This window comes from Trichogramma pretiosum, unplaced genomic scaffold (genome assembly GCF_000599845.2).
Source record: "Trichogramma pretiosum strain Unisexual culture from Peru unplaced genomic scaffold, Tpre_2.0 scaffold189, whole genome shotgun sequence".
In the NCBI taxonomy this organism is placed as follows: Eukaryota; Metazoa; Arthropoda; class Insecta; order Hymenoptera; family Trichogrammatidae; genus Trichogramma; species Trichogramma pretiosum.
In genome coordinates, this window is record NW_019640857.1 from 1 (window position 1) to 70,818 (window position 70,818).

Genomic DNA, 70,818 nt, shown 5'->3' on the forward strand with positions numbered 1-70,818 from the left:
CTTGACCATCTCACAATTAAAACAATCGGCCTTTTTCAAGGCCACCACATACTTCATACGTAGATCAAACTCACAAAACTTGAAAATTAAATGATAAATACTTATAAATTATTAGCGCTGTATTCACTCGTTCGGGTTTGCATAGATTACATATACGAACAATGTTCTAATGATTGTAATCAGAGTAAATGACGCTAAGCTTGGAGTAAATGTACGAATGCCAAACGGTAATTTAATAAAAGCATTGTCTAATACTCACCTGCGTAAAAAAACTTTTTAAAGAAATATTCGTGAATTAGGATTTAGTTGTGCTTTGCAATTAAAATTATGGAAGGATTTCCCAAAATTGTGTTCGATCTCGACTTGGTTTCAATATTGCACAAAATGTATGATCATTCCCTTATAAAAATTTCCAATAGGATCCCGCAAAATTCCTATTGGAATCCTATAGGACTCCTGTAGGAATTTCGCGAGATCCTATAGGAAATTTTTATAAGGGTTTATTTTAATTTTTACCTTTATGCGCCCGAAATATGAATTTATTGAGATTATTTCAGTAGTGGACGCTGTACGACTTACCGTTTGTATCTACACAATCGCGAAAAGTTAAATAATTGATAATCCTGCAGTTCAGGCTACGCCTGTGTAGGTACAAATGGTAAGTCGTACAGCGTCCACAACTGAAATAATCTCAATAAATTTGTATGATTATTTGTTTTATATACAAATAAAGAAAATTGGTAGAAATCCTTGCCGCTTTTGTAGTATTGTTGCAAAATATGCGACGGTAAGAATGTTTCTCGTATTCTTGATAAAATACATGAGTATAAATCTCATGAGATTTTAATATTTGTGTTAGCTTCACAATATTCGTATGAATGAAAATTTGAAAATTGCCATTCCTGGTAATGTTTACGTTAAATTTTCAACTTTTTCTTATCTTGAAAACAATTTTTTTTATGAGTTTTATAAAAGTATCAAAATTAAACTCATCCTATTTTTAATTTTCCAATTCTGATTACCGAAAGGACCATCAAGCTTTTGATAAAAATCATCACTAGGTAATCCTCAGAAATGTATTTTTGAAAAAATGTGAGTGAACTGCGTCGTTATCCGAGCCTACTACACTCGAAAGAAAAATTCGACTCAATTTTTAGTATTTTAACTATTCTTTTATAAAATCCTATAATTCCGAATCCCTATCGTAAATCGCTACCAAATTATGAAAAAACATAGTTTTTGAATAGTAAATTAGTAAAAATAGTAAAATAGTAAAATCGAGTGCAATTTTAATTTTGAATGTGCGTACCTTTTAAAAAAAGTTATGTACAATATAAACATGGGCTTTGTTCATTATCACGTCAATTATTGATTTTGAATGCATTTTAAGCGAATTCCGCGTAGCACATCAATATCTTTACTTTAAATGGCATAATTCATATTGCTTTAGTTCTTAATTTTTAGGAAAAGATACCAATAATATTAAATCAAAAATGTCTGCAAATGACTGGAACAGTGAACAGTTCGAGTTATAAAATTCTGAAAATAAACCGAGAGAAACTTGTAACAGGCAGTCAGTAGTTCTCAAAGAACTACAATCTTCAAATCGTAGCTAATGCATCAATAAAATACAACTAAAAATTGACAATCGTTGCAAAGGTACTTTTTGCATCAAAAGTTAAAAAGAATAGTTTAAGACAATAGATAAATGTTATCTTGCAATATGCTAATTGTTTGCATATATGTATCTGTAAGTAGCCTTATGTTAGGAAAAAGTCAGACAATTCCAATCGTGATAAAATTAAAAAATAGTGTAGAATCATACATTTGAGAAGTAAACAATTATTTATTTTTTAAACAGTCAGAAGAATAACAAAGTTATGTACATTTTTACAAACAACCGCATGGATCATAACAATCAACCTTAAATAGGATTGAATGAAAATATACCATCTCTCGTACAATATTCAACAATAACATCTTAGCAGTAACCAACGATGTAAAATTTGCCTGCTTACTTTTTTTAAGTATAAAAAATATTCAATTATTTCTAGAGGCACTGGCTTTGACCGTCTGTTCTTTTAACCATTCTCGTTTTGATGCCTTATCATTTAGTTTTTGTTTAAAAGCTTGAAACAAAACTTCAATGCATGGGTAAATAATTGGCAATAATTTGAGTTGTGACAAACTCACATGCATGAAATCGAAAGCGACACCAATGCGACTAAAATCAACATTAGATTGATCTTTGTCCGGAAGCATTGGTAATTTACTGTAACGCTGTGAAAAATGTGTTAGTAACGTGAATTTAGCTTCAGCTCTAATACCAATGTTAATTGCTTGAGAGATAGTTGAATGCCGTTTTATCACGGCTTGGTGCTCCAAACCATCTTCCATAGTTGCTTCGTGAATTAGTAAATCGCTGTGTTTAGCCAATTCAACAAATCTATTACATGGAATTGTATCACCACTGAAATAAATAATGAAAGTTAAAAAATCAAGTTTAATATTTGAAAGAAAAATATTTTTTATGTTAAAATTATAAAAATTACTATTTAGAAAACTTTAACTTTACCTGTAAGCTATTTTTTGGCCATTTTTCAAAGTTATTGTAACACCATAAGCAAAAGGACAGTGTGTTACAAAACAGGTACTAATATTTTCAATTCCTAGGGCATTATACATATCCTTTGATGTAATGGGAGACAAAATTGTTTTATTTTGTAAAATATCTCTGTTAGAAACTAATCTTATTAGATTAGTAATAGATTCAAAACGATTATGATAAAAGTTTAAATATGAAGCTATTTGTTGAGGTGCTAGTACAAATAAATGCTCATTTGTAAATCTTTCTCTGTGTTTTAAGATTCCAATTAGTCCTAAATGATGATCAGCATGCAAATGAGAGATGTAAATGGCCTGAAATTTTTTTCATTCATTACAATTTGTATTTGTTTAAACATTATATTTTAATTAATATTACCTTTATAGATTTAAATATACGTTCAGAACCTTTGACTCCAAAAAATCGAATTATTTGTCCTGATGTTCCCTCTCCACAATCTAAAATAATACTGCGATCTTCGTCTAGTTGCAATAACATTCCACTTGTATTCCTTATTTTGTTTGGTACTGAAGAGCCAGTTCCTAACATCAATAGCTTTGGATATTCGCTATTATCTAAAAATTTTGTTGCAGCGTTAACTTCTGTTTGAGCTTCGGCAAGAGCATCTAGAAAACCATCAGTGTCGAATGCCCGTTTCACATATTTTTTAGGATTCAGCCAAACATGAGTTGGTTCAAAGCCTGTGAGTGGTCGTAAGTGTATAGAATTGAGAGTTTTCACATTTCTTATTATAAGATCATCTGGAACCTGCTTAAAATGAAAAACAATGTAGTCATTTCTATTTATTGAAAATTTATTATATTTACCTTTAAATTATTTTCATCGTCTTCTATTTTAGTGTTGTTGGCAATACTTTCTTTTTTATTTAGATTATCAGAATTTTGTTGAGAAAATGACTGTTGATTTTCAAAAAATGGAAATATAGTAGGATGAACTAAATGAAGCTGATGTTGCATTTTGTGCATACCTTCACTAGCACAATCTTGATTACTTTCATTAACTATTATATGTTCAGTATCCAAACCAAATTTACGCATCCATTCTTGATATTTTGGATTGTATAATATATTATCAGGTGTGAAATGAATAATATGATTGACTCTATCTTCTTGTTTTGGATTATTGTTTTGTTGATATTTTATAAAAGAAGGATTCTGAACAAAAATGTCAAGATAATCTTCATTTGGACATTCAGCGACTGTAAAAAAGTATTTTATAATATCTTAAAATTTATATTAATTATAATTATAATTGAACTTATTTAATTCACAACTTACCAATGAAAGTAGAGCCAGGATGATCAGATGAAAAAACATCTTTACTTTTAACAATGATATTATTTGGTAGAATAACATCTTCACCGTTTCTGAGTTTTGATATATCTGGACCTGGTTTAATGCCTGCATCTACACATTTTTCTAAGTTTAGCATTCCAGGCTTTGGATGTATTTTACAGATATAAGTCATGATACTATCTATTCTTTTTTTATCAGTCATTATTAATCTAGGAGGAGTTGCTGTAAGATGATTTGGAGTACGATTTTTTATACTGGTTTTGTTATAGTCATAATAATTAATATCTGTATGTACACTGTTATCTACATAATAAGAATTATTTTCATTGTGAATTTCACTAACTACTTTTGGATTTTTCATTTCAACATATGTGACAGCCATAACATGATCTCTAAATATATGATCAGTGTCAGCAGGAACAACTTTCATTTCATCCAAAGTTACAAAATTTTTGGTTGCTTCAATAATGTCAATCAAACCCTTAGGGCCATGTAGTTGAATTGTTGAGACTCCTGTATTTTGAATAGTAAGAGTGACTCCAGGTAAACCACCAAAGTTTTTCCATGAAGGTCTGGTTATAAATATATGATTTATCTGAGTCAATCTATTTATATGTTCATTGAATAATCGTTGCGTACCTTCTCCACAATTGAAAAGGTAATGCGTATTATCCGTGACAAGTAAAACTGCTTTATTCTCTGCATGACTTCCATTACCAATTATCTAAGAAAATACATAATAGTATCATAACATTAAGTAAATCACAATTCTATCAATTTTCAAAATTATACTTACTTTGAGGTATATTTTTGATGGTATAGATCTAGGAGTTTGTGCTTTCATACGTGTTCGCTGTTTTTGCAATTCTAACAAATAAACACGTTGATCTTTTGGGGTAATGAATGGTCGAAATTTGTTTTTGCTATAACTTCGAATAATCGCATAATTTTTAACCCAAGTTGAATAAACTTTGGCAGTTAATCTAAGTTTACTGAAGACCATGTTTATTATTTATCAATTAGAAACAGGATTGACAAACTCAAATTTTGTATGACTATATCACATATGATGCCGTGAAATATTTAATATAGACAATTTCTTTACTGTTTTTTGAATTATTTCATTTTTTCTGCCTCAACAATAAGAGAGAGCAATGTGCACGAAAATGATACGCACTAGTGTCGTTTGATCGTAGCAGACGACTATTTGAATTTTCTTCCTTACCCACTTTACGCGGCATCTTATTAACCATTTAAAGTACAAGTAGTCTGACCCGGAATATTTGATATAAATTCAGATTTATTTCTTTTTGACCTCGGTATAAGTTTCTTCTTGAGATTATAAAAACAAAAAAAACTAATTATTTTGAGTATTTCCTAACTTAACAAAATTGTATCAAAAATGAATATCATTAAAGGCTGACTGTGTTTCCAAAAATTTTAAATGAATTCTTCGCAGTTAAAAAAAAAATAGTTTTATAAGTAATTAATTAATAATGAAAGGAATGAAATATGTTTTATCAAAGTCAAAAATAGTTTCCAATTTCTCTCTGTTGTATATACTTTCACTCGAATATAATATGATAAATAATGAGTTTCAAACGAATAAACATTTAATATACGTCGTCATTTATTAATTTAATTTTTTTGTTACTCTGTGAAATACACTTTCTTATACTTAAAATTCAACTTAAAGTTTTGTTTACAAAAAAGTCACAATTTTGAAATGAAAAGATAATCGACTGAATGATTTAAAATTTACCACATGATTTCTTTTGCACAGTTATAAAAAATGTTATTTGTACATATGATCTCCTATTAACCAGAAAAATGTGATGGATTTAAGCTAATTTCTTGTTTATATTATAGTACTGCCAAAAACTAGATAGAACTTCTGATTAATATCTGTATTAAAATGAAAAGGAAAATTGAAGAATCCGTATTAAAATATATTCGTAGTAACTGTTCATGTTCTTAAAATTCATATATTTGTACACGTAAATTTAAACTTTTTCAATTTTATTTTCGGGTAGCTTTTTAGGAAGAATCCCAAAAAATCAAGGGATTTCAATTAAGATTAAAAAACACATTTGTGTATTATTATTCATACTTATTATCATGACAAACAGATGCAAAAATTCAGTTTTAGGGTATAATGTGTGACTGATTCTTAAAATTGGATGCATGACAACAAAGATATTTTCGACTGTTTTTAAATAATACAGGCCTAAGCCGCAAAAACAGAAAGCCTCAGAGTACGTGTTTATTGGCCTCGGCTTCGCCTCGGTCGCTTATTACACGTACTCTGAAACTTTTCTGTTTTTCGCGGCCTAGGGCAGTAATATACTATTTTAAATGTCCAATAATATATGTAAAAGTTAGAAATAACTGATATCTAACTATTCCGCATATTTCAGTAGCGTCATTTCACGATTTTCAACTGCGTTCAGGGCAGGACCTCAAAAACAAGCTTTTCGGGACAATCGCCCATATATTGTAAAAAAGTACTAGTAAAAGGAACACATGCTATTCTATCTTGAGAATTTCTCTGAAATGATCGAAGTCGTGGCGATTAAGCAGCTCAACGGCTCCGACTGAATCTTGTCTCGCTTTGTAACGAACACGAACGAAGCCTTTGCAAGCATTCGTGGTCTTTTCTTTGGCTAAATAAAGTTTCTGGATCGTGCCAAATTGTTTCATCAATTCTTCCAGATCGGCGTCTGTGGAACTGTCCAATAGATTTGATATTCTAATCGCTACAGTGTCGATCTTTGCGCTGCATCTACAGCAGAGTTGACACTTTTTTTACCGCCATCACGCATGTTGGGAGGTACGTATCTATTTCCACTTTGTTTGCCAGTTTCGCTTGATTCACTGGCTTTTAATCATCCATCACTTTGTTCGTCTTTAATTTATTTTTCAACTTTTCAATATGGGATAAAAGTATTAGAATTGTGCAAAGAATGTGCCTGAATTTTTTCGTGTAAAACGTGTTAAAATTCCATACGTGTAAAAATTTTCAATAAAATTAATGTATTTGTTCAGTTGGAGGTACTTGAGAGTAAGTTTACGTGAATAACGCTATGAATAATCAAGAAATCGGTAAAATAAGTCTGTGGTGGAAAGGCATAACGACTTAAGTCCATTTCTCGTATTTTCGAGAAAAACGCGTTTTAAATTGATTGTGCCAGCCTAACTATACGCGGATGAGTTGAGGTCTGAACCTATGATGTTTTAAGCTACTATGAGGTAGCTTTTGAACTATGTACTTATGAAATTGAACGGCGCATCATAGCGATGATAGGGAGCAAAAAATATGGACTTAAGTCGTTTTGCCTTTCCACGGTTTGCACTTAAGTCCACTTCTGGCGGTCACACTTTTTTCAATATCGATAATTTCGCGCAGTTTGTTCGCACAACCTCATTTAATGATTTTACATTGATAAGATAGCTCATTTAACGTTATACTGCCGTCAGATCTCAAATCTTGCAACGAAAAAAGGCCAAACTAAAAATCGAGAAAATTGCCCCTCGCGTATCAAATGTAACAATCATATAGTGTAATTCACAACATTCTAAGAGTGTGGAGCTATGTTTAACATTCTAATATCATTTTCTTTCATTTTCAAGTAAAATTAGACTCTCTATAGCATTTTGAAACTCGCAAGGGTGGACTTGAGTCGTTTTGCCTTTCCCCAGTCTTCGCGAAATGGACTTAAGTCGTTATGCACGATGCTGCAACTAACGCTAGACGCTATATTCGTCTATTCTGACCCTTGTACATTAAAATAGACACTAAATATAGACGTTTTCATCATAAAATCGATTTTCAAAAAAATGGACTTAAGTCGTTATGCCTTTCCACCACAGAAGTTCATCAATGAATTACTTGTGTAATTTTACATCTAACACTATTACGTATCGATATAAATGCAAAACTTCACACAATAATAAAAAGTAAGCAAATAGTATATTACGGTCGTAGGCCGCGAAAAACAGAATAGTTTCAGGGTACGTGTAATTAGCGACCGAGGCCAATAAACACGAATTGAAATTTGAACGAGGATAACTTGTTTAAAATGACATTTAAACCACTGTAATTGAAAAATTATCCTATAACTCTCAATATGATTGAGATGGCTCATTTGCTGAAGTCGGTTGGATACAATTTAAGTTTACACGCAAGACGATCAGGATGATGAAATATTGGATGAAAATTCGAGGAAATGATACCGATCATCTCATCGGCGCAGATATTATAGAGTTTCCGTCAAGTAAGTCATTTTATTTTGCTAATATAATAGCTATAATTTATTGCTGAATAATTTTTTTAAATGATTTATTTTTATCCGGGAAGAGTATAACGGATTAAAAGTTAAGACCAAAATATTATATGGGAAACATATCTTGCAAAAACGATTTATTCATTGTAGTTATGGATTTTATATTACACAAGAACCTGAAGATTATATGGACCAAAAATGTGAGGAATTAGAATTAGCTGGAGTATTAGGGAATGTAAACCCGGATAATTACCACCTGTTTGAGGCAAAGGATGTAATTGATGATTTGATAGCTCAAATTGCCCGCACCACAAAGATTATGTTAACCGAAGACGTCTCGCTGTATGAAATTTATCAAATGAGCCACAGCAAAGGTTATTCGATAATAAAAGGTATTAAAAATTGGCGTTTGCCTGCAATGGACGATACTTTGTGTAAGCACGTGAACATCATCACAAAAAGGCACTTGGCAAACATATTAATAAGGCCGCACTTGGAATGGTTGGTAGCCGATCTTTTTATGACGGATCATTGTAAATTACACCTTCCATATACTGTTTGTCACCGTGTGGCGGAATACATGAGCGACGAAGATCTATTCCGTTTATGCGAGCAGACAAACGAAAATCAATTACGACCAATTACGATGCGTCGCAGAAAAAGGTGCAGAAGCAAAGAATCGGTGGCGTCTGTGGGCCTCGAACCACCGACTCGTCGATCGCGCAGATTACAGGGACTTCCAGCAAGTGAAAACCACAGTTGAAAAAGATTCAATGTCCAAATTTTTGCTTTGCCTTTCCAAATTTTAGGATTATCGATTGTGGGTCTTCCAGTTAACCAGCACCATCCATTCTACTGTTTTCGTCTTCGTTGTTAATGAAATATATTGTTATATTTATATTTTATATTTTGATATTGTTCTTAAACTAAAACTTAAAATACAGACGAAATAGTATCAGTAGCATAGCGTTTCTGCGCGAAGCGACGATGACGACAAATCGCACAAATAGAACATTTTTCGCATGACCAAATTCAAGGCACACATATCAACTTGACACTTGTTTTGATACTATTCAATGTGTAAGGGTTTCATGCATACAATAATCAAAATTAATAAGAAGGTTGTGTGAGGTTTTGGTGAAAGTGTTGGTGTCAAAAGAAAGATATAAAAATTTCAATATGAATCAAGAAATTTCAATTTCAAAATTATTAACGCATAAAGTTGTTTTGATGTAGCATTCTCTTGGTGTTTTTGTTTCAGTCCTGAAGAGACTCTAGGATTTTATATTCATGTAATCGTCTTAGTTCTCGTGCTCGCATGTACATATTGTATATTAAGTGTAACTGTAATCATAATTATCATAACGAAGCATTAGAATCAGTTAATATGGGTCTTGATTTATTATGTCTTGATTATATTTGAGATGTAATTCTGTGGTGGAAAGGGCTAACGAGATAACTCCATTTTTTCGAAATCGAGTTCATGACATAAATTACCTATATGTTATGTCTACTTTAAGGTACAAGTGTACCAAAAGCTGAAAATAGCACCTATCGTTAAATATAACACCGTGCCTAACGAGATAAGCCCATTTCGCTGCAGACGATTCCCGGCCAAACGAGATAAGTCCACTTCCGCAATCCCCATACTGCAATACTGAATCTACTTTGATTTACTCTACTGGAGTGGATGGTCGAATATCATCTACTTTAAAAGAAATTTGATTTTTACTATTGTGTTAATCAAATGCACCTAAATAAACATTTCAACTACCGCGTGTGATTTGCTCCGACGCAACAGCAGTATACATAGGCATAAATGTAGATGAACTCATAATACAGCGCTCTCAAGTCCCGATGATATAAACAACACTAGCCGACGGTATATCATATAATTATTTAAGGTTAATAGTAATAAAATAAATTTTCAAAAAATGTATAAATAATTTCAGTCATACCTTTGTACTTTTTTTATTTTATATATGAGCCATTTCACGTCAACTGTCCCAGTGCCGCACAGCGCGGCATTATATAGTCGAATCGCTACATTTGTAACTCGCTATAAAAAGTATTTAGGTATGCACCTAAAAGAAAAAAGTAACCCAATATTTCGATGGTAAATTGCCTCAGCTTTTCGAAGGTCAGGTCAGATTTCCCGAAAATTTCCGTTTTTTATGGAATAATCGCTGGAAAAACTTTAAAGCTGATTATCTCGAAAACTTCATTTTTAAGATTTTTCTAAGTAGTCTAGATTGAAAGATACAGACAGGAAATTTTCCATCGATATGGACATTTTTTATAGAGGCATTTTTGATTTTAGTGAGATATCTCAAGAGAAATAAGAGAAACGTAATTTTTTTTCGCGGTTTTTGCATGTCCGGCCAGCGCAGCAAGCGCTAAAACCACGTTTTTTCTTATTTCTCTCGCGATATCTCACTAATATCAAAAAACGCCTCTCTGGAAAATGTACATACCAATGGAAAATTTCCTGGCCTTTCGATCCAGACTATTTAAAAAGATTAAGTTTTTGAGATAATCGACTCTAAAGTTTTTCCAGCGATTTTCCCGAGTAAAGCGGACAATTTTGGGAAATCTGACACGACCTTCGGAAAGCTGAGGCGATTACCCATCGAAATGTTGGGTTACTTTTTTCTTCTAGGTGCATACTTAAATACCTTTTACAGCGAGTTACAAATTTAGCGATTCGACTAAATAATGCCGAGCTGTGCGACACTGGGAGAGTGGACGTGAAATGACACATCTGAAATTTTTATAAAGTTATACATGAGAAATATTTTACAAAGTAGAATTGTAGGATATATTTTTTATCATGAGATGCCGGCAAAACATCGATTTCGAAAACCAGTTCCCGCAGAAGTGGACTTGTCTGCAAAGCGGGGAAAGGACTAACGAGATAAGTTCATATTTTCTGATACGCAATCACACTTTCAATTTAATAGATATATGGGTCAAAAGATCACTCATAGGTACAGATCTTTAGTCGTCCGCGTTTAGCTAGGCTCTCGTGCGCAACTTAAAACGTGTTTTTCTCGAAAACACGAAAAATGGAGTTATCTTGTTAGCCATTTCAACCATAGAATTGTATCAAGCATTATAATTTATTAATGTGATACATAAATCATTGATAAATAAACCTGACATTTATGTACGATATGTGTTTAGATCTTTTAATTTCTTCTTAAATTTTAAATCTACGTAGAATTGAAATAATATCAGTAAATAAATTTTATACAAATTAAAAAGATTACAATCCAAGGTACATATTTCTATAAGTCGGTATATGGGTGATAGTCACAAGAAGCTTGTTTTTTCTCTGCGTTTTTGGATTGAACCTTACTCCAACATTTAGCCCATGTATAATAGTTAATTTCATTTTTATCAACTAAAAACTGCCAATTCGAATATTGAGTGATTCTAAAAAGTACCCAGTAATATTTTAATCAACCACTTTATTACGTAATAACTATGTTGATAAATATCGAAAAAAAAGATTCTAAAATTTGATTGCACAAGCGTTATTCAAAATAATGTAGCTCTAAAACTTGACAGGAATCAATACCCAAATTCATGTTTGAAGGAGTTTCGCCTATTTATTAAAATTATATAAAATTTTTGTGGAGTCATCATCACATTTAACTATCGGCGGTACAAGAAAATTTAACATTCGAAAGAAAATGAAACGATTTTTCAGTCAGCACACATTGTTCCGACAAATTTTTTCTTTTGCTATAGCTCACGAAATTTAAAAGTCTTCTTTGTCGAGGACTAAGCTCGCCTACGCTTTTTTTCCTCGCCGTAGATCGTATTCGAACGACAGTCTTCATTGATATAAAAGACCGATGCAGTAAAAGAGCCGAAGGAGCCAGGCTCGTTTAGAGAGAGAGTGTGTGTGTAGGCAAATGCGCTATATGTATATGAGTGTGTCAACTTGATACATATATACAGGTTGGGCAGATGCAGACGCTCTGTTGAATGGATCTGCAGCGGGAGGACTGCGAAACGCCCACGTCATTTGAGAGCAGAGCCTCGTGAATGGACTCGGCTACGGATGGCAACTGCTGGTCCTGAGCCAGTGCAGAGCTACTACGCGTATTGATCGGAGCGTCGCGGCGAGGGCGCGCGTGCTCCATCGACCCGCACGCGTCGGACGAGCTTTTCTCCCGCTGCCTCAACCTTTATTGTGTACGATGATACGACGACGCCAGCTGGGTTTGCGCGCGCGCCTCGACTTTCGTATATACATACATTTTCATTCATAAATTTGCCGTACTTAGGGGGCTTGTCGTGCTGAGCATCTCGCGGTATACGCCAGTAACTAGCTCAACGGACCGGTTCATTCATGCACGACGTACGCTCAATTTTCGTCCCAATGATTTCCATGAAAATTGCCTTCTTTCATATTTTATTCATTCATATAAGTTGCTATTAAGCAGCGGCATCGTTACATCGTCAATTTAAACAATTATTATAGTAGTGCAATTGAACGTCTCTAATTTTCAACTCTTTAATCTACAAACTGTTCTAAGTCATAAAAATATTACCTTCTAAAAAAAGTCTTTAACTCATACAGAAACCTTCTCTATTTAAAAAATTAAGGTGATTGTTTCCGTTTTTCTTGAAAAAAATTTGTGTACATTGACCTCTTTAATTCATAATTTTATACGTTTACAATTGAATATAAACTAAAACAATGAAGGGAATAGTAGATTAGTTCCGCCCAATCCAAAAACGAATGCAAATAAAAAATAGGAAAAATTTGAAAAACTGATATATTTCAAATCCAATTCTTTTGAAACATCCGTGATTTAAAAATTTCCTACTTTATAAACCTCATTTTCACACGGATTCGTGAAATTTGAATTAGGAACGTTCGACTGTACCTGCATAATAGGTTTGAGGATCATAAATTCAGAATGACTCAAAGAGCATCATATTTCATCGTTGAATTTTGAAACTATCTCATTATATGGTAAATCTTAGATCAAGTCAAAATTAAAATATGATTGCAAGCTCATATGACCCTATATAACAATTTTTCGAGTTGTGATTACCTATATCAAGCGAGACAGGATTTCAAAAAATTGCTCGAAGAAGCAACGTGGTAAGAGCACCAGACCCTGTCACTAAGTACAAAAGCTCATTTCTGAGCGAATTAGTTATTCCGTTCACGACAATTGTCTGTCTTTATATATTAGGTAGAGTATGCTCCATTTTTGAAGCTACTGCTCTTAGCTCGTAGTTTTTTCCAGTGCACGTCTAATCGTAATATGTTCTTATGCTAATAAATTTTTAAATGAACTACCATAGCCAAATATCTCAGTAAATAATAGGATAATGTTTCTATAAATAAACACTATGCATAAATGTAAACAAAGAAATTAAAAATCGAACTATTTTTCAAAATAGAATATACAAATTTCCTCGCTCTAGGTAGTATAGTAAAGTTTGCAAGCTTTTAAAATATCTCAAAATTATTCAACAAAATTATCATTTATTATTATTAACTTTTATAAAATTTACATTCAAAGCAACCGCGACGCAATTAACAATTTACACGACGTTTTGTACAATTTAAAAATTATAAATCAAGAAAAACATCGATATTATAAGTTGTATTTACAATTTTATATCAAACCGCACAGAATAGTTATATTTCATCAACTCTTTATAAACAACTTATTCAATATGTGACAAAAGTATTACACGTAAAAATAAAAATAATTTTATTAACATTTGAGTTCTTACGTTTAGGGATGGAATTATCGTCTTGTACTTATTTTTAACTGAAAAATTTTTCAGTTGTTCATGTTGAGAATGTAAAAATAGTTTGTTTGCCCTTATGATAGTTTTTGAAAAGATAATTTTATTTCTCTGTAATATTGTTCATCTTTAAATTATCAGTAATTATGTGAAATAAATTTTTGTAATATCAGAATTTTGAAACGAATGAATTTAAAATGTCGTGATAAATTACAACAAAAACTATTGTTTTTTTATTTTGAGTATCTCTGTTTAATTTTTTTCTTTTTTTTTTTTTTTTTAAATCTTTTATTTTTGGTCTTTCCACAAAATGCACCAAAATGAAAAATAATTAATAATCAGATCAGGTTCACACAACTCTTTAAACAGGGTGGGTAATTAGTACATTACGTGAACTTCGACACGTAAGTTGCACCTCTGAGTTCATAAAAGTGCCAAAGCTTGTGGTGAGCATGATCATTTTGAAACCTTATTTCAAAAACTCCCACGAAATATTTTTCTGAACTACTTCGATGTTCGTAAGAACACTGCAAGAGAGGTAACCATACAACCGTAAAGAAAAAGTTTAATCGAAGTCTCAGAAAGAAGGTAAAAATGTTCAAAGTCGATATGCTTGATTACTAAAAAATGCCATGCCGTAAAGTGCACATTTATTATTTTCATACAATGAAAGTATTTTTTTATTGTATGGTACTTTAGTTTTATTATTATTATTTCTTTTTACAAATACTGTGATTTGAGTACTACAGCTTCGTAAATAATATTGAATATTAATGTTTATTTCCCAATCCTGAAATCAATAAAAAAAATATTTACAAAGAACTACGTCAGTCCAAGATTTCTTTTGTATTCTTTGCAATTAATACTTTTTAATAGTTATTCACCACAATTAAAAGTGTAAAGTATCGGATGTTACTCGAAATTAATTGTCAGGTATTTTCTAAACTGCTGTATCACAACTACTGAATTTTTATTATGATAAAATTAGTAAAATTCTGGTAGCTCTTAGTTATTTCTACTCACAGTTACATGATTATACGCAAACTTGAAACGCTCACTTTGCTCGTAAAAAAAATATTCGAATAAATCTAGTGAGTAAAAATTAATTTCATGGTAGACTATTAGAGTCAAGTATAAATTTTCGTACGAGTAATTTATATAAATGGCTGATGATTGTTTTAATTTTGATATTTTCATGAATGTTCCAAAATTTTATTAGAATTTTTAGGACCAAACTGAAAGTCCCGAAGTTGGAATTGTTCCTAAATTGATGGTTATTGCTAATATTTAATTCAGCCCCGAGTGAATTTAGGATAAAAGTGTTAGTGAGCATTTTTACTGGAAATTGTTGAATTTTTTAGAAAAAAAAACACGAATTTTCTCACAGTGTCAACTAACAACTTCCACTAAGCCCACTAAATTTTTATATTGGGCCTTCAAATTTAACGACCACGAGAAATCTAAGAGTATCAAAAGATGTGGAAAAAAGATCGAAAAAGAGGCAGGATAGTGAAAAGTAGTAAAAAATAGCCATTATAGGGTCAATACGATTGACACAGTTTGATCGAAAGCACAAAGTTTCAGAAAATGCAACAACAAAAAATTGTTCTTAAACTCTACAGCTATTCATCAGTCTGTACAGCTATCTCAGTGAATAGCGAAAAACTTTCATCGAACGTTTTAAGTAAGTGAGAACTAAATCTTATCGAAAAGTCAAATAAAAAAATAATTTAAATTCAAGTTCGCCTGCGCACTTAATTACTCAATCTTCGCTGTAATGAAGCCACGTAAGAGTCGAAGCGCGTATACTTGAATCAATAAACGGACTTGACAAATACGGCATTCCTGACGAACGTCGACTCGTGATTTCTCCACAAGTTCGTGCATTCGTTGTTTACGCAAGAACCGTAAGGGATTGACGTCCTACTCTTTCGCTCGCTCGCTCGCTCTCTCTCTCTCTCTCAGCGTGCAGTGTTTGTGTTACCAAACCTTTGTAAACCACATGCATATATGCGTGGCCAACTTTGACAGCAACTTCGATATACGCCACTCAGACAGACTCGTGCACACAAATAGAAACGCATATTGCATCGCGTTTGTCTAGTGCGTACAGAGGCGTGTACCCCCCGGACTACACGAGGGCCGAGTGCGCGCCCTATGCACGTGAAATTCCGCAGTCTCTCTCGAAAAGACAGAGGCGTGCGCTGTATATTGATAAACTCGACCGCAACGCGTGAGCGTGGAAAAAGCTCAGCGATGCTCATTTTTGCTCGAATGAGTCCTAATGCCAGCGAACTAAATTTTCAGTTTTATCCTTACGCAATTGGCTTTCACGGAGATATTGTTTCTGGCGAAAATCGATATAATCGAAAAGAACGATAAATCTCGCCTCAACCTTTAAATCATTAAATTCGAAAGTTAAAGCTGTGCATATTTCAATGGAATAAAATACTGTTGCCGTGACTTTTTTTCATTGGTTGTTTTGTTTTGAATTTCCTCTCTTTCTTTTACCGAAGCAATATTCTACTGAAAATTCCTCCTACATTCCGACCGCAAAAAAAAGAAAGCTATAAGAGAAATAAAGCTCATTTTTTATCTCGCATATATGTGGATACGAAGCAGCATGACTTTAAAATTGCATTAATCTCTCTTGTTACTTTCATGTGAACTCGACTTGCAGCGAACAAGTTTAAAAAAGGAAGCTGCTTTAAGTAGCAATAAAATCATTATTTGTGAGCAAAATTTGTACTAATTCATGAGTTTATTTCCCGAATAATTCTTACGATAATCGTGATTTGTTTCAAGAAAAAAAGTACAAACGTGAAATAACGCACTTATACGTAACTAGATTTTTTCGAGCGTGAGTTGCCAATGATCAATTGCAAAAACTTTGAGTTATGCGTATTATATTTCACAGCAGTTTCAGCAACATGCAAGTTATTTATTTCCACGTTACAAGGTTTCAAGGGAGTGCGCTGTGTTTCGCTATAGAAAACAACACGACGTACATGCATTCAATCACACGTGAATATAAATCACGTATAAATTGAATTACAGGTGATACTCAAATCACAGTGAAAATACGACTTGAAATTCATAAATTTAAAGATGATCTGGACGAGATCTTGAATCCGATCAATCGTAAATTAGTAGAGTGACGCAGTGCATGACAAATTTTTTCTTAAACATTAAATATATCAATCCCAAAAGAGAAAAAAGCGATATAAGAGTGTTCAATTTGAAGGAAACGATAAACCAACCAGAAATTCGAATCATTTCTGAAATCTATTTAAAAAAGAATGACTTATTTTTCGGGTTTCGATTAATTTGTCTTAATTGTCAAAAGTACATTTGCACTTGCGGTATTGAGAAGATGTAGAGATAATCGATCCCTCAAATGGTTCACCTGCCGAGTAATTAAACGTTTAGAATTGTTATCTGTATAATATAAAACTATCAAAATTTCGCAGAGTTGCTCACCACAGTGTATTCTAAAAAAAAATATAAACTTGAGCGTACGCGAAACATTGCTCCAATTCGATTAGCTTTAAATGAGAAAACTCAAAAACTCGAATAATACCTAATAGTATGTTTGTAAGCTCTTTCTGTTTTTCCTGAAGCGTCAACGAGAGTACAGCATGAAACCGGCAATTAAGCTGCACGGCGTGCTTGTAGCTTTAAAGCACAGCAAGCTTATTACGTTGTTAATAACATATTTTCGGCTGATTAAACGCGCGGCTTAATTGAATTATAATTGCACACTTTAATTATAATGAAATTTCTCATGTAATTCCAAAATTAAAAATGTGCTCGAGCTAGAGTGTACCGGAGTAAAAATGCAACAGATAATAATCGCACAAATGTATTATACGTAAGGATTATATCTGCAAGTCGCTGGTCGCAGAATGCATATATAACAGTGAAAACATTATATCGAATAGAGAAGCGACGGTTTAAGTAGGCTCCTTGCAGTATATGTGTATAGATGTCAGCGAACGCAGTGGTGATGGCGCTCATTTTGCGCGGGAGGGAGTCGTACATACACGAAAGCAGCAGTAGTGGAGTATAAGCGAGCCAACAGCAGCAGTAGCAGCAGCAGCAACAGCAGCGGAGGAGCAGCAGCAGCGGCAGCGACTAGGCATCCCTGCGGCTGATTCTTCCTCGCGGCGCGCGTCTAGTCGCCCCACGGCTTCCGGACCCTACGGACAACACGAGCCACGTTTTTTTGCATTCGGTGCGCGCTCCAAGACAGCCGAGCAGCACCCCCGAAAACGCAGAGCTTTATCGCAAGCACGTACGGGGACACACGGAGCAGCGATTGTTTCTTCCTTTCGTTTTTTGTCATGTAAAAAGTACTGCGCACCATTTTTACGTGGGGAAGATAATTTCTTTTCGCCTCTGTTATGGTGAGTCGATATTAAAACAAAAATGATTCTTTCCGATCGCGAGTGCGCTTCGACCGTTTATAGCCGTGATCGCGACTCGCTCGAAGGGAAAAATGTGCGCACGAGCTCGCTGACAATTTTCGAGAGAAAAAGTAAATACGAGCACGTTTCGGTATTCGTAAGATAGTACGCTTCGTTTACACGGTGAACTCGCTTGAACGACAATAACATGACCTGCACAACACTGTCATTTTTTTTAAATTGACTCCTGTTCAACGCAATATTTCTACATGTCTTCTTTCCTCATATTTTCGAGAATATCAAAGAAAATCTGCAAATTAACTTTGGCTTCAAAATTATTCCTCGAAAATTGCTGCAGTTTTATTAAACATAAACAGACAGAAATAGACATTCAAATTAGCAGTTCATCGCCTTTTTCAGGTACAAATTGCCTGTCACGCATAAAAAATTTAATAATGCTCTTTACTTTTGATTCAATTTTAGTTGGGGGAGAACAATAACTTTTGCTCGGCATCGTATGTTATGTACGACGGTTAAAACTTTTCTCTCAGTAAACTAAAGTTGTATTGGAAAAGTCATAAATTGTACTTATTATGGTGTACATTAAAATTAACTTCTCAAGGGAATAATGCAATATCGACCCCGTTTAATTTTGTATTTTCTGTTTTTTTCGCATGGAAAACAATTTCAAAGATATGTAATCATTCTTTTATAAAAGAACTCGTGAATGACAATTTGTTTTACATTGAATTGATTATGAATAACATGAATTTTCACAGTCGTTTCTTTTATGCCAGTTATTTTTACGCAACTGCAGATTTTTTACTACAGTCAAATGAATAAGAATAGGTGCTAGACTTTTACTCAGTAATTTTGTTAACGATAATTTTATTTGTTTATTCAAGTATAATTATAATTGGTTTGTATACTCGTCATCTTTTCGCGCTTAAATTCGATTTATACGTTTGTTTTGATTTGAAACATGTATGATGTGTTCATTGAAGCTATAAAGCTCGAAATTTTGTTTACCTGCTCGTCAGAAGCCAGTGAACAACGTTCGAGGGTAGATGTTTCATTGGAAATCCCGAGGTAAATATTGAAATACTAAAAGATTTTTAATATTCAACTCATGCAAAGAAAGTTTTGATTTCTTATACGCATTAAGCACGATCTGCGATCTTTTATCACATTTCCCGGTACTTATATAAATTTAGAGTAATTCGATTCTATTTAAAATTAACATTTTCAAACACGTTTAAGATTTAGAATAAATATTTTCGTAACAACTTTATCAGAATATAGCGCAACAAATTAAACGGTAACTGTAGCAAAGTATTTGACTGAGAACGAATAAAAAATTTTCATTATTATTTTATTGAAGGTTTGGAATGTAAATGTGTACATGTAAAGTTTAAATATTTCTGATTTAAAATTAAACAGTTTCAAAATCGTTGACGTGTAAAGGCAAAGTGTTTCATCGTCTTATGAGAATTTAAAACTTTCGAGCACAAGCGTTTCAATCCCGCCTGAAATACATTCGCAATTACGACTTAAAATTCTTTCACTCTAGGTTGATTAAAAATATAAAAATCGCGAATGAAGGATAGTTTGATGTTTAATTTTTAAATTGTCTACATTTAAAGTTTGTTCATATTAATTTTTCGATCCTCTCGGTAATTCTAATAAACTCGATTTGAAATAATAACCAAAGAATTTGGATTCGTATAGTTATTCGTATTAATTTTTTTAACGGTCTTGCTACATAGCATTCAATATAATTAAGTAAGTTACATTTTTACCCACTCGTGACGTTTTGTGAGCTAGGTAACGATATATGTTTTCCGTACGAAAAACGTCATTGTCATTTTCGCGTTGGTCCAATCTTTTAGAATAGATTATACACAGAGCTGGTATCAATATTATCTGCACGAAAGAATACGATCGATTGGACGCACTTGTTGCGTGAGCTTCACTCCTGAAAGCTCATGTGTAACACCTTTAACAGCAGCAGTTTTTCACACTCTCGCTCTCTCTCTTTCTCTCTTTCGCTTTTCCCTGCCTGCACTTCCGACGTACTTCCAGCGTATGAGCTTTTCCCCCCGAAAACGCGTAAAAGCTTAACTTTTTCCACTCCCTTGAATTATCAGAAAGTTATTTGAAAAGTTTCCTTTCGGAAGCTTAACTTGAGCGATACTTTACGCGGGTTTTTATTATAACTAGTTAACTTGATTAGACGGTCGTTTTATCATCTAACATTTTATTTTAAAAGTTCTAATGAACATATTTTTATGTCAGTAATGTTTTTAGTTATACACAAATTCTTAGACTTTTTTGCGAATCTTTTTTTAGAAATTTCACAGGAATATTGCTTACATTAAAGTAGAGCGTGGAAATGTTGTGTTCAATTTCACAGAAGTTACATAAGACTATTTTGAATTTTTACACAAAAATACGATAGCTAAAAATTGAAAATTTATTCACAGATAAACAAATATTAAATTGAACGTTTGCCCAGAGTTTTCTAGCTAAATTAAAATTTCAAATTTTACCTTTTGTCATCATTCAATAACAGTAAATACCTTGTCAGAGTACCATTTCTTGTTAAACATAAGCAATGCTTTGTGGATATCGGACAAAGATTATTTAATTATTGAAAGTATTTCTAAAAACCTTGGAAGAGTGACGGTTATGTAAAAATCATTCAGTGATTAAATTCATTGGCGCCAAAGCGCGCTAAATTTTGTTTCAATTTCACTATACGCCTTTACACTCTCTATCTGTCTAGCTTAGGATTCATAACTGTATTATTTCTTTTATTTGAGCAGAATAAATATGAAAATAACTGATAGCAAACAAAACTCTGTACGTCGCGGTTCTAATATCAGAGATCAATGGTAAATAAATAAAGAGTCCATGCGGCAGCCGTCGCGCCGCGTCGCTTACTCGAAAAGAAAATTCATCGTGTTTCGTGGAGACAATAATATTATGGTTTATTGAGATTATAGTATACGATTGTACATTGAATATTTACGTACGAACCAAACACACATACTCACAAATAATTTTATTGACGTGACATACATCGGATACATGATATCGGGCATTTAATTTAAAAAAGAGCGAGAATATCCATTTATAATTATTTGCTGATATATATTTGAAAAATAAATTGGACAGAAGTATCAAAGTTTTGCAAAAATTCACGGGTATTTTTTCATGAAAAACATATAGAAAAATCTATTTTATTTTTCAACAAATGAAGTATAGATTATTTAAATTTTCTTAAGTCTACGACCAATGAAATTTATTATTAAAACTTTCGCAAGTAATATTAAATGATCAGGAATAAAAGGCGTTTAATATTATTTTAATTTTGAGTTACTGCAAATCGTACTTCAAAAAGTAATTTAATAGATTGGTGGAAAAAAGTAAAAAGCGTATTGGAGCAGTCGTTCGCAGAATCCTATCGTAATTTATAAGCTGTATCTCATAACTTTTTTCTCGTAGCCTCTGGGAAATCTTATTGATCAATTCACGTTTTTCTATTAAAATTCATCCGGAGAAACGTTTTAACGTGAAAAATTTTGGTAAAAAATAATGCAAAGTGCACCTGTGGAAAGTAAAATTTTTTTTTATTCGAGCCATTGCGTATACACTTATCGTCAGGGACTTTGAGGATGACGCAGTTGCCCCCGTACAAACATACACAATGTGAATCTAGGACGCTTCAGCAGCAGCAGCAGCAGCAGCAGCAGCAGCAGTAGCAGCAGCAACCTTCTTGTAAAATATGCGGCGTATGCATGGTCTCAACAGGGACTCATTGGACGCTGCCCGCTGCTGCTTACGTTTTTTAAAATGTCCGTGTCCGTAATTATAATGACTACGCCTTTGTAATTATGTTGAAATTCGTTTTTTTACAAGCACGATCGAGAAGTTTCTATTTTTACAAGCTTGAAACCACAGGCCACAGCTAAAATCTCATTTTATAAATTTTAGCACAAGTTCTGTCACCGTATCACTTTACTTTAATTTTAATATTTTTCACAATAATTTTTAAAAAATTGTCCAATGGTAAAATTGCTAAAAGTGTATTTGAATATGTACTTATTCTTTCTTCTAGCCCCTTCAAATTATTAAAATATTTTGATTAATGATATTGTTTGGATTATATGTTTGAAATATTTCAATACTCAGCTTTGAAATACAATCGATCGTTGTTCAAAGAAGTTTAAATGAAATCAGAAAAAGAGAGATACTATCGCGAGCCGATTCATTAAGGGGGTAGTTATTTCGTTAGGGACCTAAGATTATATTCGGTGAAAAATTCGAATGAAATTTCTTCTTGTTCTTGGTGATTTTCAATTGATATAAGCCTGTTATGTTTCGAAATTGACTAAGCTTGCAATCTAATTTTTCCGTGGGTCTGTATCATATTTAACTTTACAAAACATACTTTTTAAAGTCTTGTCTGCTGAATTCAAGTTACGCGATGAATTGATTTTCTTACTTTATTCTTACTCTTACAAAGATGTCCCTGCGCGAATATGACGCCTGATGAATCAAATTTCTTGGCTTTAAAATAATATGCAACACCGACAGGTTCTATTTCAGTTCAAATTTAAGTGACTAAATCTATCAACCTTATTATTTTTCTTCGAAACTGTTCACGATGAAAAAATGTATCGTTATTAGATCGATTCAAAATGTTTTCGTTGACTCTTGCACAAAGATGTGTCTAAAATGCATTCATAGGTAGCATCTATACTTTTGTATTATGAATATACAGTGTGCACGTACAACTTGACACAGCAGCGCTTGAAGCAAAAGCAATAGAGACGCCTACGCTATGATTCGATGGTCTCCTTTTTCTCTTGATCCCTTTTCAGTCGTGAGTCTTTGATAAATTTAAAACGAATATTGTGTATTTGCCGTTTAGTTGTTTGCGGTGTGCAAGGATGCACGAAGATAATTGAGCGTTGCGCATTATTAGGAGGGTATTTTTCATTAACCTAGTTATAGATCCATCTCAATCGACTTTAATGAACGTACGTAGTGACGGGAATATTGCCAGTTCGTATACTACCGCCTTACTCTCACTCATATACGCTACGACGTCATTTTATCAATTAGATGCTCGTGCAGAATATGCTTTTCATACTATAAAATCAAAAAATAATACAAAATCTTGACGGCTGTGCGTAGAATTTATTTAAACATTTTTTTAAATTCTCTAATTCTTTTATTTTAAATTCTAATAGTTAATTGCATTTTAGAATTCTAAAGCAAAGTTTCAGATTTTTAATTAAGTAATTGTATCGAACGACAATCAAGTTTTTACTATAAAAATTATATTAAATTTAAAAAAAATTGCAAAAGAATTTCCAAAATAAATTTATACGAGAAAATTGAATAAATATGTTTAAAAGTGTTCATTTTTGGTATTTGATTAGATACAGTTTAGACATTTGCGATATTTGATTGTGTTCCGTTTACAATAATAAAAAGTTAAATCAAAAACTGATAACTGATCATTTTACAATCAGCAGAGATGTAAAATAAAATTACTTTTGAAATTTATCACATCTCTTTTTAATTAATCAAGCATTGAATGCAAATTCGAATGTGAGCTAGCGCACAACAACAGTTTTCATTTGTTTGTATTTGATAAATATTTTGGGTGAACAGAGAAAATTTTATTTTGTTTCATAAATTCGTGTGCTCGCTTAGCACATTTTTTTCCACGAACGAATAAAGCTGGCGTCACTCAACGGATGTCTACATTGACGAACATCCATAGCCCATCTATCATTTTTCTCCTCGCGAAAGCAATGAATTTTTTTGCCTCGCTCTCGTGAAAAATGTCACTTGTCCTTTATTCGACACAACAATCTATAAAGTTTCGCGGCAAGAGTACGCATCAATTCACGAAACGATTATACGGCTTTAAAGTCTTTTCATATTTTCTCCTATTCTATGTAATCACTGCGACTTTTATGTGATATACTCTCCATCTTCTCGGGGCGCCTCTCCCACGGGCGAACGTTAAATTTTGTCATCCTCGCAGATCAGAAGATCGCGCGAGATATTTCATCTCCGATTTTCCATTAAATCACTCGGCACTCGTGGTCGTATACGGTTTTCTTATCAGCTCATGGTCAAGAAATACATAATGCAATACTCTGTGTCGCTTCATTGTTACTTTTTGAATAAAATTCAATGTGTATCGGCGACACAGGCCATCTTCTATAATCTGCTATTATATTCTTATCTGCCAAAGTTCGCCAAGAAAAATTCGTATCTACACGTCCATTGTGCTATTACCAATATTTTATAGTTTGATTCAATGAGACTTTCATTACGGGCAACTTTTAAACTGGTAATTTAGATTGTAATCACGATAGTGCCGTAACGTATATCTCAGACATTAAATATATTATATGTGGCATCAAGCAAGAAAGGTACTTTCAATCTAGAATGGATTAGAGCGATCACTTACACTATCATCTCATACATTCGAATCTTGATTTCCCGTGTCTTTTCTTGGGCAAAAATATTAATTATCTAAATCGAAACGATGGAAAAAAGGTCCAAATCAGTGCTGCGATCGTTAATCGAATTCACTACGATCCGCGTTGCAATTCGTCGCGGCCCAACGTCATCAAACGGACGCACATAGTATGTAGTGTAGGGCTCGCGTCAGAGACTCGTCACTGCGTCGACGGCTAGAAAAGTTCGAGGATCGATGACGCGGCTGCGGCAAATTAGCGAAAAATGAATGATAGGCAATTCATTTCCAAGCAAGTCGGAGCAGCGTAATTAACGCTGAGGCTAAATTTAGCAAACGAGCGTCTTTTGTAATACATTACCGCTACTACGTCCGACTACAGTCCGACGTACTCCACTGATAAGCGTCGACTTAAATATTTTTTTAGGTATTATATATCGAGTCGCGCCCCTCGTCACGTATTGCTGACGCTCGTAAGTTCTCTCTTTAATTTTTTTTTTTTTTTTCACGTGTCCCTGTCATCGCCCACGCACGCACGTATTTGGCTCAGTTTTCTTTTTTCCGTATATAAATTCTAACGGCTCAAAGCTGCCTCCAGCGTTGCACATCGACGAGGGCGTCGCTCGTGCGGCGAACGCGAAATCCTGCCGTGTTTATACATTTACGCGTACGCGCGCGATACCTCGATGTAACTCGAGTTTTCCGCTTGTTACAGCTGCCTGCAGTGGCTGTAATTTACTTAGAGGAGATGTAGCGTTGAGCGCACAGCTCGACGAGGCACAGCAGCTGAAACGTATCCTCTTGTATATACGGGTAATTTATTTACTCGTCGCGGCAAGAGTCTCGCTTGCCATCGTTAACTGGAACAGTCGCGCGTTTAGCAATGCAGATGACTAGGTCGATGCCGAGCAGCTATCGTCCATGTATACATTGCAGCTCGCCTACTCGACTTGGAGCTGCACGTGCAGTATGCATTATAATCGAGTGGGGCGACGACGATCAGAAAAACAGCTGCTAACTGTAATGCGATTGTGTATTCGTGCGCCAGCCGAGAATACCTCGCCCACGCCGTATCGGAGAGCGACGCTGCGTACGATATATACTTACGTTAATTAACCGATCGTTAAGTCCGAGTAGCCGAAAGAGAGCGAGGAGCGCTGATTCCCCCGCAAACTTTGCCTGTGCTGGCCACGTTCGCCACGACGGCCTACGATTCTCGACGTACCCCGACTAGCGGCGGCAATTACAATATCACTGACGTCATAGCATGTGCTGCCTCTTCATCCTTGGCTTGTGTATCCTCTACTTTGGTTAATTTCGAGCCCTCGGAACAAATATATTGTACCATGCTAATGCGATCGAGCTTTTTCTCCGCTGCAAGTGGGTGTGTGTGAGTACGCAGCTTGCTTATGGGAGCTTGCGCCCGCCTCTGACCCACTGAACTTGCCTTACAAACTTAAGAGAGAGAGAGAGAGAGAGAGAATCAGCGTTGCATTTCAAATGTTCAATTAAAATTGCCGCATACTATTGATATTTCTTTCCCTCTTCTCCCTTCTGCAGCTTTGTGCAATTTATTCATTTTTCATTTTCCGCCCATAGCGTTCTCCACATTTTATAAATTCATACCGACGCCCCAGCTTTTGTTAGTAATAGGATCTTTCTCATAATATCGCGAGAATCCTTCTCGTTTACTAAAGAGTCACTCGTGAATAGCCAACTTAGTTATAATTTACTTCATTAAGCGTCGTGGTAAAAACACTTGCTTTTTGAAAGGTGTCCGAGATTGTTAATTTGATTGTTCTTGTTGTAAATTTTGAATAAGATTTCTTGACAAAAACTACATTTATGATTGTACGGACTTTTTATTAATCAAGTTTATGAGATTTTTTACCCCTTTTTGTTAATTATATATAATGTTAATTTAATAATAGATACAGATTCAAAAATATAACAAAATTTTTTTTACACTTTTTATTTCGAACATTATACGTTTCAGAAAAAAGCATCAAAATTGACCAGTTTATTTATTTATTTTCGAGATTCGTACATATTGAAAATAATACATATTTTATACTTCTTATGTTACGAGCGAGAGCGATCACTCGATTTCTTTTTTCGATTCCAATTTCTCGTTTCATTGACAATCTTTTTCTACGAAGGCTTAGCATAAATAAAAATAAAATTCAAACTTCAAGTATACGTATCATTGCAGATCATGTCATACAGAATAATTGGGCACGCTTCTCTCATAGAAAAAATAAATGGTATTTCTCTCTACTGTCAGATTACTAGTCTGAATAAAGAACCATATTATAATATGTCTAAACTGACAACTTTTTTCAAATTCAAGTACAGTAAAATATGATACTGAGTAGGTTGTTATACATCTTTTTTATCAGTTCTTATAAAATAGTATTTTTTATTGTCTTCAAATTTTCTAATTAAACTTTGAAATAAGCAGTTCAATTTTTACTTTCAAGTTATTTAACCAGTAAAATCTTTAACATTAAAGAGAAATGGCCAATCGTTGCCAATTATTTTATTAATTTTTTTGCGAAAAACTTTTAAAAGTATGAATATTCAAACATTGAAGCTTGGGGACCTACCAAAGATGTCATCTGCATGCATACTGCATACTTTTTCACTTTCCTCTTTTCGTATGCTCAACTTTCGATCTATTAGAATAAAAAAGTTGATTCAGAACAAAAGGGGTTTTCATTCTTCTTTAATATACGCGTAAACTCATGGAGATAATTTAGCATAAAATCCATCGACAAATATAATTGGGAAAGTTGAGGATGCTTCGGAAATATCATTATATCACGAGGTAAATAAAAGCTCTGCTTAAGGGAATAACCAAGTAACAGAGAAAATTGCAATTTTCAGTGAAATTTCTTCTGCGTGTTCTTTCAACAAACATTCGTATAATATTTCATAAAAGTATTCTTCAAGAATCTCATTAAACGCGTTTAAAAAATTGTTTATCCTGCCTTTTTAATGCGAGGAGCTTGATTCGCGACTGATATTACAAATACTTTCAATACCTGGCAAAATCGTGTATAACTCGAAGGTTGTGATATAAAAACATCATCGTTTACACGCGAAATCGTGATAATATGTTTCACGAGTTTCGGAAAACTAGGCCGGAGGAATTTTCCAGCCGGATTATTCGCGCTAGTGCGCAATCAGTTGCATTCAAGCTGTGCCCCAGTCGTGCTCTCGAAGATTAGCCCCGCTTCTCACCCCCAATATATTATATATACGTATTGTAGATACACAGACGGCACACACGAGCTCACTGGGAGAGATAAACTCCCAAGCATATGGATTGAATTTGGTATTTTTCGTAGGGCAAAGCTTACAAGCCGTTTTTTTTTTTTTTGTAAAAAAATAAAAGAGGCTTTATCGCGGCCGAGTAAAAATAACCCGTTGTATTTGTGTCAGTCGCAAAAGAGCTGGGAACGCGCTGAATTAACATTAGTGGCTCAAGCGCGACGCGTATTCACGGTTCAATATTTTTATTATAATGCTGATTGTCTGAAGAAGCAGTTGACTACGTCGGCGAAGCCACCCACGCGCGACCTGCTGCTAGATCGATGATGACGTTGCCATGTCGAGCTTGAACTATTCGAACGAACTATTTACACAAGGGGATGAAATTTTTCTCGCCAAAATTATCTGCAAGCCAGATGATGTGCATGAAATATTAGTTTCTATATGAAATGACCGTAGGCCCGACACGTGGATATCACCGTTTGACTCGACTGCCTATGTCTTTTCGGACGATCAATGCTATTTGTTTTCACTTTTATGTAATACATACGATCATGCGCCTCTTGCGCGAGTCAGCCGAATATTTCACGCCGATTGGTTGACTTTGAATACTTAAACCGCTAAGTGTACTCGCGCGAAATTCGCCGACGCGTAAATAAATAGCGATTAAATTGAAATAATTTCGAGCGCAGAGAAGTAATTTCGTCAATTTACGAACTCGGGTATAGGTATAATATACTGGCGCACTCTGTACTCTGCATGCGCGCCAAGTCGCATAATGCATTCATGTGTATACGGGCTCGCTGCATTGTTCAAGTGCTGCGAGTGTGCGATCAATTGCGCTTGAGCAGCTCGCACGTCTGTACATATATATGTATATAACAGCATTCAAAAGCGAGACGACCTGTTGTGAAATCACTGAAAAGCAAGTGCTGTCAGGTAAATTAAGCTCTGATTGTAATTGCTTTTTCTCAAGCTTTCTTCGCATTGCAGGCGGTGGTGTCGCTATCCGCCCCCGAGCGATTGTCACGACGATATAATATACTTCATGCGTAATTTGAAGAGAGGGATCGACTCGTCGCGGGATATCGTATACGCGAGTCAGCTACTTTTCCAATTCAACATTTTGTTTCAAGTTTTATGATGTAGTTCGCGTAAGAAAAGCAATTTTCCGAAAGCGCATTATTTTGACCCACGCATTAGAAAGCCATATATTTCTCGAGGGATGAAGTTATTATTAACTTTCTCGCTAAAGCCGCTGTGGATTTATGTGACGTTTGACGTTCTGAAAATTCTTGGCCAGCTAACCATTTCTAAACTTGCAATATATCTTTGTCTTTTGGCTTTTGGTTCTCCCGGTGAATCATGTCATTCCTAAAAAAATTACATTTCTCAATTTAAAAAAAATGCACCCAAAATCTTCGATACTCTAATTTTCACTACAATTTTTTAACAAATAAATTAGAGCCGCATTTATTAAGTGATTTATAAATTAAAACCAGTTTAATAAACTTTCTCAAACTTTTCATATTTTCATTTTCAACTTAATTATTTCGTGCTATAAAGTAGGGTTTTTGTTTCAATGACCTAGCTTTATAAAGTGTTAAACTTTTCTCAAACTCAACCTTATCTGTTAATTACCGCTTTGAAAAATTTGACTACTTCATTAATATGTTAACCAATTTTTATTTAATTTTGCGTATCCGTTTTTCACTTTTGATGTAATCTCTGTAATAATTTAACACACAAGCATCAACTACGTTAAAAATTCACGTATAAAATTAACTAATTTATACTTCTAATAGTGAGAGTCAAAATTAATTACAATTGAGCCCTCATGCATCATTACGCGCTTAACTACATAATTTTACCTAAAAATACGTATACAAATGATAAGGCAACGGCATTATTCAACCCACATCAAATTGAGTTTACGCTCAACGCCAATTGTGTGCCTGTTTCCTTGATGACCCTCGTTAACCAAGTATTGTTTCAAAATCGTGTGTTAATGAAGAGCCGGACATAAATTTTACGTGACGACGTTTGCGTAGTTTTATGTTTTAAAAACACAAAAGCTTTATTAAGTACACATTTTTATTGCTATAAAAATAAATGATTCAAAACAATACTTTCTGTGTAAAAACGAAAAAGGAAGTAAATTACCGTGAACATTAAATATTGATAATGAATTTCTCTGCATTAAATGCGTGGAATTTAATTAATTAGATGAATGACAAACAAATAATATAACAAGCATTGACTTGACTCTGTGCATGTCGTTTAAAGTTTAAATAAAGTTTTTTATTTGTTGGTTCTCTTTTAAAATTCAGCGGGAAAAACATTTTTTCCGTGCTACGTGAAATTTCAGAGCTTTTTTCTCACCATTATTAAAAACATTATATTCGAGAATTTTTTACCGCTAGCCTCCGCTGATGTTCAGGCAAATTTAAACTATCTTAATAATATGAAAGATGATTTTCTCAACGTCAGTCATTGAAATATTTTAGTAGCAAAGTGGAGTTTATTTCGTGAATTAATATTTTATAGAGTCAAACGAAAAAAATTCTAATGCAAAACACTCTTCTTGATGTGCGAATTTTCATTGAATGAATAAGTAAAGTAATAATTAAATAATTTCGGTGTGTCTGTGAGAAATGTTTAACAAGTGTAAAACGTATCGCAATAATGACTTCTCACATAGTTTTCGATCGATCAAACTCTAGCTCAAACGGTTAATAAGTTTCGATGAATAAAAGCTAAAGCGTGCATCAATCTAGTTAATAACAAAGCTCAGTCACCAAGTATCTGAATATTCATACACATGTGCCTACAGAAAGTTAGGGAGCCAATTAAAAAGTTGCGCGAACTCACCTACACTCTGGGAAAAGCCAAGGGTCAAACAAATCTCAATTACTACTTAACTCGCTTTCATTCACGAATCGGACAGTTATATATATGTTTTACTATAAGCGCTTTAATTAAGCTTCTGCGTAGAGGGTAAAGTAAATATACGAGTAAAAGCGGCAGAAAGCGACGCGCAATATTTTCATCGAGTTTCAAGCTTGGGCAGCCGGAAAAATTTTCGACAAATACTCGTCCAAATGGCCGAGTTAATTCAACCGAAGAATATTAACGAAAGCTCGTTAATCATACGCCTGTGTAAATGATCAGTTGACGATTCTAAACGTCGTCACAGAAACGATTTTCGATTACTTCCTTTTACTTAATATAAAATTATTAGCCGAAACAACTAGTGATATACAAATAAAAACGAATATTCGCACAAATAATATTTGCAAAATACTTTTATAGTTTACATATTACACAGCCATATAACGTGGTAAATAAGCTTATACTAGACTAATAATCCCGAAACAAACATTTTTTAGACAAAAGAGAAATTTGTTTATAAAATTTCTCTTTTCGTTTTTTACAAGATGACGTGTAACGTTACATCGTGTAATTGAAATTCGTTTCAAATTCCCCATAAATTACAAAGAGGCGATCGATAATTTTCAAACAACGAATTATTCGTTCATATACCACATGAATGTGTGCCATTTCATGAATTTTGAATTTTTGCATATTCTTGTAACGATCGAAATCATTAAAATTTACTAGTGATGCGCAAAATGCAACAACATAAAACATTTTATAAAATGATTCTTCATCTATTAAGTTTTAATAAACATATATTTTGTTTCTTTCAGTGATATTGGACCTTACGTATAATCATTCGTTACTCCATACATATCTCCAACATATCAACTGCTCAAGTTAATAAAACAATATCATCATCATTTTGACTGGGATTTTGAGCTACAATCATCGGTATGTTTTTGTTATTTTAAGTTATTTAATATTTACTCAGGAGTCACGAGCCATTAGTGGTTATCGGAAATTCTCCCGATCTTCCTTGAGATAGCGAAAAAGCCACAAGCGACGTATGCAAGCCCGTACTATATAAAAAAGAATATTATCACGCGTGATATTTTTACGAAACGCGTCAACCCACTTCATTAATATATGACGTAAGTGCTTTATTCTCGCTCGATGTATGCTTAAACGAAGCTTTTGCTGTGAGTTTCGCGCACGTGGATAAAGCACGACTGACTCAAGTACATAATCCAACGAACTGACGCTATCAAGAGCTTTAATACGCTACTTGCAATATAACGACTTGAAACAAAGCGTTAACATAAGAAAACATACGTACATAAGGACTTATGGGGTTTTCCTTCAAAACGCGCTAGTTTAAATGACGATTACGGTTTAATGCAATTCCTTAATGCACTTTTTTTACTTGAATTTTTAACCGAAAAGAAAATAAAAATAATGCGGAGTAAGTGCCAAAAGTTACTTTGATATTTTACAATTTTGTAGCTTTTTGTGTATCTACAATCAATAATGGTTTTAAATTTATAATATTCAATTTATTGCATATTAATATAATCAGAATTTAAGTTCAGACATTTGTGAACTTCATTCTTTTTTATTAACTAAATAGCTTCAAATCATCTTACATAATTTTGTGTGTTAATTTATGATTGTTTCTCAAATATTTTTCTCGGACAAAAAATCAACTAAAACTTGTTTGCTTGAAAAAAAAAGGATAAATGTCATATGGATAATAAATTTTTATAAGGCTACATTTGACCAACTATTTCTCTGTACATAATTATAACATATTGTTACAATTATGTATAAATTGTTGAATAATACATGAAATTTAAGTAGATATATCGTCTGAAAATATTAAATTGAATTCAGATGAATTATTTTTCGAGAATCTGGGGAATCAGAGGCAAAAAATGATAAAAAAATTCATAAAAAAGGTGTTTCATGGGTCAGAAAAATGAAATTGCGATCCATAAAAAGACCATCGCCGCCGCCGCTGCCGCCGCCGCCGCCGCTTGTCTGCTGCTCTAACCGTTACAGGTGGTGAGGCGGACGGCGCGCAGTGTGCTTTTCGGTATTGAAAGTAAACGTCATCTCACTCATCGGTTATTCATAATTTAACAATTTTAACACAAAAATCATAGAAAAAATTGTACATTTTTGTGCTTTCACAGCAAAATTTGAACAAATAAATAATTCTTCTCATTTTATATTTTCGAATTTATCTTCTTCAATATTAAAGTTAGTCTAAATACCGTGAGAATATAAAATTGATATCGTTGATATTCAGATCTTGATGAATGATTCTAAAGTCAGTTTCTTAATTCTTTGTGAAGCATCAAGTACTTTTTTACCTAATTTGAATTGATTATAAGGAGAAGTCATGTTTTAAATGAACTCAATAATCAAACTAAAAAATTATACCAACAGCTATTAGCAGGAATAAAAAAATAACTACCGTAACTTTTTTGTATTCTTTTCTCCTGATGAATTTGAAGAATGAATCCATTTTCATTGCTAAAAAAAACAGCGAATACGAGCGACGAAGCCGTCTATAATTCAGCAAATGCACTTAAACTTTCAGAGGATGCACACAGTGACGTTATGGACGAGCCTTGTTCTGGCATGCACAATTACTTATCCACTTATCGCCGTCTGCGAGTACGTCGGATCTCTTCCTCCAGAGCATCGGGATGACGCCGAGGCGTTACATCTGCAAGAGCTTCGTCGGCAGTATCTGCAGTTGCAGAAACAGCAGCAGGAAGACCCCGAGGCGCAACATCTCCAAGAGGTTCATCATCAGTATCTGCAGCTGCAGAAGCAGCAGCAGCAGCAGCAGCAGCAGCAGCATGAAGACGCCGAGTCGTTACATCTCGAAGAAGCTCATCGTGAGTATCTGCAGCTGCAGAAACAGCAGCAACAGCAGCAGCAACAGCAGCAGCAGCAACAGGAGCAGCTACAGTCGCAGACGAATCAAGCTCAATCGCACGAGCAGGACAACTATCATAGCAATGGAGAGAAGAGAGCCGCGACCGTGGCAGAGCCTACGTGCGAGGAACTGCGCGCCATGTGGCGTTACAGCAAGCGACAGAGCAGGGCCGTCGAGGGTTCCAACGAGCTGCCGCTCTACAAGGATCCTTTCAACTACAACATCTGGGAGGCGGACAACGCCAGACTGAGATCTTCCACCGGATACCAAGGTCGGCTTTTACGCGGCTATATTTTTCGCCATCCCCGCGTCGATTTGGCTGCAATTTGAAATATTTCGATTGGTAATTGCAGACGAGTACCAGGGAACGCCTCGCAGCCGAGGGGCTGGTGGTATGCCAGTTTACGGAAAGCTCGTGCACAAGGCCCCGGCCGGCAGTAGACTTCGCAACGGAATGCCCCACAAGGCCTTCGAGGAGCTTAGCAGTTACTACGGTACGGTGTCGCGTCACGCCCCGGCCGCCTCTCCGGCTGGCGGCAAAGGTCGCATGTTCCGTCACGGTGCCAGTGGTTCCGCGCCCCAAGCTGGCAAGTTCAACGAGCTCAAGCAGTACGTCATTTCGGAACGCGCTCAAGATCTCGAGGTACGTGTAACTCATCGTTTTTACTTGATGATCGATCGACGCCTCGTAACACACAAGAGAGAGTACTTTTTCGGCAGGCTACCCTCTGCATTGCCGAGGCTTACTCTTTCTCCGTTCAGATGTTTGCAGGCTTTCCTTTTCTAAAATATTGTATAAATTTTGTATTTTTTACAAAATTTATAACTATCCATCCACTTGATTTTTGTTATGAAGAAAAAATTGGTAATCAAAATTCTCTGCATATGCGATGCTTTGCCGTGTTTGTGAAATTATACATTTTTTATTATACAATCGTACATTTCCTTGCTCGTGAAATTTATAATTTCATGAACATCGCAGAGCATTCCGTACGAGGCAGTGTTGATTTTTTCCGAGTGTAATTATTTCTGGGACCAAAATTTGTTTGAATACTGACTATCTTCCAATCCTTTAATATAATTGTCTATCAGGAAATACTTTATATTTATTCAATGAGCAGGAAAATTAGTGAATAGAAACAAAACTTTCAAGAAACAACTACAGAACCCTTCATTTAAAACATTTTACTTGATACAGAAAATTTTACCATCCTTGATCATCCTCAGATAAGAACTTAGTGGTGTCATAAATAGTCGGGATATTTTAAAATTTTCGGTACGATTATCGCTACCAAAATAAAGTCAACATATAAAGCGCACGAAGTCGCATTAAAATGTGTAAAAAGCCACTGGCATGACATACTTTTAACGCGCTACGATCAAACGTATAAATTTCTTTCGTTATTTGGTTATGGAGCGCTTAAGCGCCTTTTTCGCTGCTTCAAATCGGCAGTGCAGAGCACGTAAAAATACCTTGGACGCTTCGTCGCAATTATTTGTCGCGCGCGCTCGTTCAGCGACGAAGCAATTTCACGCTTTGACAAGCAACTATAACGAGTGTGAATTTTTTATGAAAATAAAGTCGTTTTCGAGATACTCGGGCGGTACAATGCTTCACTCGGCACCCTTCGCGAGGCAGGACGCGCGCGATCGCTCTCTTGTGAAATCGCCCCGAATAATACGGCTGACTGCTGCGGCGACCGAGTCCCTACGCCCACGCGCGCAAAAAATGTGAGCCAAGCCAAGTCGCCGAGTGGCTTTGTTTACTATAGCGCCGACCGAAACGCGCTAGAGTCGAGCTTGACCGACAAAAAATTCATCTCCGTGGGTTTAAAATGTAACTTATATTGAAAAAAATCTGCGCGCGGTATATCGAGCCAGATTGAAGCGTCGAGCGAAAAGTCATCGCGAAAAGGCTTCCGTTGATTCATTGAGAGTCGAGAGTTTAGATCCGCGTATAATGCATTGGCTCGCAAAAATCTGTCCGAAAAAGGGGCCACGTAGCAGCATATATATATTATATAAAATACGTGTGGCGGAGTAGACGCTCTGTGATAGTATATAAACTTTGTACGCGGCGGCGGACGTGTCAGTTGAGAGGGAGGGTGGCTATACGATGACGTCAATCGATGCGCGCCTGCAACGGGTCGCAAAGCACCGGAATGAATCTTATTTCTTTTGCGCCGTTTTTGACTTTACTCTTTTTCGTTTGCCGAGGAACATGCGACTGCCCGAGCTCCGCAGCTATTCGTTATCGAGGCCTCAATTTAATTGCGACGAATCTTCTGGCTAAAATTTAAAACTTATACTCTGACTTGAGCCACGAATTTTTTTTAAAAACTTTTTTTTTGTTACTTAAGAAAATAAAAGGAAATGATGCATCCCAAAGAGAAAAACGGAGTCCGGATAATGCGCGTGCTAAAGTTGAATTGACCATGGAACAACAGCTCCTTAAATTAGACGAAGCTATTAATCAAAGTCTAAAAAAAGAACTGATATTAGAACCTTCACTGTTCCATAATGGGGAACCAACTGTACTTACTGACGAAGAGTTCCTTAAAAATGAAGCTAAACACAGAGCTCTTTTTGAATTTCAAGATTTTCTCGTCAGAGAGTACCCTACGTTATTTGATGAAGCGACCGCAAAAAGACTTCGACACCATATTGAAACTGGAAAATTGCAACCATTGATTCAATACCCCAAATTACGAACTCTGAATCATGAACAAGGCTCATCGCTAGACCCCATTGAGCAAGAACAAGTAAATTATTTACTGCCTTAAATTTACACTTTTTTTAAAAACTATTTTTTTTTTTTTTTTTACTAAAGGAATGGGTCAACGTAAGAACAAAAAGGGTAAAAAAAAGTCTGGATAATGAAATTGAAGAGCAACTAAATTTTGAACCTAAAAAATTACATACATTAACTGCACTCTATGGAGGGGATGGTCAAGTAAATTATTCACCAAAAGCCCGATCATTAACGTTAAAAGATGCTCCTTTTTATGAAACGGTCCAATTTCAAGATCCTGCCCAAAAATGGTCTTCGCCGATCGGCAATCACTTAGACTTACAAACCCAGTAGAATAGCCTAGTTTTAGTCAGACAAGTTCATAGGATGCCTTTTAAACAAATTTTTAAACAGAATCAGCGGAGAGCGGAGGAAATGGCATCGCGTGCAGCCGTCTTCAAAGAAATAGACAATCGACGACAGAGTGGCGATCAATCTTCGGATTCGCGGAATACCAATTTTCTCAGCGCACTGCAAGCTTACGAAGATCCAAAAGCTTACGATGCAAAATTTGCTCCAGAATCCGACGATTTCGATCAGTCTGTTGTGGTAAGTTACTCTCTTTCTCTCCCTTTTCTTTTTTAATAGTAAGATTAAATGTATATTTAATCTTCTTTTAATCTGTTCTTCAATTCCTTTTGATGCAATTTGAACGCCACTTGAAAGCTTCAAATTTCGTATTTTATTTTAAAAACTTGATCCCTACTTTAAAAGAGGTATTATCTATTTGTCTGTTATAGAAAGCGAATCGATATCGACGGGAGTTTGCTTTGCGTTAAACGATACAGTTCATCAAACGCCTGGCCGTCAATACATCACCGATGCGATTTTTTCTGTTTTTACGCTGTGTTTCTGCATCACTGGATACATTCTGACACGGGCAAACGGGGGGCATGTTCATTTTACTTATTCGATTTCATATGAGTACAGCTGCCGCTGTAAGTAATTATACTTAATGTATCACTACGATTGTTGGCGAATGAAGAGCTATAGGCATACGTTAGTTAGTTAACTTGACAATAACTCAATGGGTGATTTTTTTGTTTGCCTGTAAGTCGAATCATTCTGCCTGCTTAAAAACTACGCGTATAAGCGAAGTAAATACTCAATTTTTTGTTATATAAAATTTGTTATTCAGCTATATATTATATATTATTTATTAATTCATAATTAATATGTATATAATATAATGTAAAGTTAATTATTTATAAATAATATCATTTACTACCAACTATTAATATGTAGTTATAATAATATTATAGCTATATATTACGTTATTAAACTACGGGATATTTTCAACCATAAAGTCTAGTATGAATTAAATTTTCAATAAATTGATTTCAATTTTGAATGAAAAATTCAATTCATATGCATTCGAATTGATAATAACTGATAATGGCACTGACAATAATGTAATAAGTTCATATTTTATACACGTTCAACTTCCCCGTAGTTGGCAATGTGTAGACAAATCACGTATAAATTATTACGAAATAATTTATGAAGATGTAAAAGAATTTTTAAATTTGAAAATGAGTATAATATTGTTCGCTGGTAGAATTTAAATCTTTCTTATTCTAGGTAATAATAATTAATGTAACATTGTGCTAACTTAATAAAACATTGACAATAACTTGTGCACGAGACTTGTCTGAATATACTATAAATATTATATATTGTGTATTATGTACATTATAAATAGAAATATGAACGAGGCGAAATTCACCTACAATAAATTTTTTGACAATATAAATAAATCTTATCGATCGACTTTTTTAATTTTAATTCTTCAAAAAAAAATTAACGAAAACAATCAATTATTTCATTGCTTTCAAATGCCACTGGGAAATTACTCGACATGATCCAAATAATGAGATTTACAAAGCCACGCGATTTGATTCTATTATTCAAATCTCTTCTGCATGAATGTGTATGATGATATATGTACGCGTGACATTATGTTGGTGTCAGACAATCTTACAATAACCCTTAATAATATAGGATAACGCTCTCGATTGTATAGATTATTCAAAAAGTCATTTCCGGAGGACATTTTTCTCGAATTGAACTTATCAATACTTTATCTGTAATGTTATGATACTTGTTTAATATTAAATTTCATTCAACTGCAATGCAACCACAAAGAAAATATTTCCATTAAAAATAAAATAAACACGAGAACAAAGTCTTGAGTTACGTGAGAATATTTGTAACTGAAATTTCTGATGCAATTTTTCCTAGGTAAATAACGTCGTCAGACAATAATTAATTTACAAAGCAATGAAGGCTGCGTTAATTAATAATAAATAATGGCTTAATGTTATGACAATAAAAATGAAACCCATAGCCCATTGTTGAAAAAAAAATATAAAATTTTTTTAAGTAATTTTTACGATAGTATACAAAACATTTATTTGACTATTCTGTGTTAGATAATTTAAAGTAGTCGTAATATTTTCCATGGTACAAAATATTTAAATTCAATTAAAATAGCTGCTGTCTTAACCGAGAAAATAATAAGCATAATAATTACTCGACATCCAAAATTAAAAAATATAATGTAAAAAGACTTTGAAATTCTTTGTCAAAGAGGCGAATGTTATCTATATGATAAATAAATTGTTTAAAATTGTATACATAACGATAACACTTATTAAAATAAAAAGAAAAAAACAAGGTGTGACTTTTGTAATGCGAACCTATAAAAGTATGCACTCATCCAACGTAAACGTGTTCGATCATATACATACAAATAATATTTACATAAAGTAGATATATTGTATACCTACATTTACCAAATAAGTGAGTTGATGTAAATGATGGGATTTCAACTGAAATCGAAAACAATGTGACTTTCGTGTAAATAATACTTAAAAATTATTGAAATAATTCTCGTTTTCGGTATATTTGAGTGATCGATGCTTTTGTTCAAACTGACTCGAATGAAATTTATCAGCGTTACATAGGATATCTTATTATATACTAGGCTGCAAGGCTCGCGCGAAACCTCCTCTTTGTAATTTTCAATCTTCTCGTCTTGTCTACTTCATCAGAGTTCAAAAGTACTATAACAATTGAATTTCTCACTTCGGGTCGATCACGCACGGATTGCCCTGAATAGGGGCGCATGCGGGGGTGAGCGATATAGAAACAATTGAAGCGTTCGACCGCGCTTAGCTGTATTATCCATCGGTTTCTCTGAATCTATACCGAAGGACAAGCCATGAAGGGGGTACACCTCAAATCTTACGCTTAATTAAATTTCAGCGTTTAATAAAACGCCACTGGATGGCATGGTATGTGCGATTGTTCGGGCAGCATTATATATCAAGGCTCGAAGCTCAAAGCGCAATGATAGCGACTAATTTTACTTGACTGATCCGCTTGACTTTATAGTTTAATAAAATGTAATAAATATACCAAAAAAAGAAAAAAAGAACACAATGTGAAATGATAATATATAACACGATTATTCATCAAGTGATTCAGTACTAATGAATAATTATAACAATGATAATGTTATAAGTAGGTACCTATATTCTATGATCTGCTAGTAGTTATCTTGTGTATTTTAAAACTTGGTTATTTTATTATGCGAGCTTTTGCGATATTGCGAACCCACGTTTAAGATGAATTGTTGCATAGAAAGTAAGCAGTCATATAAATCAGATGTATTTGCACTCGTTCGCGTTTAATTGATGTGTATGTAACGAAACAGTTATATTTCTGATGAAACACGATTTTTAACAAGTATGACAATCAGAAACTTAATAAAAAAATAATGAAAATAATTTATTCAAAACAATTCTCAAGGAGGTATCAAAGCTACGGTTAAACTAATGAACCTTTTCAAAAAAACTACATGAATAAAAAACCACAAAATGAAAATATCTGGGTAGCTTTCAAATAAAAATTCTTTAAAAATGTGTTTGAAAATGTTCATTTTAACATGGCTTTGGAATCTCCTAAAGAACGTTCCATGAAACAAAAAGGATGAACAAAAATGTCTATCAAATTTTCCTAATCCTGCATTTTAAAACGTTAATTTACAAAATAATATTTACAACATCTAATCTTTCACAGTTTCATTTAAATATCTAAAAAAGAACTGCAACAAACTGTCAAAAAGTGAACTAAATATTTAATAGTAACGAGACGTATTTTTGATGCAGGAATAGATGGATTACATATACATTTTTGATAGTTTTTTTACGAGATCAAAATAACCGACTTTAAATAAAAAAGACAAGAGTATTAATAAATAAAAATACTGGTTATAATGATGATCTTAATAATGATTATTATTTCATTAAAATGCAGATTCAATTCTATGTATCATAAAGTACCAGGGAAAAAGAATTTCAGTTTAGTAAATATATTTCTCGATGATTAGTTAATAAAATTAAGTACAATATCGTCACAAATAGATATTATTTTAAACTTAGAGCCTAAGGATGCTAATGACTTAAAAAATAGGCTTCTTTTAGCCTCTGACCTGGGAGTTAAATAAATACCTAACTGCAATTTCTTTTTCTCTCATATTATTAATAATACAAAATTGATTTATTACTATTATTTTTATTATTATAATTATTATTATACTCTTTAGTATATTATTCTTATTCAACGCTTAGAACGACTCAAAAGTTGAGGAATTCTTCGTTTACTTGTCTCAAATAGTCTCAACGAAAGTCATACTTTTTTCTATGATTGTCGAAGGCAGAGAAAAGTGATGAAAGGTATGCGCACAGCTATGGGTCTCTCACAGAAAGTTGGAGCAAAATATTTGAACTATTTTGCCGGCGTTATTTCAAAAGTACAAGTGGTTGGGGAAAGGAGGTTGAAAAAGTTCCATAAACTCTGTGTAGATCGCACTTTATCAAGTTTACGCGCAGCAAATTTCAAGCAAACTTTCTACCTTCATGTGTTATGAGTAACAAGAATATTGCTTTCGGTAAACTGAAGCAGTATGAAAGAACGTACAAATTCGATGTGAGGAATGTAATGAATATACGCCCCACGTAGCTTCTCGTATCGTATATATAACTCTAATCGCTATTAGAGGTATAATTAATTTGAAGTACCCTACGTTGCACGATGAATTGTAGCTGCGCTTAAAATACTTATGAATGTGAATAACTCAATTAAGTCAACTTCTCGTCTTGACACTGAATTTCTAGTTTTTTATTCAACTAAAATTGCTGATTCGAATGATAATATGTAAAACAAAAATTAATATATATGCTGCAAAAAGCGCGGAGACATATTTTACAAAAAAATACCAATGAAGAAAAAATATCAATAATTAGAGAAATAGATAATATATTTCAAAGACAATATTAATAAAAAAAAACTTTCTTAAAACGAATACATATTTGTATGAGAATGATTAGAGAAATTCTGTCTCCATTGACCTTATTATGTGTACTACTGAAAATATTTGTAATGTTTTGATGGTTTTTGAATGGAAATGCATTTAGTTTTTATTGTGAACTATTTATCATTTCATTTGTGAAGATTTATGTATAACAGTTAATAATATTTTATTTAACAAATACACGTCTACTACTGACAATCACTGGACCGGTTATTGATTTTAAGTTCCTATCATTATACTAATAGGTTGGTAAGAAATAAAATAAATTTTGATTATTTATGCATTCTGAATTTTTTATTTACATTATGACAGTTCTATAAGTATTTTATTTATACATATACGATATTTTTGTTTTTTAAAATTTATAAAATTTTCTACCGACAATGCTCAAACTAATGATTTGTCGAAGGAAATTGTTTTTTTCTTTTGAGTATGTACAATGTATTATAAAAAAATCGTATTTGAATATATTCATTTAGTTCCTAATAATGAAAAACTTAAACAAGTACGGAACTATATGCTGACAATTTTTCTTTTTATTTACACTCATTTATCATTGACTTTCAACTAGAAATAAAATGAAATGCTTATTAAAATCATTGCGTTGATAATATAATAATTTAACAATGCGCGCAGATGGTTTTTGACAATTTGAAAATTAACTTATCTTATATAAGTTTTGAATCAAAGGATTTGTTAACCTAAATCATAAAAAATTAAATGCACGATTGTTATAATAAGAATTTGAAATGTAAGATAACCAATAATTTAAAATAATTTTTTATCACTAAAAAGTAGCACGGTGCTATAACAATAAGAACACGATTTGATTCTTAAAATTACAATCTATTATAAGGATTTAAATTCTATATATTATGATATTTAACAATACAAACATAACAAGTTATCGATTTTTAGCAAAAGAAATTTAGCAACTTCTAATGAAATTGTATGAACTAGCACCATCCATATCGGTGAATTTACCAATTGCATTTATAATGCATTAATTCAGTTTATTTAACAAACACTTCTCTAGAAAAAAGCGTGACAATAATTAGAAAAAGCCATTCACTGCGAGTGCTCAAGCGGCGTCACCTCTGGCACGCTTGCTCAGTAGTCAGACACCGTTGGCTGCAGGTGCATCATTATTATTAATTGAATTGGTGCTGCTAGTATTCGTGGAATTAGTTACTGTGCAGCAACCAGGTGGGTGCAACAAATCATGATATTGCATAAGGGCCTCACGAAGAGAGCGGGAAACTGCTCCTGAAGAAGTGGTCACGGTACATTCAACCAAACAAGGATACAAAGCTATCAACTGCTCCCAGACTGATCGTTCCACTTTTGGGAAGGAAAATTTCATTTAGTTATATTAATTTTTTTAATTCATTGATAAAAATGAAATTTTTTACAAACCTTTGTTTGCTGGAGCTTTTTTCAGCGACACAACAAGCGTAGCCACAGCTTTAAGGACAAACGATATTTCTGACAACCTGTACCTAGAAAACAGTTATATAGTCACCTTTTTAAGATTATTCAAGCACATGAGCATACAAAGGAAACAAGGCCAAGACGTCAATGAATATTATTTACGAGGCATGTAGCATTAGTAAATAAAATTATTAAGATCAAAAACTTTACCTTGGCAGAGGGCATTTGCCGCTTCGACGTTCATCCTCGACGTAACGTTTGAGAACTTCCTGAAAGCGATGCAAAAGTGCCGTGACCGCGAGACGTCCAGCAACGCCACCTTCGTCACGCTGTGCTGACGTGATTGCTTCACTGTTTATGTTCTCCGAATCACCATTCAAACCATCCAATAGCGAGAACTGCAAAAGCGTTTCAAAACAAGTTTTTGCAAATTCTTCCCGCAATTTTGGCTCTCCAGATTTTTCTAAAACATTATAACGATGATGTTCAAAAGCTTATCATTTTTATTCGATAAATTTATTAAAATTTTTCTCCTACCAATGTTTGAAGTTGCTGAATGTATTGAACCTTTGTTCAAAAGCATAACAACTCTTAGAACAAATTGTTGAGGAATATTTTGCGAATGCGGTAAGACTTCATCTCTCAATAATTCCATTACTTGACAATCAACTGCTTCATCGGCTTGAATTTCTTCGATACCACGGTCCAAATTCACCGGACTATTTGATAAAAACACATTATTTAATCTTTACATTTAGGGTCGTTAGATCAATAGTATTTAATATATTTTAAACTCACTTTGAAGGGAACAAAAAGTGCTCCAGTGTATCAGCGAGTTCTTGCCACATACTTTGGAAACTATCGGGATGATTGCGAGCAAGAGGTAACCCAATGTGTAAAATAGCTAAAAGACTTGTTACAGCTAATTTCCATGTTGTGTGCGACGGACAAGCATATTTCATACCAAGAGGAACGTGGAGAGCTTCAATAATGTGCTTTAAAATTTGAGCCTCTATAACAGGAGGCTCGTTAGCAGTTTTTTGATACAAATTAACGACCATCGAGAGAGCTTTTTCTCCAAAAGGCACATAATTCATTGTAACCCAATCAGCCTGTGTAAAATTATATTTGTAAAGTTATGAATTATACATCTATTTGGGTGTAATTGAACTCACAGAAACGCCTCGAACTTGAGAGATGTGCTTTGTAGGAATTTTGCCATAGCTTGGTGCCTCGCACGCTAATTTTGAGTAGTAAAGCAATTGTAAAAATACTGGGCTGATCATGAATTTCAAATTTTCTTGAGATGATAATGCTTCCTGAAATATAAAATCAATAATCAATGACACATATTTTTAAAGATATAAAACTCTATCAAAGAGACCACATAATTTCAACATCTAGATTCGTTGGAATAAATCAAACGAAGATTGAGTCGTCCTTTTTATGAGTAAAATAATCGTTTATCTTACTTTTTGAATCAATTCCATTGAATGTAGAACTCCGTCTTGTAATTGAGTCAGAACAACGTCTGGTACAGTTGGTAGAATGTAGGGAGTAGATTCGCCATGAACTGGTACTGCGACAGCATATTTCAATACGAGGCACAATTTTTGTAAATCCGCCGATGTAAATCTTCAAAAATTGTTGATAATAAATTAGGACAAAAGTGATAATTGTTTTAGACTTGAAATAATGCAATACTTTACTTGTTTTTGAAATGTTGGAATACTGTTGGAAATATTTGAACGAGTGCCGTGAGAAATGCCTGAGATGGAATGTACGGTTCGACTTCATTTTCTTGAGGCGGTTTGGTACTGTCTAGTCCAATGCTCAACCAAATACGCCACGCGATGGTCCACAAAGCTTCGGAATCTTCGGATTGCGTAGGATCAGTATTGTTGATATCAGCATTACTCTTGGGTACATACAGGATTTCTTGGAATGATTTCAAAGCAGCTAAAGATACCTATTATTTTAAACGTTAAAGTCAGTTTTAAATTACCTTGACTTTTATTTTTGAAATAGATTTAAAAAGGCAAAAATTACCTCGTTGTTTTTACTAAGAGCTGAATTCTCGACGAATTCTAATAACAACGACCAAGCTCTTGGAAAGTCACCCAGCAATTGTAATAACTGTCTTTTTGTATTAAAGACTCTCGAAACACCGCTAAGCGTTAATACCTTCAATAAAAATTCGATTAATATGTTATACGATTATTAAATAAAACACTCGTTTTACGTTTCATTTACCTGTGTTTCAGCCCATTGTTTCTGTGCTGTATTTCTACTATGATGTATGAGAATGTTACCAGATGTGTCTACTTTCTCATTGCTAGCTGAGCTCGATAAACTTCGTACTTTATCGAGCAACGGAAAGAGAACTTGCCAAAGCACAGCTTGCCATGTAGGTTGTTGCAAGAGACTACCATGAGCCGAAATTGTCGAAAAAAGTGTTTGGCTTGCTGATTTACGCACTGCTGGTCGTTCATCGACGCACAAATCACCAAGTCTGGCAAACAAACACATCCAAAGTTTGTCAAAAGCTGACATGTTTGTTGTGCCAGGAAAATCGGGAAAAACGGAAGCGGAGTCACCGCTTAAAGACGCACAAATTTTTTCGTGATTGTGATAAAAGTAATCACTTATGTTCCACTGAAAAAAATATTTTCATGATTATTAATGTTTTTAATATATAATTTCAATGTACAAACCATTTGTCCAACTGCTGTCAGAGATATATTGAGTTCTTGAGTTTGGGAACCAAATTTTGCCGCAGTATCGACGCAAAGTGGAAGACATCTCCAAGGCATAGCGGGTAAAAAGTCAGTTATAACCAACTGCAGACATTGAAACGCTATACGCACTAAAGCCTCTCTGTAAAAAAAACATAATTTCAGTTATGAGCATTGGAAATAGCAAATCAATAGGACTTACCCATGATGATCGGACACAGCTCCAATTATTCCAAGTACCAAAGGCCAACCATGAAATAAAGTTTCACCAGCGCCATGAAGAATTTGCAAGACGCATTCTAATTGTCTTTGTCTAACATCTGCATGGCGTACAGAGGAAAGTTCAGACAATGGTCCTAAAAGTAATGTTTGTAGTTTCTGCAAAACAACATTTTCTTATTACATAGTGTGCAATTCTCAAAGCTCAACAGTAAATTGGCGAAAAAAATGACGTACTTGATTTTCACGTAGTGGTTGAGCGTACTTGTGTTGCAGAGCGGCTTTAACTAAATAGGTAATAGCTTCTACGCCCCACTCTCTCATTCGAATGTGCGGATGTTGACAGACTTCAAGTAAATGATTCGTCAGTGGACGCCACAATACTTCAACCCTAGGTAAATTAACTAAACCAGTTTCCAATAATTTTGCTACAGCAAATAGAGATGGCTCCTATGAAGAATATTAAAAAGCTTGCATTACTAGTAGGCAATACAATTTAAATTTAAACCATTTTATTTTATTTAATACTGATCAATCAATCAAGTTAGTTAAAATGAAACAATGATTAAAGTATGAAAGTTTAAAAGAATTATCTCAATTACCCTGTTTGTGTACGCAAGCTCCATAGCTTCTTGACTTAGCTTACATAACGCATCAATAAGGTGGTGCAGAGCAACATCGTCGAGATGCTGACTACTTTCAAATAAACGGCTGAGCATCGCACTGAGTACAGGTAAATCTGCCATGACAGCCGTTGTAAGCATAGCATTGGAATCAGCTGCAGTTCTGCCGGCTTTTAACGATCCTCCAGTTGAGGGCTTCAATCCGAGTATCCAAGCCAGATGCTGCAACGTCGTAAGCACTAGATGCCAGGCACTACCGAGTATGCTACCATGGCAATGTGCGAGTAATAAAAGAGCACGCATGCATTGTAAATTCTTTACTGTCAACATCACCGGACCTTGTTGAGCACCTGGAGTGATTTCAAGTTTGATCATGAACATGTCATAATTTTTAAAAAATTGCAATCAACGAAACATACCAATTGGTAAAGATGCAGTAGGCAAAGGTGTACCCACGGCCACGACTTGCTGTCTGTAATCCGATTCAGCAAGATTTGCTGGGTTGTACTGACCACCGGATGAAACAACCTGTTGAGCCGAATCACCGGCCGACGGAGCCTGCTTTGCCACGGCTGACGCACCGCTGGGAATGCCCTGTGGTGCACTGTACAGAACTGTAAGAGCGTAGTGCGGTGGAAGCGAGGCTTTGCATATAGCCGTGATAAAAGCATCTCTTGGAATCTGGAGTTCTAATAAGCCACACAGCGAAGCGAATGTTTGAATTTCTTTTAGGACATTTTCCGTGGCTGTTTCATCGGTGCTCGCATCGATGAGCGGACTTAAAGCAGCCAACAAACCACACCAGCTTGAGTTTATCAATTGAGCATGAAGTTTACGATCAGCCTCTGAAGGTTCATATCGACGCTCTGGCAAGGTGGCATCATCTCTTGGTCCTTGAATTGCCAGTGCGATAGATCGTATAATATCTAATAGGCAAGCGTACGCTATGCTAATACCATACCCATCTGGAATTTGAGGTGGATCCACCTTGTCCAACATTTCTAAACTATTAAATTAGTTTTTTTGTTAATTTTATTAGTGAGCGATTATATTTATTTTATGTACGTTTTGCAACGCAAAATTGTAACTTACTATGTTGATTTTGTTTGTCCATTTTGAAATGTGACTACAACTGGTAACCAAATACCTCTAGAGTAGAAACCTGGTTGTGGAGTTACTCCAGGTCCTATTGGCATGCCAGCAAGCATAGCTGGAGCTGTACCTTGAGCTATGGGTGCAGTTTGTCCTAAAAATTTTATGATAAATCTATTAAGACAAATTTTAATAATAGGATTATTAAAAAATTCAATTTAATACAAGTAACTTGATTTATCAGCTACTAATATTAAAGAGATCTTGAATGTTTGTTACTACTAACCAGTATTACTTGGTACCATATTTGGATTTACAAAAAGACTATGAATATATGCTCCCAAACTATTAACTATATCTTGAAATATGTTTGTGGCATGTGGTTTCAAGTCATAGCAGTTGCAAAAACTTGTCAATAAATTAGCTTGCACTGTCATTTTATGCAAAACTTCCAGGGCTAAAGCTCGTTGCCATGGTGGTTTGTCAGGATCCAAAAATTTTACAATTAGAGACAAAAATATCTCACATTCTGTTACCTTTAATAGTATCACCAAACTTTAAAATTTATTTTGTTGTAACACTTAGTAATTGAAGTAAAAAAACTTACCAATAAGAAATGATACTTTTGAATCAAAATGGAAACAACTCTCAAGAGTCTCATACTTATTGGAAAGTATGGTTTATCAAGTGGAGTGGCTTGTTGTACTGAAGCTGGTACAGAATTACGGTATTTAATATTTGGTGAAAATAATTTAATGACAAGTGCACAAACTCTTTCTTTCAGAAGAAAGCTAAATTCTGGATGCTGCAATATATAAACAAACATGTTACATAAAACAATCTCGTAAATAAGCCGTTGAAATAATACAAAAAAAATTTCTAATTCAGATCTTCAGAATTATATTTAATTTTCTTACCTTGAAAAATACTGAGGAAAAATTTGTTAAAACTGATTCAAGCAATTCTAAACCAAAAGTTCTGGTCATTTCCACAATACCAGTTAACCAATAAGGTTGATCAGCATTGACTAGTTGAACTAAATCCTAAGTCATTTAAACAAAAAATTAGATATTATTTTAAAAAATCACATCACTATTTGTTAATTTTTACCTGAAACATTAAAAAGGCATCAGCTGCACATGGTCTTAAACCTTTTGGTGGAGTACTAGTAGGTATTTTCAATTCTTCTAAATTCTCATCTATAGTAGGTTGATCAGAAAACTGTTCATCTTCTGCCACAACTCGTTCAAATACAAGAGAAACTAACTGCCTAACAGTTGCACCAGCTGTATTGCAAGTTGTTGAATCTTTTGTGAAGTGAAGACGAAAGCATAGAACCAAATTCTGAAATATATATTACAAAATAAGCAAACTTGATTTTTATTTAATTTAAATAATAATAATCATACTCTTGCTAGATTATCTCCTTGTACAAGTGAATTACTAGTTAACAACAGTGTTACAGTTTGTAAGACTTTTACTTCTTCTATGCCAGCTTCCATTAGTGTCTTTAATGCATCTGTTATAAATCTAGCTCCTTTTTGATCAATGGCTTGTTGCGTGATCAATCTTTGCATGACATTTAAACAAAGCTGAAAAAAATTTTAATCAATAAAAACATTATTACAAAAAATCAAAAATAGGATGAATTCAAAAATTATGTCAATTGATTTTTTACCTTGCTTATTTTTACATCTTTACTTTCACAACCTTGAACCAAGGGATATAAAATTTGATTAACTACATAGTAAACTTGTCCCGGTTGGTTAATCGATGAGGCTTGCCTTAATTTGATAATACTCTCTTCGCATGCCTATTAGAAATTTTATATTAATTCTCATTGTTTGTAAAGATCTAGGTGCATTTGTTGTCTGAACAGTAGACCACTGTGAATTAAAGAGAAGGTAAACTTACCTCTTTTATTTGAGGAAACTTTTTCTTTGTCTCTGTAGCTAAGACTTTAAGATCAGCCTGTAGCGATTCAAAGAGCTTTGCCGAATTGTCCTGGACACCTGCAGGACCAGCCGCAACAGCAGCTAGTCCTGGTGTTGCATTAGACATCTTGATTTAAAGAATAGGCTTATCCACGCAGGCGAAATAAAGATGTTTCACATCAAAAACTCGACAAAAGTTTATCTTTATTTGAATGACAATCGCGACGTGGCGAACATCGTCATACTGCAGCAGCAAAAATTGCCACGGAAACTGTCTGACGCTTTACACCTGTCTTGCAAATGTACACGTTATCGAGAAAACGGAGCGTCTGCTCGGGAGCTGCTCCGTAGACTATTGTACTGGATGATAATGCAATAATAATCAAATAACACACAATAGCCGCACCTTTCTTTTGCACTTTTGCCGCAACTTGACGTGTGGGCGTGTGCGTGTTGGTGTGAGTGTTTGTCTTCTTGTATGCGTGACGATGCACAGAGGCACTGTCTAATTTCACTTGTCGCACACAAACATAGGTTGTATTGGGATTATGTTTCGTCCTGTCGAGTACCGCCAGTGCTTCGGACTATCGTCGATTATGAATGTCTGCATCAACGCGTCGCTAATGAGCTCCATATAAATTGGCTGTTAACGGTATCGCATGGCTTTTTGCGCTCGACGATCTTATCATCAGTCAACTATCAGGAACAGCTGTCAATTCTTGCGCCACGTATTGTATTATTATTGTGCGCTGCAGAAATGAAATGCGTCGGTGTGCGCGCGCGCCTCAAGCATTAAAATGTAATTGTTAATTGTTTCGCTATTCAGCCAAGCTGCGCAGGCTGCCGTGTGTCAAAAATAACGTTTAGTTACTTATTCTGAATTCATCGATGACTGGCACTGCACTGCGCGCGGCTGAAGCCCGAGCGGAGAGCGGCGTTTTGCCAATTTTGCCTCATTACTCGTGTTGACCTGTGTTGTTGCTTTATTGCTTACCTCGCGACTTCCCCTTGCAGATTTCAGGTGGCGTCGCCGTCGCTCTTGCAGACGCTATTAACTCAAACCAGTTCCATTGTTTACATTTCATGCACTATTTTACAATCGTACTGAATTCAAAACCATTCTTGCCAAAGACCAGCGTTTTTCTGGTTCTCTTTGGCAAATCGGTGAGTTAACGTGAAATTATTTTTTTCATTTTATCGGAAACAAATATCTAAGTACAAACTTTATCAATGTAAACTGCAATTGATGTACCGTAACGTTGCATTCAAAACATAATAATCATGACACTGATGCTCATTCTCTTATACTTACCTCTTTGGGGCATCATGATTCGTGAGAAATAATAATTGTGTATGTACGTATATCTGCATACACATTGTGTATTCGTATTTACATTATATATTTGAGAATTTCACTGTGTGTGTTTGTACACAAGAATTACGCAGTAATTTCCTGAACACAACATTTATTTTTTAATAAAGCTATTGATGAAAACTTTATAAAGACTAATCCCACAAATTAGCACGATTTTAGGTGAGATTTGAGCTTTATGTTCCGGAAACGGACGTTCTTTATCAGGCACTCAGTAACAACTAAAACTCAAATAAATGAAGAATAAAATCATATCTATTTTCGAGTTTCAGAACTCAGTGTTGAAGTTGAAATTTGAACAACAAAATGGATGTGTCTAGACGAGCAAGTCATTCTGGTAGTTGGTACACCGATCACAGTATGTGTTTATTTAATAAATCATACATTTTCTTGAAAAAGTAGTTCAATTTCAAATAATGACTATTTGTTATTAAGCCCAAGAACTTAATAAACAACTGAGCGATTGGCTAGGAGCAGCAGATTTATCTCATGGACCTGCAAGAGCAATTATATCGCCGTAAGTACTAATTTATTGCTTTTATTTTGTAGAAATATATTATTAATCATATATTTTTTACAGTCATGCTGGTTACAGTTATTGCGGTGCTTGTGCAGCATTTGCCTATCGACAAATCAGTCCCATTGTTGTGTGAGAATTTTTTAAAATTATTATCTTTTTTTTCCAAACTTTTGTTATAATAGAAATACTGCGATGCAGTCGAAAGATATTCATTTTAGGTCCTTCTCACCATGTCAGATTGGCCGGTTGTGCTTTAACCACTGCTTCTATTTATAAAACACCCTTGTATAATCTAAAAATTGATAAACAAGGTAATCTCTTTGCTTACTTTTTTTTTAAATATCAGTTGATAATAACTCAATATTTTATAGTTATCAAAGACTTAATGGATACTGGTTATTTTGAATGGATGAGTATGGAAACAGATGAAGATGAACATAGCATTGAGATGCAACTACCCTACATAGCTAAAGTCATGGAGGAGTATGTTCTTTTAATCATATGAAAATGTTTTTAAATTAGTACTAAACTTTATCAAACAATTTTTTCAACTTAACAAGAAATTTGCATGATCATATTATACTTTAACTTTGCATAAATGTCAACAAAATTAAACATTTGTTTTTTAACTCTCATGATATTATAAACATATGTGAATCTCAACCAATTTCTCTTGAATAAGCAAGGTAACATTAGAAAACAATCTTGTAAAAGTTAAAATTACTTAATTTTTAAAAAAGTCTAAAGAACTTTTTTTCAATCTATTGGAAATTAAAATTTCAGATTCATAATAGCTTATAAATAATTATTTTCAATGATTTTAGCTATAAAGATGCATTTACTGTTGTACCAATTTTGGTTGGATCACTTACCCCCGATAAAGAAGCTATGTATGGAAAACTTTTAGCTCCATACTTAGAAGATCCATCTACTTTATTCGTCATATCTTCTGATTTTTGTCACTGGGGCCAGCGTTTCCGTTATACTTATTATGACAAATCATGTGGTGCTATTCACAAATCTATAAAAAATCTTGACAAGATGGTAGGAGTGATCTTTTAATTTCTCAAAGTATATTTCAATCATTTATTTTTTTATTATTTAAATTGACTTTTAGGGAATGGATTTGATTGAAAACTTGACTCCTTCTGCATTTACTGATTACCTAAAAAAATATGGTAACACTATTTGTGGAAGACATCCAATAAGTGTTTTGTTGCAGGTGAAAATCGAAATTGATAAGTTTTTATAATGCAAGAGAATTTTTCAATAATTTAATTTTTATTTTAGATGATCAAGAGTTTAAAAGAAAGAGATAGCAATCAGCGAATGAACTTAAAATTCTTAAAATATGCACAAAGTAGTCAATGCAATAATATAAATGATAGTTCTGTCAGTTACGCAAGTGCTTCATTGGTTATTGAGTGACAATAAAATTTCCACTTGTAATTTCACCCATTTAAATTAACCATTGTAAGCATTCACTTTTCAAATTTGATGTACAACAAAATTTATAAAAAGGAACTATATAAGTTTCTTTGCTATTTTTTTGTATTTGAGATTTCAAAGATGTTTTTGATGCTTATTGTATATTAATGATATATGAACATAATTTATTTATTATGTGCAATGTTGTTTAAAAAAACCTCATTCATGCAGTAATTGCAAGTAATGTCTCATTTGCCTTTTACTATTAAAAATTTCAGTAGCTGTTGTTGAGTTACAATTTAACATTTTTTTTTTATATTTTAATATGGTTCATGTAATTTTCTAAACCATCTAATAAAATATATTATATTATATAGCATAAATGTAACTGAAAGTAGACTGATATTTGTCTGTCCATTATAAATAATGGTAAATGACTGACGAGGTAAGCATTTAATGTTTTTGTAAGATGCTAGAAATACTTGTATCACGTTTGTAAACAATAAATTTAACTTCAGAAAATAAAATAAAACTTGCTTGATTTTTAGTGAAATTTTTTTTCAACATTTTGAACAATATGAATAATTTTTCTTATATTATTACTACGTTAATATCATGTTGGAATTAGTAGGTAGGATAATATTAAATTTTAAGGCACACAATGGAGCTGAATGAAAATAAACATGATTACTTAAATAAAGTTTTATCAACAAGAAAATAGTTTTGAAACCACAGATGAAAGTTTTTGTAGCTTAAACAGTATACCTTAATTCTATTACTGTAAGACATTCAATGATATAAATTTTCATCAATCTCCATGCAACAATTCACTATCACTTAATATAACCAAGCACAATAACGTGTTCATTTAAGCACTATCAGAATCACCTGGATTGTAATCTGGGTCATCGTCGTCATCATCATCTAAATCAAGATCATCCAAATTTTGGAATAAACTTTCATCGACTTTAACTGTTTCACCTATAAAAATTGAATGTTTTAACATAGAATAAAATTTGAGCTTCTCATTAGAAATCTAGATGAGGCATAAATTTTTCATATTACCTTCTTCAAGGAACTTCAGGTCAGAGTTAATGAGAGTCTTATCTGTCATAAATAATTCTTTGCCGGTCAACTTTTTGCCTTCTTTTTCTGCTATCGCTCTTTTCTTGTTGATTCCGGTCTCTTCATTGAATTTTTCCTTCCAACACAAGAAAGTTTCTACTGTGACTCGCGTACCCTCAAATCTTTTCTGTAATTTGAAAAATAGGTAGGATAAGTAAAGTAAGAAAAATGAGTTGATTATAAATTTGATGTGTTTACCCTTTCAGCTTCTTCTTCTTCTATTAACTTTTTAGCTGCATGCTCTTCTCTGTCTACTTTTATTTGGTCCCACTGAACATTTAACCACTCTTGCGCTGCACTAACTAATGTAAATACAACAACAGTACCTAGATTGTCTTTAATCTGCTCTTGTAGAAATTCCATCAATCTGTCTTTATCTCCTTCTCTAAAATTTTCTTCATCTTCAATTGTAACAAGAACGGGATCTTCTGGATATTTTGGCGTGTAAGTAAACTCGAGTCGACAGCCTAAACCATTATTAGTTTCTGGTTCAAACTCTTCGGATTTGATTGGTATCGTAAATTTTTTGGGATTTGCTCCTAAAACTGGAAAGAAAAAAAAGCCAGATGATGTGTTGTCAAAAGGCAAGAATAAACTTGTAATAATTGATTTGCGTTCAACTCACTTTCCAATTCTCCGTAATAAATTGAATCCAGAGCTTCGAGCTCGTTCGACTGTTCTTCTTCGTAATTCATTTTTCTAAAAATATTTGTAAATCCTATAAAAATACAATTATTGCAAATGCAGACGAGTACACGTGCGGCGCTTCACTGACGCACCTATATATTCTCACATATAAATACACACATATTGGTGCGGCGTACAACGCAGGCGAAAGCAGAAGAAGAAACAGCGCCCTCTAAAGAATGGTTAGCCGGTACAGATTCTTCACACCAGCGCTTTTTTTGGCTTCAATAAAAGTATATCGATTAATTACACAAATGTAATATAATTGCAAGTTGACTCGCGCAAGATTAGAATTTTGAAAATATACCTAGTTCATTTTACAGTATAAATTTTCACATTTTTTTTTGGAGAGAAAATATCGAAAAAATATGACAAATTTTTAAAAAGTTACATTTATGGTAGTTGGTATATGAGTGAAAAAAATTACTCAACGACGGTTTATTAACCATTTAAATTTAGAAGATTGTTTCATCAAAATTAGACTTGACTGATAAATTGTTTGGTCGAGTAAAAATAATGTTTAACTAGTGTAGATGGCGAATGAATTCCAGCTGATTGTTAGCCGATATATTCAAAGTGAAAAAAATGGAAAAACAAAAATGATTCAAAGCATCGCGAGCTAATAGGGGTACATGTGTATAGGTAAATTGTTTCGATCCGCAAGTCGATATCGGAATTAAGCCGCGCGTGTGGCCGAACGTCGTATACAGGATTTGTTATGTGGGTAATGCGTTGGCGTTGGATCGCTCATATCCGGCGTAAGTAAGTTATATCGTCTCGATCGCGACACGAGTAGTGCGGTCTGGCGCTCGCTCGCTCGGAAACGGTCTTTGGTGCGGGGTTGGCCGCAAGCTTAGGCCGATCGAGCGGATGACCGCGCGAGGGGATGTGCGCACAAGTGGCTGCTGCGGTGCTGCTAATACCGTCCCCGCGTCGTGCACAGAAGCGAGTACCTATTGTAGCCCCAGAGGCTCCGAAGCGCAGCTCCTCTATATAGTTGAATCCACACGAGTCGAGAGAGTCGAGAGTCGAGTCTTGGTCGCTCGTCGAGCTTGCGACATCGAAATCATCGGCTGCATGCGTGTACGTACGTACCCACACACGTAGAGAATCGGGACGCGTGGGTGGGTGGTGCATATATAGGAATAGGCGAGCTCCCTCGGACTGTGTAGGTTGTGCGGGTCGCGCAGTGCGCGGGCGCGCGTACAGCAGCGCTTGTACAGTCGAACTCACCCCTCGGTACCTACAGCCACCTACAGCCACAGCTACACCACTGCAGCTCTCGGCAAACAGACGTATTCGTTTTTCAGTATAAACATGGCGGTCGAGGCGAGAGCTTTAGCCGCCAGCGAGGCGTTCGCTTCTCGGACAGCTGGACGGTCGTTGTCGTCCTCGACTGCAATCGTGATCGAGTTCGAAGAGTCGAGAGCGCGCCATAACTGCGAGTTCGCGAGTGCGTAAGTAGTCGTCGGCTCGCGACTGCTCCGATTCTGTGCTTCCTCTGCCTGTCGTCGCTCGGTCGGTGTTGTGTGTGGTGCTTGCTGATCGTCGATAGCTCATTATTTGCACGCGTGCTTTCCACTGGACCTGAGTACTGCGTTATACTAAGCCTCCCCCCGTCGTCGTCGTCGTTTGCTCCGCGTATACCCAATTCGTCGCTGTTTCATGGGCGCGAGCCATAAGCCTGGAGGATCATGCACCTCTACTTCGAAAGGAATCCCAACGCCAAGTGCGACTGCAACATACTGTCGCTCAGCTGGATGGGCAAATTGCCGGACGAGCTTCAAGAGGTAACGTCCCTCCCGCAATGATTGCTCCGTTAAGTGACGCGCTCGGCTCGATCGCGAGCAGACGCGCAAATTTGCACGAGTTTCGGGTATACAGCTCGTCGTCCACGAGCTGCGTGACCAAATGTAAATACATATATACCGTTGCGATTCTTTATCGTCGATCCGCGTTTGCGTTTCGTGATGCACGCGATACTGCGCGAATATAACAGTGTCGCACTACGGCATCGAGCTTTTCAATCTATGCACCTTACTCTTCCATGGCAATTAAAACTCCAAAGACTCGAGGCATCCGCGCGATGCAAATGGCAAACTAGGAACGATTGCAGGAATAAGGGCCTTTTACGCGCGAGATACGTCGCCTACGAGTCTTGCATGTGTGTCTAGCTATGTATGCGAGCTGTACTTGCGCCCGCTGCAGTGCGTGCGTGTATTGCCAATCGCGACCGAGTATACCGTAAACGTGACCTTCGCTTTTACGACTTATCCTTCTTAAAAGCTGCATTTATTATCGATCAATTTTCTTGCCGTTCGCAGCGCTCTCGACTTTCAAACCTCCACGAGTATCGTTTCTCCCTCTTGAAATTCTCCCTCTTACTTTCCAAAATAATCCATCTATAGATCGTTTGGCCTTTATTTTTAATATTCCCCAACGAATTTTCATCGTTCTATTTACACTTTTTTTTATCGACGATCATTAGTCAAATGTAAGCATTACACCCCCCAAAACCTAAGAATACGGACAGGGGACTTTGCTATCACATAAAGTGGAATTTCTCCATTGCGGCTAGGAATTCAAATTGATGTATTACTCCGAAAATTCTTGCCACGAGCTATGAAATTTCTCATTTCGCAGCCGGAGGATTAACACCCCTTTTTAAAAAATGACTCATCCTAAGGGATACTAATTCAAAAAATGACTCAAAAATTATTTTTCAAATCATTCCTGTAAAAAAATTTTTCAACCTTTTTACGAATTTTCGTAACTATCTTTCATGGACGTGAACTAGAACACAATAAAAGTTGAAATTTCATTCAATATAATAATATTTAAAAAATATTGTTTGAAACTTTGACCTTTTAATGCGAATTTTAGTCGGTGTCAGTTATGAATGTAATTTAATTTTTTTCAAATAGCCTTAAAACTAAAATAACACATAAAGAAGTAATTTAACATCTCAACACATTTTTTTATGTGAAACTCATTTTAAATGAGTTACGGAAAGAACGTATAAAATAAATGTAATTTTCACTCGAAAAATTCAAACCATCAAATAAATGATTACATCAAAGTTAAAACTTACCTTGAAAAATAATACAAAATATAAAGGTTTAATATAAACGATAGATTAATTAACTCAATCTGTATTTAAAACTTTTTAGGGAGTTGCTCATATCGATCTACTTTTCATGGGAAGTTAAACTGTTCGAGGTAAATTTTCCTTTCCTGGGTGCTTTTCTCTGATAGTGACGCTGAAAAAATTACAATTAAAAATAAAAGTACAAAGCTTTGAAGGGACATGGGTTCCGCACGGCTCGCAAACGAGCACGGCGTTTTTCCCGGAAACTGATTGCAAGACAAAAAAGAGAGTCAACTGGAGCCCGTGGACGAGAAATACGCAGCATTATAACATATAAGGGTCGCGGCGCGATAAAAGCGCCCGGTGACGATGCTAATTTACGCTCTTCGCGCAAGAGTAAAAATAAAAGGCGCGGGTGTGGCTGCACGAGATTAAGTACTTTTTTTGCTGTTGTTGTCGTCGCTGCTGCTGGGAGGCTCGGGTCGCGCAATGCAATGCCATTGCGGGATTTAGAAAAGCTCGCGTATACGCGTACCGATTAGACGCGCGCTTTTTCCGAGGGCCGAGCCAAGTGACCTTTGACTTTTGACGATACTTGGAAATACCATCGAGAATCAATGTTAAAAATATATTTTACAATTTTTCATCATCAAAACAATGCTGCAAATAAGTATAAATTATAATTAATAAAAAAGCTCTCAAGGATCCATCACGCATACAAGTGGATGATTAAAATACTGGCGCATGTAATGGGCCAATGTCACGTAATACTAGACGACTCTTCTCTCTCTCTCTCTCTCTGCCCTTACACGTATCAATAGATGTTATGCTTATTAACGTACATAACAATATACCGCGTTCATGATTCTCGCTCGAGATGCTAATTTCATCAAATTAGCCGAGTTGCAGACTTGTAATGGACCCTTGACGCACGACCAAGAAAGTCGCATTTACGCATGCGTTTCGACATCGTACTCGAGTACAACGAGCGCAACGAGTTGAATTTTTTCGCGTGGAGCGATTCATTTTCTAAAAAGTATTCAGCTCGCAGCGAGCAGACAGCAGTATTATAATATATAGCCGTCGCACTCAGCTGCGCGCACTAAAATCCTATGACGTAGTACAAGAATGCATTGTCACGCAATGCTGCGCACCAAGTACGAGATATATATATTTACGTAGATCGCCGCAAGTGCATTAGCGCGTCGAGCTCTGGCTATAGCTGTGCAAGCCCCGAAAAAGTAAAGCGGGCCAAAGACTGCGTGGGGGTGTATTGCATATACGTGCGTGGCATGGTGTGCAGCGGCCGCGAGAAAAGGAGCCGTACTCGCTCGCTCGTAGTTCGCGTGCGGCCCATTAGCTAGCTAGCACGAGTCGAGCGGCTCAAGGTCGAGAGACGCACACACGACTTATTACAGTCTGCCGGGGCTCCTTAATTCTAACGGATCAGCTAACGACGTGTACTGCATGAACACCTACGTAGCACGTACACACGTATTCCCTGCTCCCTGTAACGACTATATTTCACTCCCCCTGATCTTCCTCCGCACGTAGGCTTTCTTATGTAGGCCTTGCGGCTCGAGCCACAGTTCTCGATGTAATATCAACACCTCGTATGTCTATATCGTTTCAAGACTGCTTTTACTTTGATCGGCAAAGCTTCTTATATCGATTTTCCGGCTAAATAAAAGGGAGAGAGATAGCGTTTCGCAATAGTCAGCCGTCGATCATTTTCGTACCTGCACTTTGCACTTGGAGCTACGAAAACATTTCACGCTCGAGTAACAAAGTAGACTTTCTGGGTGACAACGGCTTAATCCACCAGTCATATTAATGCATGTAACTCGGCATTTTTTGTCGATACTAATTAGTTATCGATTGCGATCTGCACAGTCACAATGCCTGCGAGGCAACAAGTTTGCAACATTATTACCTCCGTACCGATGAGCAATTTGTAATCTAAATAAAGATGCTCTAGTTAGATCTTAACTAGCCCTCGAGTCACGTGTTCCATAAAAAAAGAAAGTATCATATAATGCTCGTGCTTTGTTTGCAACTTTACACTTTTTCCGTGTATTATAATACTGCAAGTATAAATTACCGATACGGATAAAGGCGATCAATGCTGCATCGAGCCTCTTCGTTTCATTAGTACTTGGCTGCGAGGGATGTTTTTTCCTCATTCCGCAGTGACTAGACCACGAACGTATTACGATAATAATACAAGCTTTTTTGTCCTTCCATAATTGCTTATAAGCCGCGGTAGAAAAGTACGATACTTAATATTATATTGACCGGGGGAACAGAAGATAAAATATTTATAAATATTATTTTCCGCCCGACAACAAACAACTAATGCTCGCATCTGAGCACATAATCTCTGTATACATAAGAGTTTTGAGAAGTGACCTCGATTCATGGACAAAAGCTTTTTGCATCGCACTTACATAAACCTTTGAACTGCGCGCGACGGCCGTGCACACTAGTGCGCGATATATAGCCGCAAATTGAAGATGCATTCAAAGCGGACCAATCCGGAGCGAGTTCGCAGTGCGGAAAACGATTAGTCATATTTATGCCGGGCGCGCGGAAAGTCGTCGAAAGTCGTCGACGACGTCCGCCGCAGTCGGCTGGAAAACTCGAAAATCACTCTAGCCGCGAGATCGATCGCGTCCCTAACGCAAGCTCGTTGCGATCCACTGCGCTGTACGAAATTTATGTACGAGTGTCGCATAATATATTACATTATAAATACGATGTATGCCTCGGTTGCAGGACGAGAGCTGGAAGCTGTACCGGCGCAAGTACTACCAGGAGGGCTGGCTGGCCACGGGCAACGCACGAGGTCTCGTCGGCGTGACCTTCACCACGTCGCACTGTCGCGCCAAGGCGCAAGAGCTTCCGCTTCGAGCCAATTACAATTTGCGCGGTCACAGGAGCGAGGTACGTAATATTCGACGATATCGTCCGTTGCGACATCCAAAATGATTTCCGGCCTAATATTCGCACAAAAAGTACCAAGAGTACAAGCGCGTTATATGACAGCTTTTGAAGCGATCCTTCGCGAGAAGATGGCTCGAGATTGCCACTTAAGCTCAGCCACGTGCACGACTCATATGTATATTTGTACGCTCGTGTGCTCGCAATAATACACCGCGCGAACGTGAGAAACTTTTAGTTGCTGCAGTCAGGGTTAACGTTTGAAAACGCGTCGAGCTTTACACGCACAGATATACACGCATATATACATATATACATCTGTGTGCACAAGTTTCCATTTGACACTGCTTCTGCTGCTGGATTCACAGTCGCAGCTCTTTTGTCTTGAGCTTTGTAAACTCTGCACTCGCGGCGCATATATATATACACATGTTACATATATATAGCAGCTATATTGTTTCGTCGATTGCTCTACTCTCCTCGCGCTCGAGTTTTATACTTGTGCGTTTATATGCGCCGCGCACACATTATAGCCGCAGTGAAACACTTTCAATTAGTATCGATTTTCTTTTCTTTGACCGTTTGTGTCTTCTTTTGCCAACGATGCTATTCCTGAAGCAGTTGAAAACAAATTTAAGTAGATCAAAGTCACTCGAATACTTTGCATGAAAACTTGATCGTGAATAAGTGTTATGGATTTTTTTCAAAGTTATAAGTAGCTCGACGTTCTTACCCAAAAATATAACTTTTACCAACTTTTGTGGGAAAATTTAAATTATTGAAAATCAATTCGTTCCCATGTGCATATTAATCATTATAATTGATGTCGATGATTGTGGAATTCGTACATTTACTCACAAGCGATGGATTAATAATGCAGCCTCTGAAATAGCGCATATTTCCGAGTAAAATTTAATCATGTTGAAGCAATCATTTATTTACAACGAGAATCAAATATTATTGGTTAAATATTCCGAATGTTTTATGTTCAATTATTTAGCGGGGAATATTATTTTTCTTCAATTTACTCTTGATATACTATTCGATATCGCTGTTAACTAAATTGGATGACTATGTATAACTTTATATCAAATAAATTGCATTCATGAGTTCGGAGATAATTTTACATTCGGATTTCATTTGGAAACATCGGAAGCATGTGGGGTGTCATTACAGTAGAATCGCATCAATGACTTCTTTTCAATATTTCTATACCATCGCGTGTCTAAGTTTTATCTTTCTATACCGAATACAATTTTTTTTACATAATTTTTTTTTAAATGTAAGTATTATACTTATTTCCGTATTAAATATTACATGTATGAGTAATTTCATTATGCACTGTATTATTATAGATTTTTAGAATATATTTTGACTTTTGAACTAAATGACTTTTGAAATTTATCATACTTGTAAAGCATCAGAGTATTATGCACCGATCAAAGTGGATTTTAAAATAATCTTTTCAACTAAAAGTTTTTTCACATACAAAACATCGAAAAGTCATATAATTATGTAGATACCGCACCAATGTGGCTTTTGAGATAAACTTTTTGAATAAATGTCTTTCTACATAAATTACGTGCGTGAGTGATACATATGTGTACTGAATCTATATAAGTTTTGAGATGACTCTTTCGTTTAAATATTTTTTGCACGTATCGCATGAGTGAGTTACACTTTGATGCATCGAATCAATATAAATTTGAGATAATCTTTTCGACTACATTTCTTTCCACTATGTGCCATGGCTTAGTGATATCAGTATAAAACGTATCAACGTAGGTTTACGATAAAGTCTTTTTACTTTAGTTGTTGGCCCTTTCGATTTTCATTTTCATAATTTAGAAGTTAAATTTTCATATTTTGTCCGTTGGGTTCGACTTTACATTAAATTATCATCAGAAAAATTGCTCCTCATTGTATTTATACATTTTATTTTAATCGTAATACATGAACATATTCTTAATATTGGCTTTATATTTAATCTTTCGAATCTCTAATAAAATTGATGTTGTAAGAAATGATGAATTATTAGATAATTTCAGTATCAAATGCCTTGAAAATTATTTAATAAAGTGATTTTCATGGAGTGACAAATGTGTAGCCTCTTTTTTCATTCGAAAAGCAACAATAAAATTAAAAATGTTGAATAAATATTTACTTTATAAAATTTGCATAATCAAAATTACTTGATAACATGGTTGAATAAATAGTTTAATTTAATTCTGTCTACTTTTATTTAAGACCAGTCTTATAATTTTAATTCTACATGTTAAAAGAAAATGAAAATTATTTCAATAATATTTACCGATCGTAATGTCGAAATTGTCACGTATCATAGTAAACACAAGAAACTATGTAACGAATAGAGCTCTCAAAAGCCGAACGTATAATTGAAACAATAAATGCCGTAACATGAAGTTACTCAAAATTTTATTACTATTTATAAGAAAAGTTTTAAAACATTAAGCTTCAAAATATGACAACTATTTTCAAAATTTTTATAAAATTAAGCGATAATTAAAGCTTGTAATTAAATTATTTGAAATCAGAATTTACAAGACATGTACAGATCTACTCATAACAGACTCTTAACGAGGTTTTCAAACATATTTCGAAAGTTTGTTTGGGCTCTGGTATGGAAAGGTCATTTTTATCATAATAGCACGCATCATCACAGAGCTCCTTCTAGAAGAAAGAAAAATAAAAACGAATTGGCTATTGTTCTGTTACCCTGCAGATAAATACATTAACATTCTTGAAAATGTGCCAAAGAAAATGCACGCATCTTTTTCATTATTGATTTTCTTGTATACATAAGCAAGTACAAACGTACTTACATGATACGTCATCAGACAACTGTATACTTTTCATCTCATTATTGATCGAATCTCCTTGTTTCACTTGTAGTCGTTGAAATTTTCTCGACTTAGTTGAAAGACAAACATTATTCTGATTATTTTTTCTGAGTTCCTTGAATGCATAAACTCGTCTTACCGAATGAATCTGTGTTGTTATTTGAAAATCAAATGCAATATTAAATAAAATCGTCCAATTTCGATAATGCACTGAAAAGTCATGAATATTTCGAATAGTCTTTGCCATACATTTTTCAAGAGTAAAACTTTCAAATGTCGAAGTGATATGTTGGGTACTTTTTTATTGAATGAATATGGAAGCAGTTAGTGCTGATCGGAAACAGCAAGATCCTTGAGTCAGCGCTACACCGCGCGAGTCACGAACGTAAAAGTCAGAAGCAGGAACTCGCACGAGACGACAGCGAGCATTGAGAAAGGAAATTTTCCAACGTCGATGAAAAAATTCTTCATCGAATGGGGTTTTTCTTTTCTCGGTTTTATCGGCAGAGGAAAGGAGTTTTGCGGGAAAAGCCCGATTAGAGGTAGGACTCGTACATAAATCGATCGTTCGCGTCCACAGGTGATACTGGTGAAATGGAACGAACCGTACCAGAAGCTCGCCTCGTGCGACAGCACGGGGGTGATCTTCGTCTGGATAAAGTACGACGGGCGATGGAGCATCGAGCTGATCAACGATCGCAGCACTCCGGTGACGTACTTCTCTTGGTCGCACGACGGCCGCATGGCTCTCATTTGCTACCGGGTAAGACGATCGCTCGAGTATGATAAACAAAACATAGAGGCGTTTCTTCTTTAACGAGTCGTGTCGTTACGTTTGGCACGCGACGCAGGACGGCTTCGTGTTGGTCGGCAGCGTGGCGGGCCAGCGCTACTGGTCGTCGATGCTCAATCACAAGGCCGTGATAACGTGCGGCATCTGGACGCCGGACGACCAGCAGGTGTACTTCGGCACGACGGCGGGCCAGCTCATAGTCATGGACGTGCACGGCGCCATGGTCTCGGAGGTTCAGCTGGGCGCCGGGGTGACGTCCATGTCCTGGTCGGCTGAGAAGTTCAAGCTCGAGGAGGACGAGGACGACGAGAACAACGACGAGGACGACCGAGACGACGATGATCGCGACGACGACGAGGATCAGCTGCCACCGCCGCCGGAGCCGTCGAATCACCCGCAGCAACAGCAGCAGCAATCCCAAGACTCGACGGCTTCCAACGGCAACTCGACTGCCAACGACCCGCGCAATTACGTGCTGGCGGTCTGTCTGGCCGATGGCAACGTCGTGCTGCTGCACTCGTTCGACGACGTGTCGCCCGTGACGATTCGCACCGGACTGAGGCCGCCGCTGCAGGCCGAGTGGAGCAACTCTCGCAAGATCCTGGCCGTGGCCGGCATCAAGGAGCAGGAGCCGCTCAACAATTGCCACAACAACAACTGCTACGAGTACACGAACCTGCTCAAGTTTTACTCGGACACGGGCGTGCTCATCTACACGATCGTCATCCCCTACACGCAGGTGCGTCTTAATTATATACAGCCAATTTTCACGGAGAAATGAATGGCCAGTAACTCGCATCGACCTCTTATTGTTTTAATTTGACGCACAGAGTCCGGTTACCGCCATGACATGGGGTCACAATGACAGAAGACTATTCGTGGCCACCGGAGCGCACGTTCACGCCGCTTGGGTTTCCAGGTATGCAGTCTATTCATTCGCTCATGTGTATACCTATAACTGTATGTAACCATATAGCCACTGCTCGAGCTTCGCTCCGCGTTTCGTCCTTATCTCCGCGCTGCTTTTTAATTAAACTCTTTTTCTTGTATTTCTTTGCCTGACTCTTTTATTCACTCTGTCTTCTTCCATTTTTTCTTTCAATAAAAGAGTTGGTACGCGAACCAAAGGATTCAACATTATGGATTATTCGAAATGAGTTTGGAAACTTTTTCAAGGTCTGCGCGAATATGACTGTAATGATAATAATCTAAATCACGAAGGACTGATCGATACGAAGTTTGATCGATTTTCGTTGAAATCGCTGATCGAGTCCGTGATTCAGAAAAAGTCTTTTATTTATCATTATTTTTCTTTTTCAATTCGGAAAATGAGAAGCTTATTATTAACTCGATATTGGAGCAGGTTGTTAATGAATGCAACTGTGATTGAATAGGGGCGTCGGCTCGTTGCAATTGCTCTCGAGACTCGCGCTCAAAGCTGCCCTCACCAAGGAGTCGAGCGTGCAACAGCTGCCTCTGCCGCTCCGTCTGAAGACCCTCGTATCTGGACTGTTTTCCAGCACCATTCGGTGAGTATTTGCTTGGCTCTGACGTGTACATTATTTATGTCGTCGCTTTGCTAGCTGCATAGTGCCGTCGTCGTCGCTCAACTGGTGCGCAAAAGCCGTGATAGTCTAGCGACGTCGTCGGGTCGCGCCTCGCGGCCACGTCTTGACTTTCTCTTTTCCTTCGACGCGCTTTTCTCATATTCTTTTTGCCCCGAAGAGAGATAGAGTGAGAGAGAGAAAGAGAGAGAGGTAGAGAACCTGCTGCATGTATATAATGCGAGCGCCCATGTCGCGATCGATAACCCACGCCTTACTCTCCTACTCGGGAAGCTATAAAATAATGTCTCGCTCACCAAATGACACCTGCAGGCAAGAAGCTACGGAAGGTACTCGACGCGTATACTCGTCGTTTGGCCGATCGATTCAGGAGAATTATAATTGCTTCAGCTTCTGGTGACTGTAAAGTGCATATAGCGGCGGCGAAACAACCGTTACGACTCAAACTTACCGTGTATTCGAACTGCGCCGAAGTGGATAAAATGTAGAAAAAGAAGAGGAAAAAAAAGCGAGAATACAATATAGGCCGGAAACTCGAAACTCGCAGCTCTCTAAATACATCGGAAAACCTACAATACAAGAGCTACGCAGCATATATATAACACGATGCAGGCGGGCAGGGCTGAAAACGAGGCGCGCTGCACACGGGGAGTACGGGGATCGCTATATAGCCGCCTGTATATAGTACAGGGTGGGTGGAGATCGCTCGCTGGATGGCATTGATTAAAAGCATCGGTTGAAAGCCCTCCGAGATCTGCCGCTGCATCCGACGCGAGCGCGCGCGTGGCAGGGCTGCTGCCGTCGCCTGACAAAAAAAAAAAAAAAAAAAAAAAGGAAAANAAAAAAAAAAAAAAAAAAAAAAAAAGTAAGACTGCCGAGAAAGCACAAGCTGCACAAGTCGAGGCATTATTCAGCCTCTCTACACAGCTGCACACACGAGGCGCACAAAGCGTCGAGCGGCTCGCGCCCACGAGAGCGGGGGACGTTCAACCCGAGCGCGTATATAAAGCACTGCACATATATACGCGAGCTTTCTTTCTCCCTATTATTTCCTTGCGACGTCGTTCGTCGCTCGTCGTCGCTCGTCGTCGTCGACGACGCTGATAAGAGGATGTAGCGCGCGCCTGCACTTTTGCTCGCTCGACGCTTTTTTATTGGATTTCTCGATGCGAGCGACGTAGTCCCGCATCCAATCGCGCCGAGATGACCGTTTTTTAATAATTCCGCCGACGGCAGCTAGCGACGTATAATCGCGAGCGTGATATAGGCGCGTCGATTTTCAATTTGACGGAGGAAAAATACACGCGGACTAGCGCGCTGGCCGGAAGGTGCGACGCGTTAGCGGAAAATTAATTAAAATTTCGAGCCGAGCTCTGCGTATAACGCGAGGCTATATAATCTGGATTATTCGTGTGCGCAGTTGCTGCATCCCGGAGACGAGGGAATTGCGTCGATTCGTGTCGCGACCGCCGCCGCTGGGCGGCCGACTGCACTGCACGATGCTGCGCAACGCCGGCGAGCCACCGCACAGCTACACGCTCTACGTGGAGTACCTCGGCGGTCTGGTGCCTCTGCTCAAAGGCCGCCGCATCAGCAAGATCAGGCCCGAGTTCGTGATCTTCGATCCGGAAAACGGCAGCAGCGTCAACGGGGCTAACGGCGCGGAAACGACCTCGAGCAGCGGCGCCGGCAACAGCGCGACAACGCCCGTGGCTTACTATCGGGTCTCGTGCAGCGACGACTCGGACAGCGACCGCGACGCCGCCGTCGATCTCTGCGGCGGCTCGCCCCGCTTCAGGCGGAAGAATCGACGCAAGTGTCGCAGCGCCTACGAGCGAAGTGCCGCCAGTGCTCATTGCCACGAGGACGACGAGACCAACTACGTCGACACCTTGCCCGAGGTTCGTCTCGGCGAAAAATCGACGTTCGATCGTCGCGACCCGTCGGAAGTCTTTAACGGGATAATTTTTTTGATTTTGTCCCGCAGAACGCGAGGCTCGTCGAAGTGACGTCCAACATCTGGGGAACCAAGTTCAAATTTCACGGTCTCGCCGACTCCATGCCGGCGAATCTGGGCCGGGTGACTTACAGGCCGTCTCTGCTGCATCTGCAGCCGAGGCAAATGACCCTCGTGATCACCGAGCTGAGGGACGACCTGCCAGCCGGGCCAGACCCCAACTTCAATCCGAATCTCTTCTCCGAGGACGAGGAGGACTCGATCAATCAATCGGACGCGTCGCCGGCCCAGTCGAGCGCTCGGATCATAAGCTCGGGTCCTCTGCGCTGCATGAACGCGCTGGTCGATCAGCACCGGCCCCAGTCGCCGCCCATAGCCCCGATGACGCCGCGGGTGGCGCGCTCCAGACCGAAGCAGCAGCCGCCGCCCCCGCCACCGGCCCATCAGGTGGCGCAGCCGAGGCCGCCGCAGCTTCAGGTGGCCGAGAGTCGAGCCATGGCCAGCGAGGACGACTACCCCTACGATCAGCACCCGCTGCTGAATTACAACGGGCCCGGGGGAGCCTACCACCACCATCATCATCACCATCACCACAGGTCGACGTACGCGCCGAGGTGCTGCGACGTTCCGGCCCTGCAGTCGCCGAAGAACGCGGTGGCGCCGACCCAGACCCTCATAGCCACGGCCAGCCCGAGCCCGGCCACCATCGGCGAGTACGCCAGCGGCGTGCAGCGCATGAAGTCCGCCCTGGCCGACTACCAGCCCGGCGCTTTGACCAAGAAGGAGCTGGATATGAGCAACGCCGGCCAAGCAGCCTCGCCGACCTCCAAGCTGCAGCAGCAGCACTACAGCCACGTGAGCGAGGACAGCAAGTACGTGGCTTCGAACGGCTCGACGGGCTCTTGCCTTCACCAGTCCACGCAGCCACCGACTCCTCCGCACTTGAACTCCGCTTACGCGAACGCCCCTGCCGGTCTGAACGATTGTGCCACGGCTCCTCTTCAGTACGGCATACCGCTCAGTGCCAAGGCGAACAACGGCCCGGTTTTGCGTCGCGAACTGGCCAAGGAAGCGGCTAGAAGCGATCCTACGGATGCATCGGACGTCAACGTCTCGGGCGCCGAGGGAGAGGAGAGCAAAAACGAACTGCCCGCGCTCAAAAGCCAGTACCAGGTGCGTTGCGTGCCATTTAATATTCCATTACATTTCGTTCCGCCTCGAGACGTTGTCGTGACTTTTTCTCCGTTTCAGCTTCACGCGCCGACCGTGGTGAGCATCAATCCCACCCAGGTGTCCTCCAACTCGATTGTTCGCAGCTGCAGCGTCGGCTACCTGGACCTCGTCGACGCCCAGATCGTCCCCTGCGAGATGGCCCTCAACATGCTTCGCAGAGACGCGCCCAACAAGCGGCTGTTCCTCGTCTCGAGGAAGAACAAACTCAGAAGGCCCAACAACAAGGATCAATCTCTGTCGGATGCGGCTGACGCCGGTGCCAATGTCTCGGTGGTGGTCACGCATCGCCGGACCCGTCAGCGTTTGAGCGATTGCGGCAAATCCCGAAGCCTCGACTCGAGCGAATTGTTCCCGTGCAACGAGCAGATGATCCAAGTCCCGCCACGCCTCACCGAGGAAACGACCGTCGGCGGCAACGGCAACTCCGACGAGCCCGCCGATAACGAGATCAACGGAGGCAACGCGAACGAGACGAGTCGTTGCGTCGCCTGCCCGATGCAGACAGTCAGCACAGAAGTGGCCGAAAACGAGCTTAACGTACGCAAGGAAGAAGTTATGAGCGAAGAATTGCAAGCGCGCCGCTTGGAGCAGCAAAGAAAAAATGCAAAAATACCTACGAACATTGACTTGAACTCGTGTCTGTCGCCGGTCAAGTAAGTTTGAAACTGGAGTTAACGTGGCCTATACGAGCCGCTGAAAAAACATCGACTGTACGAACATTTTTTTTACAGGGGCTTCAATGGAAACGCCTCGACGACGTCGTCCTTGGAGTGCTTGACGTCGAGGCTCGATAATTTGGCTGTAAAACTCGGCGACTATGAAGACTGCCGCTCTTTGCCACCGCCATCTCCACGACCTACGAGCAGGTACGTTCTTCCAAATATCCACATGGTGCGCGAGGTGATGAAAAAATGACTCAATGTTCATTCGTTTCTTTGGCCGCAGACTGCCAAGGAGCTCGCCAAACAGTCCAACTCCGTCGAAGAAGGGTAAGAGACCTGCGTCGGCTTCGCCGATTCGAAGAAGATTATTATCGAGTCCACTGCTGGGT

General features: G+C 36.6%; 6 protein-coding genes across 10 annotated transcripts in view; 3 read left to right on the forward strand and 3 right to left on the reverse strand.

Moving 5' to 3' along the window:
- Positions 1-1,862: 1,862 nt before the first annotated feature.
- Positions 1,863-5,083, reverse strand: LOC106659250 (ribonuclease Z, mitochondrial-like). Of its 3 annotated transcripts, none has more exons than XM_014381682.2 (6): positions 4,718-5,083; positions 3,904-4,645; positions 3,433-3,824; positions 2,984-3,373; positions 2,576-2,919; positions 1,863-2,470 (listed from the first exon to the last, which is right to left on the reverse strand). In XM_014381682.2, exons 1-6 carry the CDS (start codon positions 4,922-4,924, stop codon positions 2,041-2,043), a joined length of 2,505 nt encoding a protein of 834 aa, XP_014237168.1. In that variant the 5' UTR covers positions 4,925-5,083; the 3' UTR covers positions 1,863-2,040. The 3 variants fall into 3 exon arrangements, with proteins under 3 accessions (XP_014237168.1, XP_014237167.1, XP_014237169.1); XM_014381681.2 differs by having other exon boundaries at positions 2,984-3,376; XM_014381683.2 differs by lacking the exon at positions 4,718-5,083 and having other exon boundaries at positions 2,984-3,376; positions 3,904-4,493; positions 4,561-4,645.
- A 14,289-nt stretch (positions 5,084-19,372) lies between these two features.
- LOC106659251 (eukaryotic peptide chain release factor GTP-binding subunit) lies at positions 19,373-38,545 on the forward strand. Its single transcript, XM_014381684.2, has 7 exons — positions 19,373-19,480; positions 31,880-32,000; positions 33,652-34,267; positions 34,350-34,639; positions 36,357-36,758; positions 36,827-37,336; positions 37,528-38,545. Exons 3-6 carry the CDS (start codon positions 33,655-33,657, stop codon positions 37,079-37,081), a joined length of 1,560 nt encoding a protein of 519 aa, XP_014237170.1. The 5' UTR covers positions 19,373-19,480; positions 31,880-32,000; positions 33,652-33,654; the 3' UTR covers positions 37,082-37,336; positions 37,528-38,545.
- A 3,970-nt stretch (positions 38,546-42,515) lies between these two features.
- On the reverse strand, positions 42,516-51,134 carry LOC106659248 (protein MON2 homolog). Of its 2 annotated transcripts, none has more exons than XM_014381677.2 (23): positions 50,179-51,134; positions 49,943-50,077; positions 49,674-49,856; positions 49,375-49,608; positions 49,182-49,307; positions 48,872-49,069; positions 48,551-48,800; positions 48,265-48,418; positions 47,592-48,178; positions 47,152-47,522; positions 46,787-46,999; positions 46,533-46,708; positions 46,310-46,472; positions 45,849-46,250; positions 45,645-45,779; positions 45,305-45,564; positions 45,068-45,230; positions 44,771-44,914; positions 44,394-44,707; positions 44,133-44,314; positions 43,806-44,058; positions 43,581-43,657; positions 42,516-43,505 (listed from the first exon to the last, which is right to left on the reverse strand). In XM_014381677.2, the coding sequence occupies exons 1-23, from the start codon at positions 50,323-50,325 to the stop codon at positions 43,282-43,284; spliced, it is 5,091 nt and encodes a 1,696-aa protein (XP_014237163.1). In that variant the 5' UTR covers positions 50,326-51,134; the 3' UTR covers positions 42,516-43,281. The 2 variants fall into 2 exon arrangements, with proteins under 2 accessions (XP_014237163.1, XP_014237162.1); XM_014381676.2 differs by having other exon boundaries at positions 43,581-43,663; positions 50,179-51,133.
- A 119-nt stretch (positions 51,135-51,253) lies between these two features.
- On the forward strand, positions 51,254-54,059 carry LOC106659253 (protein MEMO1). Of its 2 annotated transcripts, none has more exons than XM_014381686.2 (9): positions 51,254-51,362; positions 51,843-51,928; positions 52,006-52,087; positions 52,151-52,219; positions 52,289-52,401; positions 52,462-52,573; positions 52,915-53,134; positions 53,208-53,312; positions 53,381-54,059. In XM_014381686.2, the coding sequence occupies exons 2-9, from the start codon at positions 51,877-51,879 to the stop codon at positions 53,516-53,518; spliced, it is 891 nt and encodes a 296-aa protein (XP_014237172.1). In that variant the 5' UTR covers positions 51,254-51,362; positions 51,843-51,876; the 3' UTR covers positions 53,519-54,059. The 2 variants fall into 2 exon arrangements, with proteins under 2 accessions (XP_014237172.1, XP_014237174.1); XM_014381688.2 differs by lacking the exon at positions 51,254-51,362 and adding an exon at positions 51,386-51,732 and having other exon boundaries at positions 53,381-53,518.
- A 224-nt stretch (positions 54,060-54,283) lies between these two features.
- Positions 54,284-55,593, reverse strand: LOC106659254 (RWD domain-containing protein 1). The gene is made up of 4 exons (XM_014381689.2): positions 55,269-55,593; positions 54,842-55,188; positions 54,584-54,770; positions 54,284-54,499 (listed from the first exon to the last, which is right to left on the reverse strand). Exons 1-4 carry the CDS (start codon positions 55,336-55,338, stop codon positions 54,387-54,389), a joined length of 717 nt encoding a protein of 238 aa, XP_014237175.1. The 5' UTR covers positions 55,339-55,593; the 3' UTR covers positions 54,284-54,386.
- A 1,016-nt stretch (positions 55,594-56,609) lies between these two features.
- The window catches only part of LOC106659249 (tubby-related protein 4), a 16,630-nt gene continuing 2,421 nt past the window's right edge, over positions 56,610-70,818 (forward strand). The window contains exons 1-11 of the mRNA XM_014381679.2: positions 56,610-57,120; positions 61,194-61,361; positions 64,800-64,982; positions 65,071-65,751; positions 65,843-65,931; positions 66,407-66,541; positions 67,998-68,478; positions 68,565-69,707; positions 69,786-70,420; positions 70,499-70,633; positions 70,713-70,818. The exon at positions 70,713-70,818 is cut by the window's right edge and continues 276 nt beyond it. Of these exons, the coding sequence (XP_014237165.1) occupies positions 57,025-57,120; positions 61,194-61,361; positions 64,800-64,982; positions 65,071-65,751; positions 65,843-65,931; positions 66,407-66,541; positions 67,998-68,478; positions 68,565-69,707; positions 69,786-70,420; positions 70,499-70,633; positions 70,713-70,818 (3,852 nt within the window). The 5' untranslated portion in view covers positions 56,610-57,024. The remainder of the gene's footprint in view (positions 57,121-61,193; positions 61,362-64,799; positions 64,983-65,070; positions 65,752-65,842; positions 65,932-66,406; positions 66,542-67,997; positions 68,479-68,564; positions 69,708-69,785; positions 70,421-70,498; positions 70,634-70,712) is intronic.

Excerpts from the sequence above, each read along its gene's own strand:
- LOC106659254 (XM_014381689.2), bottom strand. The coding sequence starts at position 55,338 with ATGAATTACGAAGAAGAACAGTCGAACGAGCTCGAAGCTCTGGATTCA. Across the intron at positions 55,189-55,268 it reads TTATTACGGAGAATTGGAAA|TTTTAGGAGCAAATCCCAAA; the intron begins GTGAGTTGAACG and ends TTTTCTTTCCAG. Across the intron at positions 54,771-54,841 it reads AAGAAGAAGAAGCTGAAAGG|AAAAGATTTGAGGGTACGCG; the intron begins GTAAACACATCA and ends TTCAAATTACAG.
- LOC106659248 (XM_014381676.2), bottom strand. The coding sequence starts at position 50,325 with ATGTCTAATGCAACACCAGGACTAGCTGCTGTTGCGGCTGGTCCTGCA. Across the intron at positions 49,609-49,673 it reads AAGGAGATAATCTAGCAAGA|AATTTGGTTCTATGCTTTCG; the intron begins GTATGATTATTA and ends TATATATTTCAG. Across the intron at positions 48,419-48,550 it reads TATGGTACCAAGTAATACTG|GACAAACTGCACCCATAGCT; the intron begins GTTAGTAGTAAC and ends TAAAATTTTTAG.
- LOC106659253 (XM_014381686.2), top strand. The coding sequence starts at position 51,877 with ATGGATGTGTCTAGACGAGCAAGTCATTCTGGTAGTTGGTACACCGAT. Across the intron at positions 51,929-52,005 it reads TAGTTGGTACACCGATCACA|CCCAAGAACTTAATAAACAA; the intron begins GTATGTGTTTAT and ends TTTGTTATTAAG. Across the intron at positions 52,220-52,288 it reads CAAATCAGTCCCATTGTTGT|TCGAAAGATATTCATTTTAG; the intron begins GTGAGAATTTTT and ends ACTGCGATGCAG.
- LOC106659250 (XM_014381681.2), bottom strand. The coding sequence starts at position 4,924 with ATGGTCTTCAGTAAACTTAGATTAACTGCCAAAGTTTATTCAACTTGG. Across the intron at positions 4,646-4,717 it reads CATCAAAAATATACCTCAAA|ATAATTGGTAATGGAAGTCA; the intron begins GTAAGTATAATT and ends GTATTTTCTTAG. Across the intron at positions 2,471-2,575 it reads GGCCAAAAAATAGCTTACAG|TGGTGATACAATTCCATGTA; the intron begins GTAAAGTTAAAG and ends TATTTATTTCAG.
- LOC106659251 (XM_014381684.2), top strand. The coding sequence starts at position 33,655 with ATGCACACAGTGACGTTATGGACGAGCCTTGTTCTGGCATGCACAATT. Across the intron at positions 34,640-36,356 it reads AACGCGCTCAAGATCTCGAG|AAAATAAAAGGAAATGATGC; the intron begins GTACGTGTAACT and ends TTGTTACTTAAG. Across the intron at positions 36,759-36,826 it reads ACCCCATTGAGCAAGAACAA|GAATGGGTCAACGTAAGAAC; the intron begins GTAAATTATTTA and ends TTTTTACTAAAG.